General features: G+C 46.1%; 4 protein-coding genes across 4 annotated transcripts; 2 read left to right on the top strand and 2 right to left on the bottom strand.

The window, feature by feature from the left end:
* Positions 1 to 1227: 1227 nt before the first annotated feature.
* On the bottom strand, positions 1228 to 13158 carry NIFK (nucleolar protein interacting with the FHA domain of MKI67). The gene is made up of 6 exons (XM_060242554.1): positions 12905 to 13158; positions 10421 to 10549; positions 9029 to 9137; positions 6171 to 6382; positions 5038 to 5166; positions 1228 to 1832 (listed from the first exon to the last, which is right to left on the bottom strand). Exons 1-6 carry the CDS (start codon positions 13031 to 13033, stop codon positions 1617 to 1619), a joined length of 924 nt encoding a protein of 307 aa, XP_060098537.1. The 5' UTR covers positions 13034 to 13158; the 3' UTR covers positions 1228 to 1616.
* Positions 13159 to 14331: 1173 nt separating this feature from the next.
* ACTL6A (actin like 6A) lies at positions 14332 to 44991 on the top strand. The gene is made up of 14 exons (XM_060242555.1): positions 14332 to 14459; positions 16097 to 16173; positions 18376 to 18550; positions 21577 to 21677; positions 24237 to 24334; positions 25916 to 26010; positions 28940 to 29046; positions 31072 to 31161; positions 34443 to 34504; positions 35337 to 35451; positions 36106 to 36186; positions 37407 to 37502; positions 40536 to 40622; positions 44452 to 44991. The coding sequence occupies exons 1-14, from the start codon at positions 14435 to 14437 to the stop codon at positions 44530 to 44532; spliced, it is 1290 nt and encodes a 429-aa protein (XP_060098538.1). The 5' UTR covers positions 14332 to 14434; the 3' UTR covers positions 44533 to 44991.
* Positions 44992 to 47810: 2819 nt separating this feature from the next.
* On the bottom strand, positions 47811 to 55470 carry MRPL47 (mitochondrial ribosomal protein L47). The gene is made up of 7 exons (XM_060242556.1): positions 55241 to 55470; positions 54451 to 54596; positions 53607 to 53667; positions 52227 to 52323; positions 50673 to 50803; positions 48256 to 48351; positions 47811 to 48103 (listed from the first exon to the last, which is right to left on the bottom strand). The coding sequence occupies exons 1-7, from the start codon at positions 55306 to 55308 to the stop codon at positions 47989 to 47991; spliced, it is 714 nt and encodes a 237-aa protein (XP_060098539.1). The 5' UTR covers positions 55309 to 55470; the 3' UTR covers positions 47811 to 47988.
* NDUFB5 (NADH:ubiquinone oxidoreductase subunit B5) lies at positions 55443 to 69257 on the top strand. The gene is made up of 6 exons (XM_060242557.1): positions 55443 to 55744; positions 58819 to 58904; positions 62921 to 62987; positions 65033 to 65094; positions 66256 to 66362; positions 69035 to 69257. Exons 1-6 carry the CDS (start codon positions 55618 to 55620, stop codon positions 69153 to 69155), a joined length of 570 nt encoding a protein of 189 aa, XP_060098540.1. The 5' UTR covers positions 55443 to 55617; the 3' UTR covers positions 69156 to 69257.
* The last annotated feature ends 440 nt before the right edge of the window (positions 69258 to 69697 follow it).

Genomic DNA, 69697 nt, shown 5'->3' on the forward strand with positions numbered 1-69697 from the left:
GTGGAAGTAGCAGGTTTCACAACAAAATAAACTCTACAGGGGGTGGAGACCAATCACAAACCAAGAACAATGACAGAGACAGTTGTTTGCAAATGGGCACAGCCTGAAAATACTAAAGGCTTCTTTGGGGCACCTCCTACACCAATGAAGCAGAACAAAACTGGATTTAGTTCTAGAGAGCCAGTTTGGAGTAGTGGTTAAGTGTGTGGATTCTTATCTGGGAAAACTGGGTTTGATTCCCCACTCCTCTACTTGCAGCTGCTGGAATGGCCTAACTATGGTTAGCCAGAGTTTTCACAGTTGTCCTTGAAATGGCAGCTGCAGTGAGAACCCTCTCAGCCTCACCCACATCACAGGCCATCTGTTGAGGGGAGAAGATATAGCAGATTGTAAGCCGCTCTGAGTCTCTGATTCAGAGAGAAGGGTGAGGTGTAAATCTGCCGTCTTCTTCTTCTTCTTTGCTTTGGCGGGGGTGCCACAGTTGCCAAGGGTTTATGGCAAAGAGGGCCAAACATCAGATGTTTGAAAGTCATAAGACATGAACATCGGATGCTTGAGAGCCACAAGACATGAGCGTCAGATGTTTGAGAGCTGCAAGGAAGGCAAATAGATGAGGGGAAGAGAGGAGGGAGGGGAGGTGGAAAAAAACCAACTTTAAATGCATTCTCCAAGCTGCTGGCTTGGCAAAGAGACAAATGCCTTCTCCAAGCCAGCAGATGGGGAGTTGGGAGGCTTCAAGAAGCACACAGTGTGTGTGAAAGAGCCACATGTGGCTCCCAAGCCACAGTTTGGCCAGCCCTGGTTTATGGGGACAGCTGGGTAGAAGTAGAATAGCCCATAAACCAAGTCAAGACACACAGCCAGGCCTTCACTCCTATCTGCCTCTAGTGCGCTGTGCTGCTGCCTGTTCAGCTGGGGGAATTACCCCCTCAAAAAGGGCAGGACACCAGAAATTAAAGCAACGTGCCTACGTGACCTGGAAGTGAAACAGGCACGTCAGGGGTGATGCTCTGGTTTTTGGGCAAAAACTCTATGGCAGAAACCAATGCATACATCACTTCTGGGTCATGCTGAAATGCTGGGTGTTCCTCCCTGCTTCTGTTAAGTGTACCCCCCGCTTGGAAGGACCTGGAAACCCTAGCTGAACCCCCATCTAGTACTCGGACTTGGGGGCACACGTGACAAGCAGCAATTAGCGCTGTATTCCAGGAATCATTATACCATTCATCGCCTTTCATTTGAAATTTATTTCATATCCAAGTTATAGTTACAGAGTAACCCCCCTGGATTGTATTCTACAGATCTGTGAGATCTGGCCTTGTTTCTTAGCATCCCTTCCCCAATTCACCCAGCGTTCATCCGTAGACATCTGTTGCACCATTTCTGATTCCGGTCCTTAACGATGTGTGAAAATTCCAAGGAGACAGCACATTTCCCTAGGCCAAAAACTGTCTCAAAGCAGTAGCAACTAAGAAGGTTGCTACTTAGGTAAAGGTTACTGGAACTTTGATGGGATGCATTCAGGACAACAGAACGCAGGGAATCTTATATTGAAACCCCACCGAGTTCTTTTTTTATTGTCCAAGTCAAAACTGCTGGAAACATCCATTATTTACTCAGGGTCCTTGAGGTAAAGGAATGCTTATGGTTTTGCATTTCTGTTCCTCGAGAGCTGCAGTTTTCTTCTGTGACTTGGCTCTTTTTGCTTTTCGCGTCGCGTTCATCTTTGTGCTTGCAGGTGGCAACCTCAAAATTATTTCGTTCTCTTCAGCTTCTTCTGATAGACATTTTCGGCGTTCGAGAAGTGTTGGCGTGCATACCGGGGTAGGAAGCTGGACAAGAGAAAAGTGATGCAACCTGTGAACACTGATTGCTTACCACATGCGTGCCAGTGTGTGCAAACGAACAGCTGGAAATAATTTAACAGGAAAACTACTATGGATTGAGGGGTTGTCAAGAAACGGAGTTCCTAGTTCAGTTTCTTGTCTCTCCAAAAAAACATTGGTTCAGGTTTTATTGCAGCTGTTAGGCCTGCATTTGAGCTGAATGGTTCAAATGGAAAATAAATGTACTGACTGCTAGAAGACTCGGCAAGCTGACCTTCTGCCACCCAGGTAACACTCAGGCATGGAGGAAACTAGTGATTATCACTGACTCCCTTCTTGTTCACAAGGCCAGAACTGTGGTACCTTGGTAACCGTAATTAACTGCATTCCGTTTAATTAATGCTCGTGATTTACAGCTGTTGGAAATGGGAGGGTTATACTGCAGACAATTTTACCATTAAACCTGATTCTTTTTATCCCCAAACAATTTTTATTAGTAACATATGGCAATATATTCAATTTCTTATATCATTAACAACTACTTTTTTCTCTATCCCATATTTTACTTGACCCCCGCCGGTGTACTAAACTTAAAATATTAATATTAAAGGTACACTTAGTTACTAAGAACCAAAATTCATATCCTACCATTAAACCTGATTCTGATCCCCTGCTAGGCAGTGTTCCCTCTAAGCTGAGCCAGTGTGAGCCAGCTCACACATTTTTGCCTTTTGCAGGGAAAATAGCCTCAGAGCAAGTTAATTTATGCTGTAGCCCACAAATTTAATGCTAGTAGTTCACAAAGTAGAATTTTTGCTCACAAGACATTACAGCTTAGAAGGAACATTGCTGCTAGGGTATATGCCTAGTAGGCTCACACTGTTAACTGGCAGTTATCACCAGAGATCTGACTGGTCTGTTGGGCCCCAGACCACTTTGGATCCTTGGCAATAAAAATGCAGTCTTTTCAACCTGTTTTGCTCACTGGCTGCAATGCTAATGGATCCCTAAAAACCATTTGGAATGCTTACTTGCTGAGGGCCAGGCACCCTGCCAGATCAATGCTGACTCTGGATAGAAGGGATTCTGACTGCTGAATATCTTCAGCTTGGAATGGGAACATCTGGTAACTCTGAATCAGTGTCCGACTGTTTAGTTAGCCTTTTAAATTTAGTCTTATTTTTTATCACTGCTAAAGCTTTTCTTGAACGATTCTCAAGACAATCTAATAAATTCCTTTTCATTATATTTTGTGATACTTTGTTCTTCAGGTGGCTTCAATCAAGTTCTAAGTGCACACCTACCAGGTTAATTGTTTTGGGGAAACTCACTCTACAGGTGACCTACCTTCCTTGTTTATCCCTAGGATGGTTAGAAGCTTGCCCCTTGGCTGTTTGGGTAGTCAATTCAGGCTGGTGGTAGCCACCCGACTAGTGTGTGTGGATTCACACCTCAGGGTTTGTAATTTTCTGTTCTGTTTGCCGTTACCACAAATCCCTTGGACTAGAGGGTTTGTGGGTTTTTTTTTTATAGAGGTCATAGCTGACAACCACCCTACTATCCCAAAGTGGATTTCTTTAACTGTATAGAAGCAGGAAACTGTCCAAAGAGACAATGGGGCCTTTTGAAAACAGAGGGCTGTTAAAAGACAACAGGGAAACACTGAATGAATTCTTTGCTTTAGCTTTCAAGTGAGGAAAGCTGCAGAACAATTAATCACAATGGAGGTGTCCAGTAAAGTTGTTGGGTAATGGATTCAGGACAGCAGGAAGTACCCTCTTCACTCAAAGAACAATTTATAGAATTGTAATGATTTGAACTTCTGTGTGTTCCTTTAAAAGTTGCAGTAGTGAAAGAAGGGGATGAATGAGGTGATTGGTTGGTGACTGAGTGCAGGTGGAGCTAAAAAGAAAGAGTCAACAGTGAACTCTCAGCAGACAGTCATTTGTGGCCATTCTGCAGTCTGAGAAGCAGTCTTCTGATTAGAATCCCATACTAGTGCTGTGAAAGGCATTAAGATTCTAGGGAAGAAAGGTAGACATACTTACAGGGCTTATTAGGGGCTAGAGAGCCAAAACCTAATATTGTCAGAATATTCTAGGAGTGGGAGAGACAGAAGCTGTTAGGGAGTTAAGAAGAGAAAAGGAGGAACTGAGAGGGGAGGAGTGTGTGAAGTGAAACAGTGACACCTCAATCAGAAGTTATTGTGATTAACTGATGAATTAAGTTATAATCATCTTGAAATCAATATGCTTATTGTACAAATAAAGTTTTATTTTGTTTTATATTAACCTGGAGTCCTGTGATTTTAAAATAGAAGAGTCTCATCCTCAGGTCCACAGAGTCCAGCAAAAAAGCTTTAGTGCCTGGTCACACATCCAGTTGGGAACATTAAGCAAAGTGTTTGGAACTAAATTCCTGGTGGCAGCATTGCCACAAATTAAAAGAGAAGTTGTGACAGGAATTCCTCACCACATAATGTAGTGATGGTCACAAATCTGAACCAATTAATGGAGAACGGTTCACTACTAAACTATTACGGAGCCCTCCAAACCCTGGTTTTATTGTGTGAAACGTAATGCTACACTGGATGGACCACTGGTCTGACTACTCCAATATCTGCAATATTGATATCTGCCTATCTTCCTGCAATAATGTTACTGAAACTCTTTGGCATGATGAGTATTTTACTGAAGATCAGTACTGGATATTTATCTGTTATCCCATGATTAAATTAAAAAACCAGCACAAGTTCTGTGTCATATAACCAACAGCTTCTGGTAAAGGCTGCTGTGGGAAATGGAAGTAACAAAAAGTGTAGAAAAGAGCAAGAGTCCACTAGCACTTTAAAGACTAATAAAATGTGTGGCAGGGTAGGGGCCTTTGTGAGTTACTTCTCACTTAAGTTGTAATTATGTGCGGAAGGTGAGGAGTTATTATTTCTAAGTTCGCATGCACTGCCAACAGCAACTGATATAGGGACACATGCATTTTCTGCCTTCTGTGTGCAGGAATGTTTTAAGGGCTTCCTTTCAAATAGAACATTTCCTCTTACACTAATAAATGTTCCTATAAACTTAAAAGGTTAACTAAAAGAAAAACAGGTGCAGGGCAGTAATGCAGGAGGCTCTATTAAGCATGCACAAGTGAGAACCACACGACTAACAGTTGCCTCTAAGACCCTTTAGGTAAACCAGCAGCTTAAACTTACCTCACTGTCGTCAGTTATATCCATGCTGGTGTCTGAGTTTGAGGGCATCTTTTTCTTTTTCAGTGTCTTTTTCTTTGAGGGCGTCTTTTTCTTTTTCAGCGTCTTTTGCTTTAGAGATATTTGAGCTGCCTAGAAAGAAGAATTCCCATCATCAGTTTTCTGTACAAAATGGCTCATTGAGAACAACAAATCTCCTCCTAACTTCTTTTTACAGTTGTACTCAAAATGCTTGAGTACATGAACTATTTGAAGATGAGCACATCCCACAGAATTATATGAAACTTGTGAATTCAGACTACACTTGAGAGCCAGAACAGCTAAGAGTGGCAGACTCTAATCTGGAGAACAAGGTTTGATTCCCCACTCCTCCTTCACATGAAGCCTGTTGGGGGACCCTTGGGCCACTCAGAACTCTCTCAGCCCCATCTGCCTCACAAGGTGCGTGTTGTGAGGAGAGGAAGGGAAGGAGATCATAAGCTGCTTTGAGACTCCTTGGGGTATGAGAAAAGCTAGGTGAGAAAACTTGCTCCCCTTGACTATGTCAGCAAAGCAAAATTAAAATGCTGTGCCAGGATTTCTCTTAATCAGCTGTAAATGGCTATAAAAGTCATTTTGTTGGCATGTATCTAAGGCAGCTTTGCAAACAAGCCCAAAGAAGTTACTGGATTGTCTACCTACACTATTCAGAACATTCCTTATCAGTTTCTCCAGAAACTCTGCTCAAATAAGTACCTCTTGCTCAATTTACAAGAGCTTTCCGTTCAGATCCCCTGGAGGGAATTACTATTCCCCCACATGACCAGGCCAGTAGCCTGCTTATGCCCCGGGGGCATACACATATAAGTCATTTGAAACCACATTGCAAGACAGTTAGGATATCTGTACATTTCTCAGGAACTGTGACTGCCTGCAGTTGTCTGCTATTGAATGTAAGTTCAGTAAAGACCTGCTTGCTTCTGCATCACAGCTACAGGATTCCAGGTTATCGCCAATTCACAGATCTATCACTTGGTCAATGGTAACAGATCACTTGACCTGACTCACACATGTACTATGGAATGCACTGTTGTCTTAAATTGGCAGCCCATCTTTCCTCCTATGCTAAAACTTCCGGGGAGGGGATGTTCACTTACAAACCCATCAAAATCATAATCTATTCCTTTCGCAGCCAATTTTCTCCGCAATTGCCTTTCTTTCTTCAGCAAGCGCCGTGTCATCTTTGCTTCGTCTGCGATTGATCGCTGCCGATTGTAACGTTTTACCGCTGGGCGTGATGGCTTACGGAATTTTCGCTCGCTGCCATTGAAGAGGTTTTCGTGCACTTTCTCGGGTGGTACAAACTCGCCTGCAATATAGCAAGCGCATCAGTGTTGTTGTTTTGGTGCAAAGTGACCCCCCCCCCCCAATACAAAGCTGAACAGTCTTCATTAAAGCACATAAATATTGCATTTTATTCACATGATCTATGACAGATGATATTATAACAGCATCCTCCTCATCCATTCCTGCTAGACAACAACAACAACAACAACAATTTTTATTTATATCCCGCCCTCCCCGCCGGAGCAGGCTCAGGGCGGCTAACAACATAATTTCATACATTGGTCATACAAATATTGAATAAAGCTACATTGACAGTTTAATTAAAATTCTGATTAACATTCTAAAATTGATAAAATTAATAAAATATACTAGTGATATGTTTACGTTTACGATGGCGAGTTCTTTAGCAGTTTCCCTCTTAATCAGTGAAGGCCAATCGGAAGAGGATAGTCTTGCAGGCCCTGCGGAACTGTTCAAGGTCCCGCAGGGCCCGCGTTTCCTCTGGAAGTTGGTTCCATAGGCGTGGAGCCATAGTAGAGAAAGCTCGGTTGCAGGTGCTTTGCAACTTCACCTCTTTCGGCCCAGGAATGCTCAACAGGTTTTTCCCGGCTGACCTCAGTGCTCTCTGGGGTTCATATGGGGAGAGACGGTCTCTAAGGTAGGCAGGTCCTCGGCCATATAGGGCTTTAAAGGTAATAACCAGCACTTTGTAACGAATCCGGTATACAACTGGCAGCCAGTGCAGTTCGCGCAGCCCAGGCTGTATGTGCCCCCACATTGGGAGCCCCAACAGCAATCTAGCTGCCACGTTCTGCACTAGCTGCAGCTTCCGGATTCGGTACAGAGGCAGCCCCATGTAGAGGGCATTACAGTAGTCTAGTCTCGAGGTGACCGTTGCATGAATCACCGTTGCCAGATCTTGGCGCTCTAGGAAGGGAGCCAGCTGCTTTGCCCACCTCAGATGGAAAAAGGCTGACTTGGCAGTGGCTGCAATCTGGCCCTCCAATGATAGTGAAGGCTCCAGTAAAACTCCCAGGCTCCTGACCCGGCACACCGCTTTCAGCGGCGCCCTGTCGAAGACCGGGAGAGGTATTTCTCCTCCCCGGGCGCCCCGATCTAGGCAAAGGACTTCTGTCTTCGCTGGACTAACTTGCATTTCAGGTAAGAATCAAAGTACCTCTGTCATATGCTATTATGGAGAATCACAAGGACCACCTAGTTTCTTAATTGCTTTTATATGCCCCTTCCATTTCCTTGTAGGCCATTCTCTGTCATGCCACAAACATGTTCGCATAACTCAAAAAATACCTTCCACCACCCCTGGGCATCATGCCTGTTGCATCAGCTAATGTCACGTGCTTCCATGCAAGACAAATTACTCCTTCTATCAGGCAACCAGACATAGGCTGCTGCTAGTTCTCCATCTGCTTCAGGCAACGCTATCTTAAAGCAATTCATCCTAACAGTGCTTAATTCTTTAATTCATTTGTGCCCCGCTTTTCTCCCCAATGGGTACCTAAACAGCTTACATAGTTCTCTCCTCCATCTTACCCTCACAACAACAACCCTGTGAGGTAAGTTAGACTGACAGTGTGACTGGCCCAAGGCCACCCAGCGAGCTTCCATGGCATAAGCGGGGATTCAAATCTGGGTCTCCCAGATACTAGCCCGACACTCCTAACTGCTACACCACACTGACTCTCAGTATGTCTCACCCATGACTAATGTTAACTTTCAAAAAACTTCATAGGCAGTGGTCTTTTCCTGATCCACATCAATTTTCCTGATTATAAAATAAGTGAGGCACCTAAATTAGTAAAGAAAAAAGCTTGTATGGACCTATGGGAATAATATAAAAAGTACTGCACCATGGGGGAAGTGAATGACTACCCAAACAAATACTTAAGAACATAACATAAGAAGAGCCCTGCTGAATCAGACTGACAGTCCATCTAGTCCAGCATCTTGTCTCACACAGTGGCCAACCAGTTCCTCTGGATGGCTAACAATAGGGCAGAGAGTCTGAGACCTTCTCCTGAAGTTGCCTCTCGGCACTGGGATTCAAAAGACTTTCGAATGTGGAGGTTCCCTTCAATTATGGCTGCGGCTACTGGTAGACCAGTCTTCCATACATCTATCTAATTCCCTTTTAAAGATGTTTATTCCTGTGGCCGTTACCATATCCCCTGCCTGCAAATTCCACATTTTAATCATTCTCTGTGTAAACCATTCCCTTTTGTCCGTCCTAAACCTACTGCCCACTGGCTTCATTGGATGCCCTCAAATTCTAGCTGTTTGGAAGAAGGACAAAAAGTTCTTGTTGTCAATTCAGAGTGGCCTAAGCATTGCTTTACTTTAACACAGGTGCTGTGAGAAGAAGGCATTCCCAAATGCTTTCCCACTAGAAGCAACACACAGACACACACACACACGTGCATCTCACATCAAGTGAGTTCAGACATGCCCCTGCACGCAAGGTTGAGGTCAAGTATGCTGGCACAGAACATAGCTCTCAGGAAGCTCAGCATAATGATTCCTTGCTTTGGGAAAGATAACACTGAGGCTGGTTTGGGAGATTATCCTCAGAGTCATGAGCGGATTTCTTAAAGTGGCAACTTGCCCCTTTCAAAATAGTCCTTTTGGAGCACTGTGTGTCTCATATACTCACACTTCAGGAGTCGTTCGCAAAAAAGGTAGTTGTTCATGGTATCAGCGACTATCTTAGCAACTTCGTCACATTCGAATTCCACAAATCCATAGCCTTTGCTGTTTCCGGTCTGTTAAAGACAAAGACGATGAAACTGAAAAATACATTTCCATGCTGAGCTGGCCGTGTTTTTTTGGCGGAAGGATTGTGATAAACACAAGCCTTTATTGGCATATATCAGATTATAAATAAGGCAAAAAAAGAGATACAGAAATAACAAAATAAACCAGTCGTATACAGCTATACGTTGGACAATCGATCCTTGATTACCAGACACAAGAATAAAGCAACCTTTTCAGTTATTTCAGATGACAAATCATTCAGAAGACAGCATAAGCATCTGAGCAACTTGACATATTGAGCAGAATTGGGTCTAGCAACCTAAGGCGTATAGTATCATATTGGGAGCAATAAAGAAGAATATGGGACAACAAATCAACTTGTTTTAAGTTGCATGTACAAAGTCTTAATGACAACCGGATTTTTAAAATATCTATCATAGGTAACTGCTGGTGGGATAGTATTACATTTTACATCTGGCAAGAGTAAATGCTCTGCACAACCGTAGAACATGGAGAGTTGACAGATAAGAAGGCAGATGACCAGGATTGTAATACAAGAAAGAACTTTTGAGCTATAATATAATTCTGAATAAACTGCACGTTACTAGTTCATTAATGTCCCTGGACTATGGGAAAAGGCAGACACCAGGCCAAGATGCTTCACGTGTGCTTCCCTCGCTCCGGGTGAGGAAAAGGGATGCCCCTATTAGGAAGCTATTCATATACAATCACTGGGAGCCATCTACACAGCCCAAAGGCAACCTAAGCAAGGGTTGACAGAATTTAGTTAGCAAGTAAGGAACCCTCAGGGCCAGCGTGTCCATTAGGAAGCATGAGGCGGCTGCCTGAAGCATGGCTTTGGGGGGAGAGTGCTGGTTTCTGTGCTCCACCCACCCTTGCTTCCTCAGCGAGGAGAATAGCAAGGGAAATACTGAACTCAGTAGCTGCCACAGGGTTTCCAGCCTCAGTGTGCAGTCACTCTGTACCTTGTGTTTGTGCTTCCAAGCACAGAGGGGTGGAGCGACAGCATGCACACACGGGCACACGCTGATGCCAGAAGCCCCGCTGTGGCTGCTGCTGAGCTCGCCCTTGCCGAGGAAGTGAGGGGCAAGGGGGGGGCATCTGGCCTGGGGTGTCAGCCTTGTGCTGGCTCTCCAGCGCTGGCACTGGGAACACTACTGAAACATTATCATCAATTCCTTCAGCAGAGAAAAGCTTGGAACAGTACCACAGAAAAGCAAGCATATCATATGAACAATTCAAAGACAAATTAGGCCAACCAAAGCATTACCTTTTTACTCCTTGAAAGCCGAAGCCGTGTGACCGTTCCAAACTGATCGAAATATGCTTTGAGCTGCGGTTCATAAAGGCCCCGAGGGATATGGCCCAGGTAAATGACGCCAGGCGTCAGCGTCTCATTCTGTAATACAAGGGGAGGAAAACACAAGACAGTAAGTCTTTCCAAATGTTATCTGGCAGTTTCAGAAGTGCTGCAAACATCTGACGGTCTTTCCATGTGAAATGGCTGAAAGGATTTCAGGGCTCAGCTTTGTGGGGAAGAAGCGACATCTAATCTGGCACGTCCTCAGTCAGAAAGGCAACTCGCAATTGTAGTGAATATAAAAGAGGTAATGAGTGGATTTATAAGACTTGCTCCCTACAGTTAATTAAATCAAAGGTTTTTTTTTTTAAAGTTACCCATATCGCTCCTCTTCCCTCATGGAAATGAGCCTAGCATCATTAGGAATGCATACAAAAACTGCCACCCAGAAAACCCCCACTTTTTATTAATTGAGCTACCTCTTCACAGCTATAAGCAATCTCAGTTCTTTTCAAACACTGCAGCAGTGCATGGGAGCTGAGTTGCTAGGGCAGTGTCCCCTGACACTGTAGTCACATCTGCAGACTCGAATAATGGGGATGGGGCTAATCACCCCCCAGAAGCACTTGGCTGAACTGATTGATGCCACACCAGCAAAATGGCGTTTAGAGCGCTGGAGTACCTGCCCTATAAGGAAAGGCTGAAGAGTCTGAGAGTTTTCAGTTTTGAGAAGAGATGACTAAGGGGGGAACAGGATACATGCTTATAGAATTATGCATGGGGTGGTGAGAGTTGACAGGGACATTTTTCTTCCTCTACCCAAAAACTAGAGGGCATCCAATGAAAGTGATTTAAATGTGGAACTCAATGCCAGTGAATGTAGCAATGGCCACAAGAATAAGCAGTTTAAAAAATTTATATAGATTCACAGAGAACGTAGATTTCAACCAATGAAATGTCTGTTTAAACTCCCCCCAAATTGCCATCACCTGCACTGAAAATTTAAGTGTTAACAAGGCCACACTGTAGTACCATATCACCAAAGTTGCCACTGATTTGTATTAACAAAAATTAGGTTAACACAGCCAATTTTGTTCACAGTTGGAACAGTAAGACAGCACACACATCTAAAACACACATCTAGCAGCACAGATGACCCTGGTGCACATGTACAATCCTCTGCCAATTTTCCAAGCCTTAGAAAAAGTTTTCAGCTACAAATATAGATAACAAACTCTTACCATGTACAAACAGATTTCATGTTTCATATTGTTACATGCTAGAGATGGACTGGACACAAAACCCAACAGGTGGTGAGCAAGGCATCTCTTTGAAGTGGCTCTCCACACATTACTGGTTACTGTGGTAATAAGTAACTGTGACCCAGGGCAAACAACAGACTAAGACCATGAGGACTACATATGAACTTAAAATATCACCCTGTTTTAAAAAAATCAACAGAAGCCAGAAGAGATATTGCCTCCATAACTAGGCTACATAAATAGGCCAGAGACTCTGTGTATGAGGACCATCTTAAAGATTTTATCAAATTGCAAAAAACAAGACAGGCGAAACCAGGGGTGGCCCAAACAACTTACTTGATGTAAAAGCCACAAGGAATAAACATCAGATGTTTGAGAGCCGCAAGACATGAACGTCAGATGTTTTGAGAGCCACAAGGAAAGAAGGCAAATAGATGGGAGGAGGAAGAGAAAGATGAAAAGAAAGCAGCTTTAATTGCATTTTCCAAGTCACCACCTATCTTGGCTTGGAAAAGTGATTTAAAGAGAGAAATGCCTTCTCCAAGCAGGTTGACACAGTGGCGAGGGCTTCAAGAGCCACATAAAATGTGTGAAAGAGCCACATGTGGCTCCCAGAGCCGCAGTTTGGCCACCCCTGGGCCAAACAATAAAGACAGACCTTCGCTTGCTGTTGCACCAGTGCTTATGGGTAGCTCGGTAACTCGAAGGGGAGCCTTCAACAACATATCGAACAATGTTGCTGGCCACGTGCAGCTGAACACAGCAGTGGAATGGTCTGAGCCACCTCACCTGCAAGGGGGGGGGGGTCCCAATGAAATTACATTAGAAACGCTTCCCTACAATAATTCACCCATGCAAACAGAAAATGTGTAGAGCTGAAAGAGATACAAACGCGTCATTAACTTTAACACGGGGAGGGGGAGTTCAATGCACGAAAGAAGCACCCAGGAGTATTAACCCTCCCCCATCGCCTGAAGTGGAACAATCCAATCCATTCCACAGCCAGAATTCGGCTGCAGACCTTCCCCTCGCGCGCTTTAGAACACGATGACGCAGACTACACAGCGACCCCCGTTGCCACGCGGCGGTTGCCAAGGAAACGGGAATCCGTAAGTTAGAAGGGGGGGAGAGGCAAAGACGCCTTTCCCACGCGGCAGCGTCTATTTTCATGTCTGACGTGACGATCCCTCACCTTTTGGGCGGCTGTCTTCTTAACTCGCTGCACCTTCGCCTGAAACTCTTTCTGCCGCTCCGGGTCCAAAGAAAGAAGAGAAGTCGCTGCTGGCGTTGGGGTAGAAATTACCGCGGCCGCCGTCGCCATCGTGCTTTGGAAAGATGTGGATACGCATGCGCAAACCAGCAAACGCTTCGGCACCCGGAAGTACTTATGTAACTTCCGCTTTGCATTTTCTTCGCCCCATGTTGTGCGAATAATGCAGAGCCAGAAGGAGCAGCAGCGGCCCCTGCCGGTGGGATAATGAAACAGCAGCCAGGAGAAAAGCAAGATTCGAGTCCATCGGCACCTTAAAGTCCAACGAGATTTCTGTAGAACTGTGCCCAATCATATAATTAAACTTTATTGGTCTTAAAGGTATCTCTGGACTCAAAGTTTATACTTATTTGTAGCACTGATTGCGATATGCGTAATACCTTTTCAGTGTTCCCTAAGCGCTGCATCCCAATAGCCATTGATTTTCCTGCTTTGTTCTACTGCTTCAGACCAACACAACTGCCCACTTGGATCTATTTAGCATCATTCAGTTACGGGCTAGAAAGGCAGAGGAGGGGATTTTCATCTTAGTCTGGCACTCTTGCTGCAATACACACTGAACAACGTTTGAGTCCAGTGGCACCTTGAAGACCAATTAAGTTTAATTTTGGGTATAAGCTTTCGTGTGCATCTGAAGAAGTGTGCATGCACGCAAAAGTTTATACCCAGAATTAAACTCTGTTGGTCTTAAAGGTGCCTCTGGACTCAAACTTTATTCTGCTGCTTCAGACCAACAGGGAAACCCACCTGAATCGACAATACATGCCATCTCTCTATGAGAAACTTCTTTAGCGCTTATGCTTTATAGTATTTGCATTTTAGCAATTCATTATTTACAGAATGGCAAGTCTGCTTAAGAGCATACGAAAGCTTACATTCTGAATAAAACTTAGTTGGTCTTAAAGGTGCACCTTGCCTACTGCTTTGTTCTACTGCTTCAGGCCAACATGGCTGCCCAAACCAATATGTCAATGCATTGATACAGTTTACGGAATGACAACTTCATAGGATGATAACCGAATACAGAGAAGCGGGTTTACTAACTGAGCAAGCATGCACACCATCTGTCTGAGGGCAGCAGCGGACTCGCTTCCGTGTCCCACGTGCCTGAGATCGCCCCGCCTCCTTCCTCTGGCCTGCAACCAAACTTGCTTCCTTTCTCGCCGCCCTTCGACAGGGGTCAGGTCGAGGAATCAAAAAATCCCCAGCGGCGTGAAGGAGAAGCATAACCCCGCCTCGCCCTCGCCGATTGGCTCTTTCCTTCCCTCTCGGCCGTGATAGGAGGATCCGACCAGCATCGTCTTTCCCGATTGGCTGGGGAAGGGCGAGAGCCAATAGCAGTGTGGGTTGAGTGGACGAGGTCGGGTTGAGTGAGCGAGTCGGACGCGGGGAGCTTTTGTTGGCGCCGGCGGAGGAGGCGGCAGCGGAGGCAGGGAAGGAGCCAAGCTGGCCATGAGCGGCGGCGTGTACGGAGGGGGTGAGTGAGTGCGGGCTTCCCTCAGTCGTGGAGAATCCCCGGGACCTTGAAGGCTCACGGAGTGGGGAGAATTCTGGCCCCTGCAGCTTCTCCCTTCTTGGCCGAGGGAAAAGTCTCTCTGGGGATGCAGGCTTTGGGGAGGGGGGATGCGCTTTGCTTGTTAAAGCAGCTTCTGGAATTAAAAGCTGCACAGCTTCCCCTTTTTATTTTACTTCTTCAGACCCAGTTTGGTGTAGTGGTTGAGTGCATGGACTCTTATCTGGGATTGGATTCCCCACTCCTCCACTTGCAGCTGCTGGAATGGCCTTGGGTCAGCCATAGCTCAGTTCATTTACAGACTACAATCAGTTGCCCTGGAGAAAATAGATGCTTTGGAGGGTGGACTCTGGCGTTGTGCCCCACTGAGATCCTTGTCCTCTCCAGGTCCCAATGCCAAATCTCCAGGAGTTTCTCCACCTGGATCTTGCAGCCTTACCCTCTCATTCCTTGCTAGTGGCCAGGGGGGATCTGGTAACCCTAGTCTCCGGACAAACTTCTATGACAGAGTTGGGATTCAAGCTAGATTGTAGTCCGATCCTCTGCTACACCACACTAGCTGGTATGCAGCTGCTGTGACAGGAAGAGCATTACCGCTATGCGATGCATAACGTTCTTCTCCAGTTTAAAAAATAAAATGCGTATCAGAGTGGAAAGCCAAGAGCGCAGCTTGCGTGTTTCTGCAGGTGCTGTGACTGTTCCTGATGTTTACAAGCTTCTTGCTATCCAGCAACTCCATTTATGTGGGATATGAGGTCCCCATGGAGTACAGTGCAATTCAGACTGCAACTTCTATCACAATCAGCGAGTAGGAAGCAACCGGAGAAAGAGTATTGAGCCACACACTGTAGGTTTGATTTTCCTACACACTGCTTAATTCACAAGCACTACACAGCCAGTGAATTAAGCATGGGTAGGAAAATCGGATGTTTTCAAGCTTTCATTGCAAATGCATACGTGGGACAAGAGGGGTGAGACCCAGATGTGGGGATGTGCACAGATGACCCTGATCCCTAGTACTGGTTGACTCTGCTCTTTCCCAGCAAACCAGATGACAGGGAGGTCCTGGACATAGGTTGACTAGAGTCAGCCTGGTTGGTGGGAGGCAGGAGCGGAAGATTTGCTTGGTTAATGAGCGGTCTTGGTTTCTTGTTCCTTTGATGATGTGCCAGTTTGCTTTGGATCCATCCTAGTACATATTTCATCACTGAATCTGAAACCAGGGTGCTTTGTTTGCATCAAAGGTCCTGGGCCTTAAATCTCTGGTCTCCCTTCCTTGGGGAATTTGTACATCCATAGCCATTTTTGTAGGGTACATGGAAATTTTCAGAATCAGCCTGGAGCGACGACATGTTTACAGCCCAGTCCTGCATATGGTAATTTAGTGGTGAGTTTCTCTGTATCCCATGGTCCCTGTAGTAGTATTGCAGTATGACCTCTTCTGCCATACTTATCTGCTCTTCGTTCCTCCCCAACCTTTTGATTCTAGAGTGGTGTTGAGGATTCCAAGCTTTTCTCTGTTAACAGAGAGCTTGTTTCATGTGGATTTTTAAATTTGTTTTGAAGCAGCACTCACTGTAACTACCTGTGTGTGTGTGCAGATGAAGTCGGCGCTCTCGTATTTGATATTGGCTCCTATACCGTTCGGGCTGGCTATGCCGGGGAGGACTGTCCAAAGGTAAGAAAGAGTCCTGAGAGATTGCATTAAGAAGATTTTAAGAACGTAAGAGAAGCCATGTTGGATCAGGCCAATGGCCCATCCAGTCCAACCTCTGTGTCACACAGTGGCCAAAAAACCAGGCACCATCAGGAGGTCCATCAGTGGGGCCAGGACATTAGAAGCCCTCCCACTGTGCCCCCCCCAGCACCAAGAATACAGAGTATCACTGCCCCAGTGGATGTGGCTAATAGCCACTGATGGACCTCTGCTCCATATGTTTATCCAATCCCCTCTTGAAGCTATCTATGTTGGCAGCTGTCACCACCTCCTGTGGCAGTGAATTCCATGTGTTCCATCACCCTTTGGGTGAAGAAGTACTTCCTTTTATCCGCTCTAACCCGACTGCTCAGCAATTTCCTTGAATGTCCACGAGTTCTCGTATTGTGAGAAAGGGAGGGAAGTACTTCTTTCTCTACCTTCTCTATCCCATGTATAAACTTGTAAACCACTGCTCAGTTAATCTTGTAAACCTCTGTAAATTTTCTGCTCAGAAAGCTCCTTGAAACACACATGCAGCTTTAAAAGGAGATTAAACACATTCATGGAGGAGAGGCTACTAGCCATGGCGACTGAAGGGAACCCCAATGCTAGTCGGCAACATCAGGGGCAGGCCCTTTCGTTGGACCTCCAGAGGAACTGGTTGACCATTGTGTGAGACAGGCTACTGGACTAGATGGACCACTGGTCTGATCCAGCAGGGCTCTTCTTAGGTTCATTGAAAATATGGGAGACATAGTTTGGAATAAGCATTCTACTTATGCTTCGATATGAGAAAAAGGGATAAATGGGCACAAATATGGAAATGTATTTGCTTCATGGGTTGATCCAGCAGGACTGTTCTTATGTTTGGTGTAGTGGTTAAGTGTGCGGACTTAACCTGGGAGAACTGGGTTTGATTCCCCATTCCTCCACTTGTACCTGCTGGAATTGCCGTGGGTCAGCCATAGCTCTCGCAAGAGTTGTCCTTGAATGGGCAGCTGCTGTGAGAGCCCTCCCAGCTCCACCCACCTCACAGGGTATCTGTTGTGGGGGAGGAAGATAAAGGAGATTGTGAGCTGCTCTGAGATTCAGAGTTGAGGGTGGGATATAAATCCAATATCTTCTTTGTCTTGTTAAAATGAACTTTCTGCATTGCATGGAGTTGAGATAGAGCCAGCGTAAGGTTATCCTATAGCTCAGTGCCCTGATGTTGCATCCTGCAAATAACACATCAGGGTGTGTGTTTGATTCCTGAAGTTCTATAGGGGTTCCTATTGCTTGATGTGTGACAGAAAGATCCAAGCGCTCACAGGCCTTGTTTCTCTTCCGACTTTCAATTTCAGAGAAGGACCAGCTCTGCCAGCAGTACTGCATATTTTAGTTCTATTGTGCTTGGAGATCTAAGCACAAATAATAATGTACATACCTTAATAGAGCTTTATTAGGATTTTGAGAATCTCCAGCTGTTGTTTTTCAAAACGTTTTCAGGGTTGGGAGTAGGGAGGATAATATATAATAACAGTTCAAAACTATGGGTAGGCTGAGAGAACGCTTCTGTCCTTAAAGCCTTCAATTCCTAAACTAGTTTCACAGTATCGTAGAACTGACAAAGAACATTCGGTGTCATGGGATGTGCATCCCAACCCATTCCCCTTAGCGGCTCGTTCCTTGGCCGCTCTTTCGATAGCTGATTCCTGTCCTGTGAAGTGAGATGTGGAAAAGGAAGGCTGACAATAAAACCCCCAGAGTTTGCTGCCCAAAACTTGCAGGGCTGAAATAATTCATCCGAAATGCAACTGATGAAATGGCAAACCTCCTCCTAGTGGGAGGGGCAACCTCAATTCAATTTGTATAGCCCTTTCTTGGGAGAGCGTGGGAGGAATAACCCTCACCAAGATAGTAAAGAACCCAGTAGCACCTTTAAGACAACAAAGTTTACTCTAGCATAAGCTTTCTGACGAAGAGAGCTGTGTTTCTCGAAAGCTTACGCTACAGGAAAATCTGTTAGTCTTAAAGGTGCTATTGAACTCTTTACTATTTTGCAGCAACAGACTAACACGGCTAACTCCACTGGATCCTCACCAGGATGTCCCTCTTTGCCACTGGGGACTTCGATGCTGCAGAGCAGATGCAGCCCGTTATTTGACTTTGAACCTCTCTCTTCTGCGTCTCCCACTCTAGGTTGATTTTCCCACCGCCATCGGTGTGGTCCTGGACCGGGATGATGGCAGCTCCATGATGGAGATCGACGGTGACAAAAACAAGCAAGGGGGGCCAACGTACTACATAGACACAAATGCATTGCGAGTCCCGAGGGAGAACATGGAGGCCACGTTGCCTTTGAAAAATGGGATGAGTATGGGCCCTTTTTCTCCCCTCTTTTATTTGCCGGTCTTGGTTGTTTAACGCCTAAACAAGCAGAAACAGTTGTCCTTGCTATTCATGACATCGTGGCGTTCTGTTTGTGAGAATGCTTTTGGGTCCGGAGGGGAAAAGGATTTCATTATAATGGTTTCTGTATGAGCCAGAAGATTTTAAAATGTACGTGTGTTGTAAAAATTCCCATTTATAACCAAGGCTTTTTTGTAGCAGGAAGTCCTTTGCATATTAGGCCACACCCCTCTTATGTAGCTAGTCCTCCCAAGAGCTTACAAGGCTTTTCTTACAGGGCCTACTGTAAGCTCTTGGAGGATTGGCTACATCAGGGGTGTGTGGCCTAATATGCAAAGGAGCTCCTGCTACAAAATAAGCCCTGGTTATAACATTTAAGGGATATTGGCCAGTGATGACATGGGCCTTCCTACAGAGCAGGGGTGGGGGAACCTCCGTCCCGAGGGCCGTATGTGGCCCTCAGGGATTGCTGGGCTGAACCAAACTGAGCCATTTGGCAGCCTCTCTGGGGCCTGGCTGGCCAGCAAGGATCATGGGCCCCAGCCACGTTGTGCAGCAGCCTCCCCAGGGCCACGCAGGGATCACAGAACCCAGATGTACTGTGCGGCAGCCTCCCTGGGGCCTGGCTGACTGGCCAGAATTGCTGCAGGGCCTGGAAAAGTTACTGTCACAGTTCCGTTTGCACTTGATTGTCCCAGATGGTGTGGCCTAATATGCTAATGAGTGTGTGACCTAATATGCTAATATTAAGGGATGTGGTCTAATATGCTAATTAGTTCATGTTGGACTTTTTCTACAAAAAAGCCCTGGACCTATCTATTTGCCTAGGGCAGCGGGCCGTGTGTGTGTGCCAGATTAGGCTCTCCCCACATGACTTCAAATAGAAAAACAATTATTTGGATTAATTTTGCTGACCTGAATCATTCTCCCTTGGCGGAGCACTGTTTTATAAGTTGATAATTTTTTATGGCCCGCGAGTGATGTTATAAATATCCATATGACCCTTGGCAGAAAAAAGGTTCCCCACCCATGCTGCAGAGAAATGGGTAAGCTTTTGCTTCCATCTGTAAGGGTATAGGAGAAATATAACCCTTTGTAATGATGATGTGTTCTGGAAAAGACACCTCTGTCCCGTCCCTTGCTGGGTGGACCCTCCGGCCTGCAGCCATATAAAGGGACTCTTCAGTGAGACCTTGCAAGCAGACAGGCTGGGAAGGTGGAAAAACTGGCTTATTTGTGCTTTTCTCAGTGCAGAGCTGATATTTAATCCTGGAACGGGCTGATTAGCCAGTTTGGTGTAGTGGTTCAGTGTGTGGACTGGGAGAACCGGGTTTGATTCCCCATTCCTCCACTTACAGCTGCTGGAATGGCCTTGGGTCAGCCCTAGCTTTCACAAGAGTTGTCCTTGAAAGGGCAGCTGCTGTGAGAGCTTTCTCAGCCCCACTCTCCTCACAGGGTGTCTGTTGTGGAGGGAGAAGGTAAAGGAGATTGTGAGCCGCTCTGAGACTCTGAGATTCAGAGTATAAGGTGGGATATAAATCCAATATCATTATCTTCTAATCATGGCTAACTATGGTCCCCAAATCCTGCACACAGAGTGGAGTGAAATTCGCAGGATGGGACCTGCGCTCCCTCTAAACTGTGGAGTTCTGAGAGCAAAAATTCTACTTGTTGAATCGCTGGCATTAAAGTTGTGAGCTCCTGCATCAATGAGTTTCCTCTGGGGCCATCCTTCCTGAGCTAGGACAAAAATGTGTGAGCTAGAGGCTAAAAAACTGTGCACTAGCTCACATTAACTCGGCTTAGAGGGAACACTGGGTGGGACTCTTCCAGTCCCCCCCCCCAAAGAAAAAGATCGTGCCCCTGGGATTGGAATCAGAGGGCACTAATGAACAGCATGGGAAGCAAAATGGAGGTGTAGGACAGAAGTTGCGAATTGGCAAAAATCCCCCCCTCCCTCCTGCCTTTCTGTCAATGGAAAGGTGCTTGGAGCCCACCCCATCACTTTACATTCTGGTTTCAGGGGAAATCAGTAACCTTTCTTTTTGTTTTCTGATTTAGTTTTCAATTGTATTTAAGAAAAACAATCCATGCTTAATCATGGTGTCCAGATAAGGCTCACCATATATGTTCAGCGCAAGAGTTTGCCTCATATGTTCCTTTGACAGGCTGTGTCTGCAGATTGCTGTCAAGAGCGGTTCCTGCATTAGCACCTCATGCAGTCACTATTTTGTGATCATTCTGGACCGTGGGGTCTGTTCAGGCTCTGGACTTGAGCATCCCCTATTTTGGTGCTTTTAATCCTGTTGACGAAGCACAGACTGTGCTTTGTGCTGCTGCTCCCTCGGCCTGCTTCTGTCCTTTCTCCCCTCGCCTCCATTCACGCTGGATGTATTTTGGGCTTGTAGCTACATTTTGGGCTGCAGGTTCACTGGAACTAAAGTCACATTTCTGGCCAAAGAACCTCTAGTGTCACTTGCAGTTTGGTGTCGTGCCAATTTGGTATAATAATTAAGTGCATGGATTCTTATCTGGGAGAACCAGGTTTGATTCCTCACTCTTCCACTTGCAGCTGCTGGAATGGCCTTGGGTCAGCCATAGCTCTAGCAGAGGCTGTCCTTGAAAGGTACCTTTTGTGAGAGCTCTCTCAGCCACACCTACATCACAGGGTGTCTGTTGTGGCAGAAGAAGATAGAGGAGATTGTGAGCCACTCTGAGACTGAGATTCAGAATATAGGGCGGGATATAAATCCAATATCATCATCTTTTATCATCTGCTAGAATGGCCTTGGGTCAGCCATAGCTGTGGCAGAGGTTATCCTTGAAAAGGCAGCTGCTGTGAGAGCCCTTTCAGCCCCACCCACCTCACAGGGTGTGTGTTGTGGGGAAGGAAGGTAAAGGAGATTGTGAGCCGCTCTGAGACTCTGAAATTCGGAGTGGAGGGCGGGATATAAATCCAATATCATCTTCTTTTTCTTCCTGTCATTACAGTTGAAGACTGGGATAGCTTCCAAGCAATTCTGGATCACACCTACAAGATGCATATTAAATCTGAAGCGTCTCTGCATCCTGTCCTAATGTCTGAAGCACCTGTGAGTTAAAAAAAAAATTAGTTTGTTTCTTTGAAACGGCCAGCTGAGCTTGAGGCACTCAGAGTTGTGGAACAGAAAGCTTTGAAGCCAGGGCTTTGCAGAACATGGAGCAAGGTCACTCTGATCCTGTTGATGATGAGATAGGCACTGCATCGTTTGCCTCTATGAAGGCACTTGCTTTATGAGAGCCGGCATGATGTCACGGAACTAGGCTTTTAAACAGAGGCTAGATGGCCATCTGACAGCAAGGCTGATTCTGTGAATTAGGCAGATCATGAGAAGGAGGGCAGGGAGGGCTGCATCAGGGCTTAGAGACGTGAAGGCCAGGAAAAAAAAAAAAACGGAAAAAACCCAGTTTTTTCCCATTTTTTTCTGGAAGCCTTTTTTGTTTTTTTCTGAAAAATTGAAAAAAAGAAAAATTGATTAAGGAATGTTTTATTTTAACATGATGAATGTTTTTTTTTTATATTTAATACTGTGGAGAGGAAATATGAATCGTTATTACTTCTGGATTTTTAAAAATTGTTTTGTGGAGGATTTTTTGTCTGTTCCATGTAAACAGTTCAGGAGAATGTTGCTCCACTTGTTACAATTACAAATAAATATTTTTTAAAAAAGTAAATTCTGTTTGTAATGATTGTTTTGGATACACTATATTTTTAATATGCTAGTTGGGATAATTTCATGCCAGGTAAAGTTGTCCATAGTCGTATTTTATGTTCCTAAAGTAACAGAAGGACTTCCAATCTGGAAAAGAAAAAAAGAAGTGCTAATGTAGCATTTTTTTCAATTTTTCCCAAAATTTCCGGGGTTTTTTTTTCCAAGTTTCAAAATTTCTGGAAATTTTACATCTCTAGGCTTAGTTCTCATGGCCTTTCTTACACGCTCAGGGAAATGCTGATTGCCACTTTGGGATCAGGCAACAGTTTTCTCCAGGCCAGTTTGGTCAGGAATCCTGGAGGTTTTTGTCATCTGGGCATGAAGGAAGGGTTGGGGGGGGGGGGAGAGATATTGATGAATTTCTTGCACTGTGCAGGGGCTTGGACTAGATGACCCTGGAAGTCTCTTCCAGCTCTGTGATTCTAGAATATGGGAGACCCAGGTTCAAACCCCTACTCTGCTGTGGAAGACCGGTTGGTGACCTTGGGCTAATCACAGCCTAATCGACCTCAGAGGGCAGTTGTGAGGATCAAATGGAGAAGGGGAGAATATTATACACTGTTTTGGGTACTCATTGGAAAGCAAAGTGTGTGTCTCACATTTATGCAGCAACAGTGATTAAAATGTGGAATTCGCTGCCAGAGGATGCAGTGATGGCCGCAGGAATAAAATCCGTAAAAGGGGATCACATAGATTCAAGGCAGATAATGGTTACTATCAGTGGTTATTAGCCAAGGAGACTGAGGACAGCCTTTACATTCAGAGGCACTAAACTGAATCCCAGAGCCAGGAGGCAAGATCAGGGGAAGGCCTTGGCATCATTGCCCTGCTGTTGGCCATCTAGAGGAACTGGTTGGCCATTGGCGTGAGACGGAATGCTGGATTAGATGGAATATTGGTATGATCCAGCAGGGCTCCTCTGACGTTACATTCTAACATTTGGAAGGAGGCCCAGGAGGGCTTTTATGTAGCGTGCATTTGCTGTGTGCTACTTCTGGGTGCCTCCTTCAAAAGTGAAAGCGGTGGATTTGCATTACCTGAGACAGACACCCAAGAGAGCCTTCTGTCAGCCCGTGAACATAGGGGAGGCACTGTGGCTCGGGGGGAGAACTTCCGCTTTGCTTGCAGAAGGTCCCAGGTTTTATCCCTGGCATTTCCAGTTAAAGGGATGTGAAATACCCTGGAGAAGCACTGCCAGCAGAGTAGACAGTGTAGACCTCGATGGACCAATGATCCGAATCAGTATTAGGCAGCTTCGTGTGTGCAACGTACACTCTGACTGCGAGATTGACTCCCTTGTTACCATGCAATCGAGCCTAGTTTTGTGTTGCACATACGTTTACGCAGTGATGTTCATATATAAACCTGGTTCATAAAGCCACTTCAGGTCATGGTTTCACTCTCCAGCGTTTAAAGGAATCATATGAACAATGTTTGAATCCAGTGGTACCTTTAAGATCAACAAAGGTTTATTCAAGGTCCAAGTTTTCATGTGCACGCATGCTTTTTCAGATGCATTGAAATGGAAGTCGCCAGTCCATACATATAGGAAGAGGGTGAGAAGCAGATGATAAAGTTGTTTGACAGATGCAGGGATAGCTGGTATTGGCAGTCCTGTGTCATGAAACCATGGTCCATGTGGGGAAGGACAGAGCATGCATGCCCGTTTCCAGTTTGTAAATCACAGCTTGCTGGGAGCCCGAGTTTCACTTATTAGGTCCAAGAAAGGAACATCTCAACATTCCCTAACCTTTTCTGCTGGAGGTAGCCCAGATTTTCCTTTTTTGTTCATTTTGGGACTTTTTCTGCATTTACAGTAAGAAATGTTTGAGATGTGTCCATGCTTGGGCTGTAAGTGAGAACGTGATGAACTTTTTCATTTTGTTTCTTTTCTCGTAGTGGAATACCAGAGCCAAGCGCGAGAAGCTGACGGAACTGATGTTTGAACATTACAATATCCCTGCTTTCTTCTTGTGCAAAACGGCGGTCCTTACAGCGTATCCCAGAAGTGCTGGACGAGTGGGCGGAGTTATAAAGCTTCTGCTTCTCCCCACCTCTTGTTTTAAAAAATCTACCTAGCTAACATGTTAACAACTATTTAATCTGCTGTCACAGATCATGGGGGTGCATTGGTTTTGACCCTGCCAAAGCGTCTTCAGGTATACAGTGACTTCCTCTGTGTTATATCCGTTTGTTCACAGCAGGGGTGGCCAAACTGTGGCTCGGGAGCCACATGTGGCTCTTTCACACATATTGTGTGGCTCTCGAAGCCCCCATTGCCCTGTGGCTGGCTTGGAGAAGGCATTTCTCTCTTTAAATCACTTCTCCATGTCAAGGCTGCCCAGTGGCTTGGAAAATGCTTTTAAAGTTAAAGTTGCTTTCTTTCTACCTCTCCCGCCCCAATCTATTTTCCTTCCATCCATCCATCCATCCGATGTTCATATCTTGCACCTCTCAAACATCTGACATTTATTCTATGTGGCTCTTACGTTAAGCAAGTTTGGCCAACCCTGGTTCGTAGCCTTGACAGCTGGACCAGATGTTATTCTTGTGCTCTTTTCTAAGGGATCCCAGTGTAGGGTACTCTTTTTTATTTATTTATTTTTGCTGTGAAGTTGCAGCCAACTTAAGGCAACCCTGTAAGGTTTTCAAGGTAAGAGGCATTCGGAGATGGTTTGTCATTGGCTGCCTTTGCCTCATGATTCTGGTCTTCTTTGGCGGTCTCCCATCCAAATACTAACCAGGGCCAACCCTGCTTAGCTTCCAAAATCAGACAAGATTGGGCTAGCGTGGGCCATCCAGGTCAGGGCAGAGTGCATTGCAGTTGCCTGATTCAGTTTAGCCATGGTAAGCTGCTTGTTTTGTACCTTGAGGCTAGAGGAGCCATCCTGCCAGCCTGTGCTCACAGCACAGCAAGATCCAAGTCCAGTCACACCATATAGACCAACAAGAGTTCCAGGGTATGTCTTCATCTGGGTAGCTCAGGCAAGCCTGACCTTGTCAGATCTTGGAAGCTAAGCAGGGCTGACTCCGGAAGTACTTGGATGGGAGGCCTCCTTGAAATACTAGCAGTCAGGAGGGCAGGGGCAGGCTTTATTCAGCCACCTCCCTGAATATCCTCCAGGCCACTGGTAGGGGCCAGTCACCAGGTGCCATGACGTCCAGGTGCAGACACACCTGCACGCACACAAGGATTTCCAGAGTATAAGCTTTCAAGAGTCAAAGATCCCTTCGCCAGATAATGGACCCAAATATTGCTCTTCTACCCTAGACTCAGCACAGCTTCCCACCCAAAACTATCTTCCTAGAATGACAGTTGATTCAGGAACCAGATCAGGACTAAAGTATTAAGGAGCTAAGCGGTGGAGCTTTCAAGTAAACGGGATAGCAGCCCTGGCTAAGTTTAGATTTGTAAGTGTTCTTCCCAAATAGCTAAAAGCAACTTTCCGAGGAAGAAAAAGAAAGACTCACTCAACCCAAAAGTTAAAACGTGCAGTTTTTAAAAAGCAAAAATTAACCACGATGCAATTTTAAAATGTGTGCAAATTCCCATTGTGTTCCTTAACCCTTTGAACTAGCTTTGCTAATGGCAGATCAACTGGACTGATCTTGGATAGTGGAGCAACACACACCACCGCCATTCCTGTGCACGATGGATATGTGCTCCAGCAAGGTAAGGTGGCTTTTCCCCCCCTACATGGTCACTAGATTCAGTTCAAAAAGAGCCAAAGACTCTTAACCTTGCATAGGACAGCACTATAAATAATATTTCACTGTAAAACACGGGCAAAAGAATCAAACTCTGGTCACTTCAGGATCATGGCTGGGAAATTTCAGGGGAAGGGAATAATTTTCTGAGATGCTAACAACAGTCCAGGAAAGCTCTCTTATGTAGAAAATTATCATAGAATCATAGAGTTGGAAGGGGCCCCCAGGGAGAGCCAGTTTGGTGTAGTGGTTGAGTGTGCGGACTCTTATCTGGGAGAACCGGGTTTGATTCCCCACTCCTCCACTTGCACCTGCTAGCATGGCCTTGGGTCAGCCATAGCTCTGGCAGAGGTTGTCTTTGAAAGGGCAGACTCTTATCTGCGAGAACCGGGTTTGATTCTCCACTCCTCCACTTGCACCTGCTGGAATGGCCTTGGGTCAGCCATAGCTCTGGCAGAGGTTGTCCTTGAAAGGGCAGCTGCTGTGAGAGCCCTCTCCAGCCCCACCCACCTCACAGGGTGTCTGTTGTGGGGGAGGAAGGTAAAGGAGATTGTGAGCCGCTCTGAGACTCTTCGGAGTGAAGGGCGGGATATAAATCCAATATCATCATCATCTTCATCTAGTCCAACCCCCTGCACAATGGCCTAGGACCTACCTACCTTAGGGACTGTCTCTCCCCATGTGTTCCCCAGAGAGTACTCAGATCTGTTTCTCAAAATCTGCTAGTAATCCCCAGGCCGAAGGAGGCCCGCCTGAAGTCAACCAGGGATAGGGCCTTTTCAATCACAGCCCCCTGCTGGTGGAACCAGCTACCGGAGGTGAGGGCCTTGCGGAACCTTGGGCAGTTTCGCAAGGCCTGTAAGACGGTCCTCTTCTGGTTGGCATATAACTGACTGGTATTTAACAATTGTGAAGGAAGGCTGTGAGAATAGCACTGAACTGTTTAGACTGTTTTTTCTTGTTTTCTTGTTTTAACTGTTGTAATTTATTGAATATATGTTTTAATATTTATTAATCTTATTGTTCTAGATTTTATGTTGTAAGCCGCCCTGAGCCCGCCTCGGTGGGAAGGGCGGGATATAAATCGAATAAATAAATAAAATAAAGGAATCTCACAAATACCTCCCCCTAAATTCACAGAATCTTCATTACTTTCAGATGGCCATCTAGCCTCTGTTTAAAAGCCTCCAAGGAAAGAGAGCCCACTTATCTTGTGGTATTTTGTTTTCTGCACTGTTTATCACTGCTTTAGCTTTGCTTGAGAGTGGAGTTAATAAAATGGAAGGCATTTTTAAGTTCTGTCAAAGAGTATTTCATAATAGCAACTGTGACGTATCAAGGAGCAATAGGGATATATTAATAGGGATGGGCAAAAACTAGTTCACGAGCCAGAATTCATCATGAACTTGGCCTGGTTCAGAGCCCCCGAACCGATGTTCAGGGAAGGCACCTTTCCTGAAAATTTGTCCAGTTCAGCTGTTTGGGCTGTTTAGATTTAATAGCTGAGGCTGGCATCCATTCCAATGCTCCATTTTCTTCTGCTTTGAAGGGGGGTACTAACTGGCTGGTTGGGTTTGGGCATTTTTTGGCTCAGTTCTGGTTTGGTTCAGGAACTGCCCTGAACCAAACCAGAATTTTTTTAGGCTTGTGCCCATCCCTATTTATTAATGGCTAGATTTGAGTCCAGTAGCAGCAAGAGTCTTGGGGTTTAAGCTTTTGAGAGTCAAATCTCCCTTTGTCGGACATGTGCCTCGTGTCTGACAAAGGGAACTTTGACTCTTGAAAGCTTATATGTTGAAACTCTAATTGGTCTGTAAGGTGCTGCTAAGAGCCCCGTGGCGCAGAGTGGTAAAGCTGCAGTACTGCAGTCCTAAGCTCTGCTCACGACCTGAGTTCGATCCCAGTGGAAGCTGGTCAGGTAGCCGTCTCCAGGTTGACTCAGCCTTCCATCCTTCCGAGGTCGGTAAAATGAGTGCCCAGCTTGCTGGGGGGAAAGTGTAGATGACTGGGGAAGGCAATGGCAAACCACCCCATAAAAAGTCTGCCGTGAAAATGTGAAAACAACGTCACCCCAAAGTCAAAAACGACTGGTGCTTGCAGAGGGGACTACCTTTTTAAGGTGGTGCTGGACTCAAATCTACCTGTTCTACTGTGGACCCACACAGCTACCCTCTGGTTTCTTAACGGGTGTTGGCTGCAATATTCCAAATGGAGCTTCCACGCTCAGATGCAGTCTATATTGGACTATTGAGCACTTAGGTTAAATGCCAAAGGCAGGCAATTAATGTTTCTATTCCGAGTTTTTTCAGAGTCTTCTGCCTGTCCTGGATTGGTGAAGGAGTGCTGGAGTGGATGGGCCTTGATTTGGATCAGCGAGGCTAATTCTGTTCTTTGTTACGTCACTGTTTCTAGTATAAAATGTGACTTCTTTGCTTAGGCACAGATGGCCAACAGGCAGCCCAGAGTCTGTAGTTCAGCACTGCCTGCAATTTTTAATCTGGCTGCTGGTGGCCTTCTGGAATTATAATCGAGGGGTGTTCTGATTTTTTTTTTTTAAATCCCCACACTGTTTCTCCTGAGACAAATGTCTTCAGGTTGCATGAAATACGAAGGTGTTGCATCTTCGTGTTAAGTTTCCCTCTTGGATTTTGAGTGCGATGCTCTGACTAAGTCTGGCTTATTCATGCTGGGTGGTTACAGAGCCCCTGATAAATCCACTTTGTTGGTGAGTAAGGAGGTTAGGTCTTGCAGCCAGAGGGCAGGGTGAACCGAATGCAGCAACTGTGTCTGAAGAACTGATCAGGTGACCTCCTAACGAGAGAAGTTTGAATGCAAAGCGTGATCCAGGATATTTATATCTTGCCACAAACCCCACTCTCACCCTGTCCTTGCAGGCATTGTGAAATCGCCCTTGGCTGGAGACTTCATCACGATGCAGTGCAGGGAGCTGTTTCAGGAGATGAATGTAGAGATAATCCCTCCATACATGATTGCCTCAAAGGTAAGCAAGAGTGCTGGATGGACACAACCAAGGCTTTGAAACTTGGGAGCAACGTGTGCACAGGGCCAGATTAACAATTAGGCCAAGTAGGCACTGGCCTGTGGGCCCCTACACCTTTAGGTGCCCTGGGCCGGCTTTCCCCCCTCCCCCAGTTTCCCCCCTGCTTGCAGCCCTCCCAGCCTGCATGCACAGTCAGCAACTGAGCTGCTCTTTGCCTGACTTGCCTGGTGCAGCTGCTCCTGACGTTGTTGCCAAATTTGCCTCTCTCTGTCTGTCCCCTGCAGCTTAGTAAAAAGGCCTTTCAAAAAGGCGCCTGCAGGCTGCAGCTGTGGCCACGGGTGGTGGGGTGGGCACTTAGACTCTGAGGTAATTTGCAAGGCCCCCCCTCCAAGATTTTGACTGCCTAGGGGCCTCCACAAGGTTTAATCCGGCACAATGTGTGCACTTTGCATGTATGCTGGCTGTTGGTTAATTTTCCCCATCTCCAGTTTTGGTGATATTCTCTCTCAAGTTTTTTTGGGCAAGGGCTGTTTTTCTTTATGTTGTGTGTGTGTGGGGGGGGGGGTACTGCACTGCCTACAGTCCAGATGCATCCTTATCACACGAGAACTATAGCACAGGGGCATCTGTGAATGGACCACTTCATATAGGAAGTTGGTATCACTCAATGTCAATAATAGTGATTTGTGTCTGAAGCTTTCCATTCTGCGGCTGCGATCACACACACACACACACTAAATATTGCACTTTCAATTCAATTTCAGTGCACTTTTTGATTAGATTTTGCCAGTTCGCACAGTAAGATCCAGTTGGAAAGTGCAACGAAAGTGCATTATTTAGTGCGTGTGATCACAGCCTATTAGTGGTGGAACATTCTGCCTGTGGGGGAGGGGGGTGGGGTTCTGCTGGTGGAATGTGCCTCATCTGTAGAAGCAATGCTTCTTGCGCTGGTGGAAGGCTCTTTTTGGTCAGGGGAAGCCTGCACTGTTAGTGGAATGGGATTGCGGGGCTCAAGCCAGCGCTTCTTGATGCCAGCTGGTCACATGCTTAGCTGAGAAAAATTTAAGTGGTGAGGATGCAAACAAGGAACGTGTGTGTGAACCATCTTTCTAGCAGCAGGGATAAATCACCTTCCCGAGACTTTTGAGAGCTGTATCCTACCGCTCGGCTCTGCTAAGGGTGGCACATTCCCTCCCGTTCCAGGAGCTTTTCTCCTCTCTTGCCCTGGAGGAAGGCTTCCTGTGCTTGAGGAATGCACTGCCGTTAGCTGAGCAGAGTGATAGGAGACAGTCCTGGGCTTAAGATATGGTACTACTGGAGTGTGGCATAGGTTTGCCCATCCCCCAGACGGGACAGCAGATCCCCCACTCCCAGGTTCTGTTGCCCACCGCTGCTCCAAGCACCAAGAGGAGGGGCAACAACGTCAGCTATAGCGCTGTGTCACATCCAGAAAACCCCCTGACAATGACACCTGGTAGCTGAGACATCTGAGAGCCAGTTTGGTGTAGTGGTTAAGTGTGCGGACTCTTATCTGGGAGAACCAGGTTTGATTCCCCACTCCTCCACTTGCAGCTACTGGAATGGCCTTGGGTTAGCCATAGCTCTCGCAGGAGTTGTTCTTGAAAGGGCAGCTGCTGTGAGAGCCCTCTCAGCCCCACCCACCTCACCGGGTGTCTGTTGCGGGGGGAGAAGATATAGGAGATTGTAAGCCGCTCTGAGTCTCTGATTCAGAGAGAAGGGCGGGGTATAAATCTGCAGTCGTCTTCTTCAGTCTGTAAAAGTTGCCAAAACTGTCGGTTTACCATAGAGTTTCCAACAATTCCTAGAGTTACCTCATGTCATTTTGGCTTTTTCTTTTCCCCAGAAGTAACATAGAGATGCACATGGCTTTGTGCCACACACACACACCCCGTCCCTGCTCCCCATCCTCCGGCCATGTGACAGTACAAAGTGACTAAAGATATGTAAAGCGATGGCATTTTTTTAGCTGTGAGAACTGCCCAACCACCAGGCTTTCTTTTGCAGGAGGCCGTTCGTGAGGGATCTCCAGCGAATTGGAAGAGAAAAGAGAAACTGCCTCAGGTCACGAGGTCTTGGCACAACTACATGTGCAACGTGAGTGGAAAGAAACAAACTTGGCAGGGGCGAGCTTACCACAGCATCGGGTTGTTGAATCAAAAAGTTGAAAGGCTTAGTGGGAAGAATTCGGGCACTGCTTCCCACAAGTAACTCTCCAGGGTCTCAGGCAGAGGCCTTTCACATCACCTACTGCCTGGTTCTTTTAACTCGAGATGTTAGGGATTGAACCTGGGACCTTCTGCATTCAAAACAGATGCTCTACCCCTGAGCCACCTCCCTTCCCTGTGGCTCAGTGGCTGAGCATCCGCTTAGCATGCAGAAAGTCCCAGGTTTAAGCTCTGGCATCTCCAGTTAAAAGGATTAGGTAGCAGGTGATATGAAAGACCTCAGACTGAGACCCTGGAGATCCACTAAGTATGAGTAGACAATACTGATGTTAGACAGAACAATGATCCGACTCATTATAAAGCAGCTTCTTGCATCCATGTGAATTTCACCCAAGGCTGCGTGTTAGCATAGCCAGCCCTTCCAAATGGAGATGTTGCTGTTTATATCAACAGGAAGTGTAGCAAAAGAGCTAGCCCGGGAGCATTAAAGTTGTGAGCGAGGAATTTGGCCGCCGCATAAATTAGTTTGCTCGGGGGCCATCCTTCCTGAGCCGAGACAAAAATGTGTGAGCCAGAGGCTAAAAAACTGTGAGCTAGCTCACGCTAACTCATCTTAGAGGGAACACTGCCGGTGAGAGTGAAAAGTAATGAGATTTTCTTTTTAAATGTTAGGAAATAGGAGAAGCCATGTTGGAGCAGGCCAGTGACCCATCCAGTCCAACACTCTGTCACACAGTGGCCAAAAAAACCCAGGTGCCATCAGGAGGTTCACAGGTGGGGCTAGAAGCCCTCCCACTGTGCACCCCCCCAAGCACCAAGAATACAGAGCATCACTGCCCCAGACAGAGAGTTCCAACAGTACGCTGTGGCTAGTAGCAACTGATGAACCTCTGCTCCATATGCTTATCCAAAATGTTGGTTTTGTTAGGTGTGGCAGAATCATTGAAAAAAAATATTTTAATTAAACCTTTTTGTCCTGGAGTTACTTCAGAAAGTGTAAGCCGTCTTTAGCTTTATCGCTGAACGGGTTCACGGGAGGGCGGCTGAACTTGCACTCCCATATTGTGTTCTGATGCATCTTGGGAATTCTACCAGGAGCTGTGTTCATTTTACCCTTGATTTTGAGAATGGTTGGGCTGATGTTTGCAGAGGAAGAAACACATTGGGTGGCATTGGGTGTTTCTTAATGGAAGCTTCTCCTTGCCTAAATGTACCCTTTTGTAATCGTAAATCTACTAATTAATTTTGGGGGAGGTTTTTTTTACTGCCCTCTGGATTGTTCAGCCTATAATGTATATATCATATCAATTTTATTTATATCCCGCCCTCCCCGCCGAAGCAGGCTCAGGGCGGCTAACAATACAATCAATACACAATCAATATAGATTTTAACATACATTCAGCACCAATAATGAACTTCTTATAGAAAGCATTTATTAACATGAGCCTTCCTAGCCAGATGTTAAATAGTGCCTTAAATCACAATTGTAATCAACAGGGCTCATTTTTTGTAGCAGGAACTCCTTTGCATATTAGGCCACACCCCTCTGATGTAGCTAATCTTCCAAGAGCTTACAGGGCTCTTAGAACAGGGCCTACTGTAAGCTCCAGGAGGATTGGCTACATCGGGGGGGGGGGAGTGTGGCCTAATATGCAAAGGAGTTCCTGCTACAAAAAAAGCCCTGGTAATCAATTCTGATCTAAATCAAATTAGCCCTGGTTTGAACAGGAAGCCTTGTCACTAGGGTTGCCATCCTCCAGATGGTGCCTGGAGATCTCCTGGGATTACAAGTGACCTCCAGGCAACAGAGATCAGTTCACATGGAAAAAATGGCTACTTTGGATGGTGGACTCCATGGGATTATGCCCCACTGAAGTCCTGCCCCACCCCAACCTCTGCCCTCCTGAGGCTCCACCCCCAAAATCTTCAGGTATTTCTCAGTCAGGAGCTGGCAACCCTAGTGGTAACTCACCTTGTTTCTTTAAATCAGGGATCTCTGGGAGGTAACTTGTGAACTCCTGTCAGCTTATTGGCTGTTGGAGAATAGCTTGTGCATCCCCTAGAAGTCCCAGAAAAAGATCTGCTGTAGGCTGAAAAAAAAGACCATAGGAACAGCCATGTCGGATCAGACCAGTGACCCATCCAGTCTAACTCTCTGTGTCACACAGTGGCCAAAACCCAGGTGCCATTAGCTTTTATTTAATAGGATTTCTCTGTACCGCTTAGCTCAGGGGTGTTAAACATGCAGTTCGGGGGCTGAATCAGGCCCCAGAGGGCTCCTATCAGGCCCCCGAGCAACTGGCTGTCATCTTCTTTCTTCTCCATCTCTCTTGCTTCCTTCTGCATAACAACTTGCTTTGCCAGGCTTGCTCAATTGCACAGGAGCTACAGAGCAAAACCTCTATTTTTTCCATTGGCTGAGGCTCCTCCCTTGAGGAGGAAGGGGCAGGGCCAGATCTAGGGGGGGCAGAGGGGGTGCTTGCCCCGGGTGCTGACAGGGGAGGGGCGCCAAATTGGGTATGGAGTCCATTGTATTCTATGGGACCATAAGATAGAATGGCTCAAAAGGGGGCATCATTTTTTAATTTTGCCCCCCCTCAAGAAACATGTAGATCCGGTCTTGGAAAGGGGGGGAGGAATAGCTTGCTTTGCCAGGCTTTCTCAATCGCACAGCAGAGCTACTGAGCCAAACCTCTCTTCCTTCGATTGACTGAGGTTTCCTGGGGAAAGAAGGAAAGAGCCAGAGCTTCATTTGCCCAGTTCCCTCGATCCCATGGGAGAAATACAAAGAAAGTACCTTTAAGTCCAATGAGTGCTAACATTTTAAGCATGTTTTAAGTTTTAGAAAAATATATATTTGTGTTTGTCCGTGTTCTTTATAAAATTTACATCTCTGCTACCTAATCTTAAATAGGTGCACACATGGCCCAACCCGACATGGCCCGGCCCAACAAGGTCTCATTTATGTCAGATCTGGCCCTCAAAACAAATGAGTTCGACACCCCTGGTTTAGCTGATAGATTCATTTCATGTGCTTTTCATAGTTCAGGTTCTTTCCTAGGACAGAACAAAACCTGGTAACATGCTAGTGAGGGGGAATAGCTAAGGATATGTTTCATTATTCAGAAGAAGTTTTCATTGAAGAAAAGTTTCATGAATCCTGCTCTAAATAATTCACACGTGTGTGTTTTTTTCCTCCCCCTCCCCAGTGTGTAATTCAGGACTTTCAAGCTTCTGTCCTCCAAGTGTCTGATTCAACCTACGATGAACAGTATGTAGCAGAGATGTTTATTGTAAACTTCAAGATATTTAACAAGGGAATGAAGAATTTTAAGGAGGAGGGAGAGATTTGGGTTTTGCAATTTTATTCTGGAATTTTTTTTTTAACTATTACTGTAAGCCAGTTTGAACCAACAGGGCAGGCGCGGTGTAAACACTTTGATAAATAAATATAAAGATAATTTTTTAATTTCATTCTGCTGTTCCATCTACATGATCCACACTGTTTTGCTGCAAACCGTCAGGGAGGAAATAGGTGCTCACGAAGAGAAGATAGACAAGAGAAGAAAAGGAGGAAGGCATGGCTTGTGGAGACTGAACTGTCCCACAGGAAAGAGCAGGGTTTAAATATGCTTCACTTCGACCTAGATCAGACCTTAAGTTGTAATGCTGTGAGGGTTAAGGGAAACCCCCGGAAAATGCGATTGGGGAGATGGCATTTTCCCTTTCACTCATTGCCTGTGGGGAAACATTGAGACAGTGGGTTGGATTTGGTTTGGATGTTGACAATCTTGGCTCAGATCCTTTTGTGCTGTGAAGCGCTCTGGTCGCCCTCGTAAAAGACAGTGGCTTGAAAGTTCCAGTTCATACCCGCAGAAGGGAACTGCAGTTTTTGACGATCTCAGGGACCCTGGGCAGAAGAGGAAAGCTGGTGGATTTCACAGGCTCTGCTCCTGAGGCTTGTAGGATCCAAGCACCCATTTCTTAGGCTGTTCAGGCCTCCCTTGAAGAAGCAGAATGAGTGTTATACAGGATCTGTGGCACGCAAATGCACGATGCTGACTGTGGGTTGCTTTCTAAGATGGCGTGGTTTCTGCCTTCAGGGTGGCAGCTCAGATGCCAACGGTGCATTACGAATTCCCCAACGGCTACAACTGTGACTTTGGAGCAGAGCGGCTAAAGATTCCCGAAGGCTTGTTCGACCCTTCCAATGTAAAGGTAAAAGACCCAAGTAAGATGGGTAGAAAATAATCCTGTTGGGTGCATGCATATGCACAATGAATGGCATTGTGGAAGCAAGTAGGAATCAACAAAAAAAGAAGCCCTACTGTCAGTCAGCGGCTTGTCAGAAGGGATAGAGGGATGCTTCGTTGCTTCAAATGGAAGCGTTGTTTTCTGTTGTTGGTCCCTGTGCTATGCGACAGGCTAAAAGGAATGCTGATAACCAGGGCTTTTTTTTTTAGCAGGAACGCACTGGAATGCAGTTCTAGCTGGCTTGGTGTCAGGGGGTGTGGCCTAATATGCAAATGAGTTCCTCCTGGGCTTTTTCTACAAAAGAGATTAAGGTGGGAGGGTCAGGTGTGACTCAGATCTTGTCCTTTTCATTGTGTAAATAACATTTCTAATGTCACGGTCTTGGTGTAGTTTACTTTTTGAAGGTAGACCTAACCTGCACATGAACAGAAGAGCAGTTGGCCAAACAGACCTCCCAAAGACCTGCAAGCTCCTCACCTTGAGTTCCTTGTATATTCCTCCGTCCACCAGCCTGGATGTACTGTTCCAAAGGGATGTTCTCTCACGGTGTTGTAATGTGGTTCTTTTGTAGCTGGAATACAAATTCTTTAATTGTTTTTCCCCTCTCCCCCCACCCAGGGTTTATCTGGCAACACAATGCTCGGGGTTAGCCACGTGGTCACCACCAGCGTCGGAATGTGCGATATAGACATCAGACCCGTAAGTATCAGTTTGGCACAAGCGGGTTCATAGAACATAGTTCTCCATCAGCAGAGGAAGGCATCCTTAAGTGGATTCTGCCTCCTCCTCACTCTGTGGGCTTTTCCAAAACTTCCACTGCCACCAGGAAATGGACCTGTCTGTATCCTGCTCACACTGCGGCTAGGCAAGCTACTACAGCTCTCCCCACCCAAAAAAGCAGAGGAGAAAGAACTTGGCAGCCATCTTTCCCACCTTCCCACTTGTTGGTAAAAAAGAAGTTCCTTGTTGCAGAAGACCAGCCTAACTTGGCAGTCCATACTGCCCCCCCCAAAGATGATGATATTGGATTTATATCCTGCCCTATATTCTGAATCTCAGAGCAGTCACCTCAATCTCTGAATCTCAGAGCAATCTCCTTTACCTCCCCCCCCCCCCCCACAACAGACACCCTGTGAGATGGGTGAGGCTGAGAGCTCTTACAGCAGCTGCCCTTTCAAGGACAACCTCTGCCAGAGCTATGGCTGACCCAAGGCCATTCCAGCAGCTGCAAGTGGAGGAGTGGGGAATCAAACCCGGTTCTCCCAGTTAAGAGTCCACGCACTTAACCATTACGCCAAGCTGGCTCTCAGAGCAGGTGTGGGATAAAATGGCAACTGGGGAAGCTCTGGAAGCTGCCCAGAGATCTCTGGAAGAAGGGCCAGATGAAATTGTATCGCTCAATATGTCAAACTGAGCAAGGCTAGGATCACACCTCCTGAGTTGTTTTCAGGCCAAGAGCATAGAAGAAGGGCGTGGTGGTGGTGCGGAATGTGTGGGGGATTGTGTCCGCCTTGTGAGGTGGGCGAGTCTTCTGTTGGCTTCTTCTGTCAGGTTAGGTCTTTTCTTTGTGAAGCAAATGCTTAAACCGGAGGCAGGATCAAATGGCCATTTTAGGGTTCAGTGGGGGTTGCCCCTGGTATTTGCACAGCTGTGATCATGTTGCATGCTTGTTTTTGCCTCCAGTACACCATGACTCACTATCTCTTCCCACAGTTGTGCCGGTGGTATTCAAACAATAGAAATTCCAAATTAAGTTGGATTTTTTTTTTTTTAAAAAAAGGATATATATTGTTAAAATCTTCAAAGTGGTCTTGTGATGGGTGGCTTTAAGCCCTAGATTTCCTTTTCTTCTTTCAAAGTACAGAAGAGGAGTCTCGCCATTGCTGCAAGTCTCACAGTTGTGGCTCTTCTCTTTCCAGGGCCTCTACGGCAGTGTGATCGTAGCAGGAGGCAACACGCTATTACAGAGCTTTACAGATCGGCTGAACAGGGAACTCTCTCAAAAAACACCTCCAGTGAGTCTGCGGTTTGGCTGCGGTGTTTCCCTTGTACTTCACGGGTGCTGATCCTTACTGTTCAAGTCAGGGTTGGTCTGAACTGTTCCCCCACCAGACACAGGGTGGAGATTCCACATGTTCTGCAGCGGACCTGTCAATAGCAGCTGTCCTCTTGATTCGCTGTCTGTGGGCGAATCAGGAAGCAGCCTGCATATTTCATATGCAAGGCTAGATCTTTCAGGTCCATTTCGCTAACAGAAGCGCATCCTTCCAGCACAAGGAATTAGAGGCGGGCACAAACCAAATTACAAAGCACAATTTGTCACAAATTTTGCCATGGGGGTGGTTTGCGAACAAAAGTTCATGATGGGTCTGCTGTCGCAAACTTTTTTTTTTTAAGTTTTAACTTTTATTAGGATTCAGATAATGTTACAAATTGCAGATAATATTAATATTAATATACACAGAATTAAACTCATTGTAGCAAGCAAAATTCCAGACATATATTTCTTATCCCCCCCCCTCCTTTTACAAATTCACAAATTATTGATTTTCTTTACGGAAGAAGCATTAAGAACATAAGAACATAAGAGAAGCCATGTTAGATCAGGCCAATGGCCCATCCAGTCCAACATTCTGTGTCACACAGCGGCCAAATATATATATATACACACACACACACACACACACACTGTGGCTAATAGCCACTGATGGACCTCTGCTCCATATTTTTATCTAACCCCTTCTTGAAGGTGGCTATGCTTGTGGATGCCACCACCTCCTGTGGCAGTGAATTCCACAAGTTAATCACCCTTTGGGTGAAGAAGTACTTCCTTTTATCCGTTTTAACCTGTCTGCTCAGCAATTTCATCGAATGCCCACGAGTTCTTGTATTGTGAGAAAGGGAGAAAAGTACTTCTTTCTCTACTTTCTCCATCCCATGCATTATCTTGTAAACTTCTATCATGTCACCCCTCAGTCGACGTTTCTCCAAGCTAAAGAGCCCTAAGCGTTTCAACCTTTCTTCATAGGAAAGGTGTTCCAGCCCTTTAATCATTTTAGTTGCCCTTTTCTGAACTTTCTCCAATGCTATAATATCCTTTTTGAGGTGCGGCGACCAGAACTGCACACAGTACTCCAAATGAGACCGCACCATCGATTTATACAGAGGCATTATGATACTGGCTGATTTGTTTTCAATTCCCTTCCTAATAATTCCCAGCATGGCGTTGGCCTTTTTTATTGCAAACGCACACTGTCTTGACATTTTCAGTGAATTATCTACCATGACCCCAAGATCTCTCTCTTGGTCTGTCTCTGCCAGTTCACACCCCATCAACTTGTATTTGTAGCTGGGATTCTTGGCCCCAATGTGCATTACTTTGCACTTGGCCACATTGAACCGCATCTGCCACGTTGACGCCCACTCACCCAGCCTCAACAGATCCCTTTGGAGTTCCTCACAATCCTCTCTGGTTCTCACCACCCTGAACAATTAGCCTACTTTGCGTAGGGTAAACTGTAGTTAATGCTACAACCCAACCTTGTTCAAGTAACAACCAACAAAACTGAGGCAAACAGGAAAAGAAAAAAAATCAAAGAAATAAAACCCTCCCCATGGCAGTTGAAACACAGAAAAGGAAACTAAAAAAAAATACCCTGTCCTGGATTATGAGAGAGCAACTAGTGATATGCATTTCTGCACGGTGAAAGAGGACAGATTAGTTGGAGATTCCAATTTCCTTTTTAGATAAGGCATCCAAGTTTCAGAAAATGTTGAAGCGTATTCAGGGTCTTCGTACTGTTTTTTAGATTCAGTTATTTTCTCTAAAATGAAGTATTCCCAGAGCTTGTTTTGCCAAGCATTAAGTGTTGGTGGATCTACAGATCTCCATTTAAGTGCTATAGCAAACTCAGCAGCAGTGAACATAATTGAAATTAAGACTCTCAGTGGCTTACCCAATGCTTTCCCAATTCTCGAGTAAAAAAAATTGTGGGGTAACCGGTAGTTTCCTTCCATTAATACTGTGCATTACAAGCTATTTGGACCCACAAGTTTTTAATTATAGGGCACTGCCCCCAGTTATGGTAAAAAGTAGCACGTGCACCAACCACATCCTTTGATAGAATTTGGGGACACTGCCCAAGTTATATGCGAGAGCCGCATAGGAGAAAGATACCAGCGTGACATCACTTTGTATGCCTGGAACTGTGTGTTTTACGATTTAGATGAGAGCGAAGGCAGCTTCCAGATGTCATGCCATGCCTCCTCTGATAGGTTGCTTTGAATATCTGCGTGCCATGCGTTTTGATAAGGCAATAGATTCGGCGAGTTTAATTGGCATCATGTAGTGTATATAATCGACACCAAGCCTTTTATAGGAGTAGCATCAGTACAAAGTAGTTTTTCAAAAGGTGTTAATTTGACCCGCAGGGGTGGAGTAAAAGTGTGCGTTCTAAAAAAATGCTGTACCTGCAGGTACTCCTACCATGGCAATTGTGTATTAAACACTTGCTCAAGCTCTAGTCACAAACTTCTAAAGCGTTTGTGGTTCTTCACGGATGGAGCAGAAAGCAGGAGCTTGAAGAGATTCTAAGTCTCTTTAAACCCCTGCTTTTTGTTCTCTGTGAAAGCCTCAGAAACAGCTGAGCAGTGGCTTTGCTTATGCTTTGAGATTTCAGATTGGTTCTATAACTCTAATTCCTATTACCAGGGCTTTTTTCGTAGCAGGAACTCCTTTGCATATTAGGCCACACACCCCTGATGTAGCCAATCCTTCAAGAGCATACAGGGCCCACTGTAATCTCCAGGAGGATTGGCTGCATCAGGGAGGTGTGGCCTAATATGCAAAAGAGTTCCTGCTGCAAAAAAAAAAGCCCTGTCTGTTACATGGTTTATTGAATATCTCACCCTAGCGATTGTTATTGACTCACCGGGCATAATCCGCCTTGAGTACCTAGTGAGAAACGTGGGCTGTAATAATACAAATGAACAAGCCCACTCCCAATTTGTCACTCTCATCCATTAGCAAGCCTCTCTCCTCTTTTTAGAGCATGCGGCTGAAGTTGATAGCCAACAACACAACTGTGGAGCGGCGGTTTAGTTCCTGGATCGGTGGCTCCATTTTGGCTTCTCTGGTGAGTACAATGGATGCACTTGGTTGAGTAGAGGCTGGGCTGCCCAGAAGGCCTGTGGGTACACTGAGGTGAGACCAGATGGCATTCGGGAAAGTTGTGTGAAGGGGAGAGGTGTCCATAATGCGGAATGCATGACTGTACAGCAGTGTGTCCACTGCAAAGGGCTGAATGGTAACTCCATATCTTCTTGAGGAGCTAAAATAAGGGCCCAGAACTATGCTACTTATGTTAAAAAGGTAAAGGTAGTCCCCTGTGCAAGCACCAGTCATTTCCGACTCTGGGGTGATGTTGCTTTCACAGCGTTTTCATGGCAGACTTTTATTTGCGGGGTGGTTTGCCATTCCCTTCCCCTGTCATCTACACTTCCCCCCCCAGCAAGCTGGGTCCTGATTTGACCGACCTCGGAAGGATGGAAGGCTGAGTCAACCTCGAGCCAGCTACCTGAAAACCCAGGTTCCACTGGGGATTGAACTCAGGTCGAGAGCAGAGCTTAGGACTGCAGTACTGCAGCTTTACCACTCTGCGCCACGGGGCTCTTATGTATGTTTAGCTTTTATTTTTAATCACCATTTCTGTATCCATCATAAGAACATAAGAGAAGCCATGTTGGATCAAGCCAATGGCCATCCAGTCCAGAGCTCCGTGTCACATGGTGGCCAAAACCCAGATGCCATCAGGAGGTCCACCAATGAGGCCAGGACTCCAGAAGTTGCCCCCAAGCATGAAGATAATGTTCTATCTGTACCTTGTGGCTAATAGCCACTGATGGACCTCTGCTCCATTGGGTTTATCCAATCTCCTCTTGAAGCTGTCTGTGCTTGTAGCTGCCACCATTTCCTGCAGCAGTGAATTCACATGTTAATTACTCTTTGGATGAAGAAGTATCTGTTCTCATTCACTTCATTAAGTGCCCATGTATGCATCATGTGGTGTTCTGGGATTGGCCTATTAATTATGGTCAAGAGATCAGAGCAGATTGTGGGCAGCTCCCATATGGCATACGGTGGGAACTAGACAGGGCTATTTTTTTAAGCAGGAACTCCTTTGCATATCAGGCCACACACCCCTAATGTAGCCAATCCTCTAAGAGCTTACAGGGCTCTTTGTACAGGGCCTACTGTAAGCTCCAGGAGGATTGGCTGCATCAGGGGTGTGTGGCCTAATATGCAAAGGAGGTCCTGCTAGAATTCCTTACAGGGCTCTTCGTACAGGGCCTACTGGAAGCTCCAGGAGGATTGGCTGCATCAGGGGTGTGTGGCCTAATATGCAAAGGAGGTCCTGCTAGAATTCCTTACAGGGCTCTAGGAGGATTGGCTACATCAGGGATGTGTGGCCTAATATGCAAAGGAGGTCCTGCTAGAATTCCTTACAGGGCTCTTCGTACAGGGCCTACTAGAAGCTCCAGGAGGATTGGCTGCATCAGGGGTGTGTGGCCTAATATGCAAAGGAGGTCCTGCCAGAATTCCTTACAGGGCTCTAGGAGGATTGGCTGCATAGGGGTGTGTGGCCTAATATGCAAAGGAGGTCCTGCTAGAATTCCTTACAGAGCTCTTCGTACAGGGCCTACTGGAAGCTCCAGGAGGATTGGCTGCATCAGGGGTGTGTGGCCTAATATGCAAAGGAGGTCCTGCTACAAAAAAAGCCCTGCAACTAGAAACAGGTTTAATGGCGAATCTGGTTAGCATTAACATGCGTTAGTGCTGTCGAATACTTATTTTACGGATTCCTTCTCCTCATGTCTCCTCAAGCCATGTTGGGTGCTACTGGACTTGGAATTTTAGAAGGAGCACATGTCCTCTTTTTAGCCTTCCTACCTTTACATCAGTTCTTAAGTTGTAAACTATTGGGGAGCAGAAATCAGTTGTCTTGTCCAGTGGTGCCCAACATTTTTGACACCAGGAACCGGTTTAGTGGAAGGCAATTTTCCACGAACCAGTGTATGTGTGTGTGTGTGGGGGGGGGTGCTGGAGGTTTTGCCACCTCTGGCTGCCCCCCCCCCCCGTGCCCCATCCCTGCTTCCCCATAGGGGTCTTTAAATGAGGGACAGTCGAAGATCGCTGCTGCACTGCTCCTTCTGCCCACCCAGGACCCTGGTGGATGAAAGAGGTGGCGCTTTGGAGTGAGGCTGTGCTGCCTCTTTCATCCGCCTTGGTTCCAAGCGGGCAAAAGAGGCAGTGCGGTGCCTCTGCCTTGCTCTGTGGCCCGGTTGCTAAAAGGCCACGGGCTGGTCATTCAATGAGATTGCTGAGCAGTCAGGTTAGAACGGATAAAAGGAAGTACTTCTTCAACCAAAGGGTGATTAACACATGGAATTCACTGTCACAGGAGGTGGTGGCAGCTACATACATAGACAGCTTCAAGAGGGGATTGGATAAACATATTGAGCAGAGGTCCATCAGTGGCTCTTAGCCGCAGCAAATGTTCACTCTAAGCTGAGGAGGCTTGTGAGCAAAAATTCTACTTTGTGAGCTACTGCTATTAAAATTGTGAGCTACTGGCATTAAAGTTGTGGGCTACTGCATAAATTATTGTGCTTTGGGGTCATCTTTCCTGACAGATAAAAATGTGTGAGCCAGAGGCTAAATATCTGTGAGCTAGCTCACACTAACTCAGCTTAAAGGGAACATTGGCCACAGCGTATTGTTGCAACTCTGTCTGGGGCAGTGATGCTCTGTATTTTTGGTGCTTGGGAGGGGCACAGTGGGAGGGCTTCTAGTGTCCTGGCTGCACTGGTGGACCTCTTGATGGCACTTGGTTTTTTTGGTCACTGTGTGACACAGAGTGTTGGGCTGGATGGGCCATTGGCCTGACCCAACATGGCTTCTCTTATGTTCTTATGTGACACAGAGTGTTGGGCTGGATGGGCCATTGGCCTGACCCAACATGGCTCCTCTTATGTTCTTAGTCCATGGCCTTTGGATTGGGGACCCCTGGTCTTGTCCTCTGCAAAGTGCCCTGTACACGGATAGCTCTCTGGGAAGTATCAGTGGAACCAAGCAAACAGCCTGCTGTTTCTGTGGATACAGGGCTAGGAAACACCCCTCCCCCCAGTTGCAGGTCCCCGGAGCTCATAAAAACGTACAGCCACTAATAGGTCTGGTCCCGAAGAGCCACTGGGCATCTGTTAGAAATTGGACTAGAAATCCGTATTCTGCCCTGAATGGCAGCCGCTCCCATCCTGACGCGGTTCTTGGGGGTGGGATCAAATGCCTTGCAGGGCAGCAGCACAAAGGAGAGCCATGTAGGTCCCCCCTGAGCTCCTTCACAGAAGAAGGGTGGGATAAAAGTCGATCGGTCATCAGTTGGCATCTGCTGCATAGAGCTGGGTTGGCCAGATTGCAGCTCGGAAGCCACATGTGGTTCTAACACACATATTGTGTGGCTCTCGAAGCTCCCACTGCCCCGTCAGCTGGCTTGGAGAAGGCATTTGTCTCTTTAAATCATTTCGCTGAGCCAGCTGGCAGCTTGGAGAATGCATTAAAACTTATCAAAGATTTCAGGTTTTCACGGCTGGTAACATCATTAGGGTTTGTAGAATCTTTCAGGATCAAGTGCCGTGTTCTACTGGAGAAAGTTTTCCTTCCAGACGTTTCGTTCTCAGCTGCGGAGAACATCCTCAGTGGCGTTGCAGCCGGAGCAGGCGCTCAGACCTGCTTGGCTGCTGTGCATTCATTTAAACTTAAAATCGCTTTCTTTCCAATTCCCCTTCCTGCCTTCCTCTGATGTTTATGTCTTGCGGCTCTCAAACATCTGACATTTAATCTATGTGGCTCTTACGTTAAGCAAGTTTGGCCACCCCCACTATAGACTTTGGGATTGTTTTTTGCAGGGTACTTTCCAGCAGATGTGGATCTCCAAGCAAGAATACGAAGAAGGGGGGAAGCAGTGCGTGGAGAGGAAATGCCCATAAACCTCATTTTATATATATATATATAAAAAACCCGGCTGCCTTCCCAGCATTCCTAATATTTGATAGCTTTAGTATGCTCAGGAATTGAAATCTGTTGTTCTTTTGTAGGAAAAATATTACCTTTGTTTGTTTTTTTGGTGCATCATTCTACAGTTTCCACCATTCGGCGTTAATTTGAAAGGCCAAACCTGGTTCCCTTATGGCGAGAGGATGCCCACACCCTCTGTTAAGGCAATAACTCTTAATACAAACCTTTTTTTAAGTAGGGCTTTTTTTGTATAAATATCTATTTTCTGCAGAATCTCTTTTCCTGGAAACTGACTAAGCTATAAAAAAAAACCTGTGGATGTAATTTCTTGCTGATGCCTTTCCATGTATTTTCTAAGAAATGCGTCTACTTTTTGCAAACTAGTCTTCCTTGTGATGTTGGCCTTAATAAAAGTCCTCTAGTTTGTCTTAGAGGCTCCAGTGACTGTCTCTCTGTTTTTTAATACACCCATCAAAGGTAGCATTTCGTGTTGTGGTCCTGAAGCCAACATTCCCCGAACTTTTTCAGCCCATGGGCACCTTTGGAATTCTGGCTTTTGTGGTATTCATTGCCACAAAATGGCTCCCGCAACTTACTTTCATGCACACGGTGAAGATCCTCGTGTTGTGGCAGCTATTGCAAAAGCAAACGATTTTTTAAAAAAATCTGCTCCACCTAGTCCCACTCACTTTCTAAAAACACAAAGTTGAATCCTATCACTAGTCTATCAGCATCAGTATTCTGTACTCAGGATGTGGGTCTCCAAATTGTCAGGGAGAGATCTTCCACATCACCTACCAGTCCACCTGCTCCTTTTTCACTGGCAAAGTCAGGGACTGACCCTGGGACCTCCTGCATGCCAAGCAGATGCTCTGCCAATGAGCCATAGCCTCTCCCTATTGGCTTGAGGAGGGCATGATCTTCAGACCCCTTCCAAGAGCTACCAGAAACCTTTTGCTTCCCTGCATGTCAACACTATCAGCACCTGGAAGTAGAGCGGGGGGCGGTCCCAACCCTGTTGTGCCTCTGGGCACTTCTAGGATCTTAAAAACACCTCATCAGTGCTACAACATATGGTGGTCAGGACCAATCATAAAGTACCTGCCACCTAGCTCCAACCATAAAACATTAGGAGGATCCACAAAGTATTCAGAGATGCCGAGCAAATGGCGGTGGATGTCCTCTGCAGACACAAAAATGAGGTTCTCCTGGGCTTGTCAGAAGCACCTCCTGCTCAGGTGAGGTGAAGAAAAACCAGGATTGGTTCTTTGTGGTGTGTGTGGGGGGGGGGAAGCAAATGAGCACCAACAGGCATGCATGCAAAGCAGTTGATCTACCACGGAGCCATGACCCCTTCCTTAAAAGGTAACGGTAATCCCCTGTGCAAGCACCAGTCGTTTCCAACTCTGGGGTGACGTTCCTTTCACAATATTTTCATAGCATACTTTTCATGGGGTGGTTTGCCATTGCCTTCCCCAGTCATTTACACTTTCCCCCCAACAGGCTGGGTACTCGTTTTACTGACCTCGGAAGAATGGAAGGCTGAGTCAGCCATGAGACAGCCACCTGAACTTCATCTGCCGGGATCGAACTCAGGTCGTGAGCAGAACTTTGCAGTGCTGCAGCTTGCCACTCTGCACCATGGGGCTCTAAACACTTTAATTCAATCTCTTAACTTCAGATGAAAAGCCAGCCACAGTTCTCTCAGAGCAGTTCTCAAAACAGCTCTCTCAGCCCCACCTACCTCACAGGGTGCCTATTGTAGGGAGAGGAAGGGAAGGAAATTGTAAGCCACTCTGAGTGAAAAGTGTATAAATCCAGTCTCTTCCTGACCATCATTAAATTGTAGAGTCAGCATGGTGCAGTGGTTAAGGGATAGACTCCGACCTGGAGAACTGGGTTTGATTCCCTACCCTTCTGCATGAAGCCCGCTGGGTGACCTTGGGCCAGTCACAGTTCTTTCAGAACTCTCTCAGCCCCACCTGCCTCCCAAGGTGCTTGTGGTGGGGAGGGGAAAGGGAAAGCCAATTGTAAGCTGCTTTGAGACTTCTTAATGTAAGTGTGGTATCAAAACCTATTCTTCTAAATCACTCTAACTGAAGCAAATCCGTAAGTGAACACCCCATGTGGCGTAGTGGTTAGAGCTGGGCTAGGAGGACCTGGGAAATCCAGGTTCAAATCCTACCTCTACCATGGAAGCCTGCTACGTGACTTTGGAATGAAAGAAGAGCCCCAGGGTGACAAAAGACTTAGGTACAAATCTCTAAAATATTTAACATCTGTAATTAAGAACAATGTGTTCTCTTTAAATCACTTCGCCAAGCCAGCTGGCAGCTTGGAGAATGCATTTACACTTAAAACTGCTTTCTTTCCAATCCCCCTGCCTGCCTGCCTTCCTATGATGTCCTTGTCAAAGCCCACTTTGACAAGGAAAATTTACAAACAACAAAATAATACAATATGTAGTATAACAGTGCAGTAACTTAATGCAATTTCAGGTTGCTCTTGAATAGATGTCAAGCTAGTCCAAAAATGTGGCTCAGCACACAGTATTCTTCTCTGTAGTAGTAGTAGTAGTAGTTCTTTATTCACGGTCATTACTGCTGCAGAGTGGGTGGAACACTTTCAGAGGATATATGCCTCTGAAGAGCCCTCTTGCCCCACCCTACGAGCGAAGTTGCTAACAGGATATTCCATCCTGGGATCCTGTCACCTGCGAGGAAGTGAACTCCCTTTTAGGGAGGGTGAAAAGCGGGAAAGCCCCTGGGGGGGATTACATTAGGTCTTCTTCTCTGGCCACTTTCGACTTGACCACCTTAAGGAAGCAGAGCTGTGCCGGTGATCGATAATATCCAGTTTCGGGTAGCCTCAGTCTTCAGCTCGCATAAATCTCAGAGCAATGGCCCCATGTCTGAAATAAATTCCAAGAGGGGGAAAAAGAATAGTATTCTAGCTGTCAGGATGTCTTATTGCCTTCCTTTGGATTGAAATATGATCCTTCTACTCCTAGGCTCAGTGTCTTTTGTCACCATGGGGCTCTTCTTTCATTCTTTAGTCACATAATTACCCCAGGTCTCCTTTGCTTGTACTTTGGGCTACCCACACTCAGCCTAAGCTACCTCACAGACTCATGAGGATAAAAGAGAGGAGAATAATGTAAGCTGTTTAGGGACTGCACGGAGAGAAGTAAATAAAATATTTCATGGGCAATAAATAAAAATACTTAATGGATATAAACAAATACTTCATGGGCAATGGAACAACTTTATTTTGGTAAGAAAAAAAAAACCCACTGAGGGTGTTACTGGAATCAGAGTATTTGTCCATTTACAATCAGTTCTTGGAACTAGTATTTGTATCACACTGCAGCTCAGGGAGACTGTCACACCATTTAGTCTTCCCCAACCCGGAACGTTTTCAACTCCACGTTAACTCTGAGACTTTTCGGCAAGATGAGGGAATTTCTTCAGGAGCTTCTTCTGTGTTTCTCTCTCCCGGCGTCTCTTCTTGCATTGCTCACGCAAATATTTTTCAAGGCGGAGCCTGAAAGGTTAAAAAAAAAAATAAACCCATCAGAAATTACTAGAAGTGATAAGTAAGAAATAACAGAGCTCATTTTGTTCTCCCCATTCAAGAAGGTGGCAGTGCAGCTGGGACAAGGGAAAGCAAAAAAAAATACAAGTTCCCTGTTTTACCTATTAAAATGCTCGACGTTTTTCAGAAAGTAGAATCGCTTCCTGTTGTGCTTTCTGTTCAGGTGCCAGGGTATTGGCCATTCTTTGAAAGTGTACCTGCCAATGAGAGAAATCAGAAGTGAATGACAAGAGCAACTAAGCCTTCACGCCCCAGTTTGTGGACTGGGCATCACGATGCTGTTTAGATTGGGAGAAAGGTAAGACAGGCATGGCAGATATCCTTCACTCTCCGCCGTCTTTGACGCACATTTAAAGTTACGTTAGAGCATTCTGAAAAAGCGAAGGGTTACAATGTCTGCTGTTCATATCAACTTTAGCTTCACGTTTGCTTTGGCAGCAGCTGATCCAGCCTGACTAGTCAAAGGTAGTGGCTGCCAGAGTGAACAGGGGACCAATACTTAGACGTTTGTGGATATTCCTGACAGAGCAGCGCTTCATTTTCCTCACAAACAGGGCGGGTGGACCAGTCGTAAAAGTGTTCCACTGCGAGAACCAATAGTGCCTGCCTTGAGTAAACTGATCAGCAACATTGCCATCATAAAGTATAGAGCAGGGGTGGCCAACGGTAGCTCTCCAGATGGTTTTTTTTTTTGCCTACAACTCCCATCAGCCCCAGCCAGCATGGCCAACAGTTGGGGCTGATGGGAGTTGTAGGCAAAAAAATCTGGAGAGCTACTGTTGGCCACCTCTGGTACAGAGCACTGGTTCCAGATTAATTGCTCTCAGCTTGCGGCATTGGCTGCTCATAGAGAACTGTTGCCTAATGAAATTGACCTAAGCATAATGAATTGAGCTGTGGTTCCAGAAAACGACCTTCTTTTGTCAGATGAAGAATTGCATTCGAAAAATGAACTTTACCGGAATCGTATCACATTCACATGTTCTTCCGGATGAGAAAATTCTGGCACCTTCCTATATTTTTCATGTATTAAGTGCTTTTCCTATGCAGGAGGACTATATATAGAATTACTCATCATCATCATCATTTTATTTGTATCCCGCCCTCCCCGCCGAAGCAGGCTCAGGGTGGCTAACAACATCAAGTCAATACATTAACTTAAACAATAATGTTCAAAACAGTAACTAATTTAACAGTTTAATTAAGATTCTAAAATTAATAAAATCAATAAAATTAACATCCTGGTGCTATTTCAGCAGATGATAAATTTGCTTTGCAGTCTCTCTTTCTAATCTGAATTAGATTGGTGAATTAAATTCCTGTAGATTGGTATGTGCGTTCAGTACTTCTCGCGAGGAACAGTCATTTAATGTTGGTAATTTTTCACTTATAACACCGTTTTCTCCAAGTCTACCACCTGGAGGTTGGCAACCCTACAAGTGATCCAAGCAACCACAGGAGAACTCCTAACCATAATCAAGGAGGAAAAGGAACCAAACTGTAGACGTTTTTATTTACTTTGCCTACTGGTGAAGTAAATTCACTTCACTTTACTGGTGGTGGAAAGGACCGAAGCCACGTTTGACAAATGGTGACCTCGTCAGGCTTTCAAGGCAAGAGAGGAGCAGAGGTGGCTTGCCACTGCCTGCCCCTCGGCAGCAACCCTGGGCTTGCTTGGGGTCCTCCCACCCGAGGACTAACCAGGGCTGACTCTGCTTAGCTTACAAGACAGGAAGAGATGGGGCTCGGCTGGGCCACCCAAGTCAGGGCGCTTCATTCACCCCCCACCTTTCTCCCCAACGCAACTTCCATCGTTCTTCTCACCTCCATTTTACCCTCACATCAACTCTGTGAGGTAGGCTAGGCTGAGAGAGAGTGAGTGGGCCGAGGCCACCTGGGTGAGCTGGGATTCAAACCTGGGTCTCCCGGATCCTACTCTAACACGCTAACCAGCACACAGGCTGCCTGAACCAATGGAAGGGGGCTCCTCCTTTCACGCTCTTGCTGCTTCGCTAGATCCTTGGCAGCGACAGGAAACTGTACAGATCTGGGTCTGAAATTCTGAACACTCAAACGGGAATACTTTTCTTCGTGTCTTGATGAAAATCTATAGGGATGCTTTTCTCACCAGCTGCTTTCTTTGAAAGTGCTAAGCAACCTTATCCCATACCGGGTCATTGGTCTATCTGGCTCAGTTGCATCTCCCTCCAGCAGGAAGCAGCTCTCTGGAACACAGGAAACTGCTTTGTAATGAATCAGATCACTGGTCCATCAAGGTCAGCACTGTCTATTCTTAGAGCAGGAGACTGGATTTATACCCTGCCCTTCACTTGGGGTCTCAGAGCGGCTTACAATCTCCTTTCCCTTCCCCTCCCCACAACAGACACCCTGGGAGGGAGGTGCAATGCTAAGGACTGAGCCTAGGATCTGGGTTGTGCTCTACCCTGGAGCTGGGCTTGGCATGCAGCCTGTAACCAAACGTGCCGCAGGTCTAAAACGCCAGCAGTCTCTCACGTACCAAAGGACGCGTCCCAAGAAGTCGTATCTCCATTCGCCTGGCCACTCTTTCTCCTGGCCCGTCTGCAAGAGCCGCAAAGCGTCTTCCCTTTCCTTAATGACCTGGTCCATCCTCTCCATAGACGTTTCAACCTAAAGGATACAAAAGAGGAATCTCCGCTTGGAAGCTGCAACGTTTGCTGAATAGGTGGAGCCCAGGAGAACTCCATCCACTGAATGGCTTTCAGCAGAACAGATACGAAGCAGGTGGCCTCATGACAAGATTCGCTTTATGGACCGTGGGCTGCCTGCGAATTGGAAGCTAAGGCCCACCTCGGAGGGGAAATCTATTAAAACGAGCTGCATAGACATAAACAAGAACAGTGAGGAAGTGCTTCTGTAAGGGGTGGCCAACGGTAGCTCTCCAGATGCTTTTTGCCTACAACTCCCATCGGCCCCAGCCACTGGCCATGCTGGCTGGGGCTGAAGGGAATTGTAGGCAAAAAAACAACATCTGGAGAGCTACCGTTGGCCACCCCTGGCTTAGGGGATGTAAGTTTCTTATATCTAGATTTTTATTTATTTTAAATTTTCAATAGGGATAGAGAAGAGAAAAAAGGGGAATGGGGAAAAGGGGAGAGCAGTTCACAACAAAGGCAATAAACAGGAGGATGGGGTGAGTGTCACAAGCAGGGGTGGAATTCTAGCAGGAGCTCCTTTGCGTATTAGGCCACACACCCCTGATGTAGCCAATCCTCCATCAGCTTACAAAAAAAGAGCCTTGTAAGCTCTTGGAGGATTGGCTATATCAGGGGTGTGTGGCCTAATATGCAAAGGAGCTCCTGCTAGAATGCCACCCCTGGTCACAAGGCAATAAATGCAAAGTCTGTTAATTGCTCTGTTGCTCCTCAAGCCTGGATTAAACTGAGAACATGTTTTTTTTCAGAGGTGTTCCTGTCCACGTAATGTATAAGGAACCCAGTTTAACCCAGGCTTGAGGCGCAGCAGAGCAATTAACAGACTCTGCATTTATTGCCTTGTGACACTCTCACCATCATCCTCCAATTCTGACATGTTTACTGCCTTTGTTGTTGTCCCCTGCAAATGCTATTCAGACCAAACGTTATTCTTTCAATTTGTTAATTTTACTATTTTGCCACTGGATTCTAACTTTGTACTACTTCGCATGCTTAACCACAGCCCACCAGCTATATGTAGCACTGCTCACCGTACCCCATTTCATTATCTGATGAAGTGGGCATGCACACGAAAGCTTACATTCTGAATAAAACTTTCTTGCAATCCCCTGTGTTTCTGATGTTAGGAAAGGTGGCAGCAGGTGCCATGGGCACTGCATTGGGAACCCCTGCTGTACAGGGTCACTGCTGTAGGCAAGCCCACGGCAAGGTGAAGCCAAAGCAAAGGAGGAGTTGCAGGGTCTTGTGGGATAAGCCTGAAGCTTCCTCTTCTCCGGTCTATCTCCCTTCCTCGAAAAGTCAAGCCAGAACATCAAACAAGACTGCAAAGCCACGCACGGAACAAATTACGGCTTGCGATCCTCACAGTCCTAACTTACCTTCTCTAACCGTTCCGGGCTTGGCATCGGCAGCCTCTGCCGTTTAGCTTCTTGCTCCATGGTCAGGAGCATGTTCCGTTCCTTGAGGAGAACATACCTGGTTCAAAGAGGCAATGTCAGTCAGGAACATCAGGCGAGCACAGCGAGGATTTGTTCCTGAGAGCATCGACCGAGTTGAATGGTCACTTCTTTGCAGGGCTTTTTTTTTTTTTGTAGCAGGAACTCCTTTGCATATTAGGCCATGCCCCCATGATGTAGCCAATCCTCCAAGAGCTTACAGGGCTCTTCTTACAGGGCCTATGGTAAGCTCCGGGAGGATTGGCTGCATCAGGGTGTGTGGCCTAATATGCAATGGAGTGCCTGCTACCAAAAAAAAAAAAGCCCTGGCTCTTTGTAAAGGAACATCATCTGTGTTATCGATAGACAGAAGCTCATTACACTGCCACCTTGGTATGCTTCTGAGACCATTGGTCTTGCAGCCGTTTCCAATCAATAAGTGAAATTAACCCTTTCTTCTTGACCCTCGGGGCCCGGTTCAGGTCACAGGGTTATAGAAACCACAACTGGGAGAATTCTGGTTAGGCCAACACTCCAGACGCAGCAGCCTCATAAGCCTCGGTGGCTCCCTCCCCTGCCTGCTCACCCTGGCAACAGTACACAGCTCCTCCCGTCTCCAGGCACTCTTTGTAGTTTTGCTCCAGTCGAGCTGTCTCCATGGTGTCCCCTTTCCAGGGCTCCCCCCACCCATGCTTCTCCAAGGCCCTTATTTTTCAGAACATGTTGTCTCGCTTCTTTATCTACAAAATGGCCCTTTAGCATGCCTGAATTCAGCTCTGCCTCATTCTATGCTGTTTCTTTGTCACACTCCCCCCCTCTCTAGCCTTTTTCTCTCCCATCTGGCTCTGTACTTTCTGTACTTATTACCTACTCTGCACCCTCCTTCTATTTCCTTGCCTCTGGGCCTTTCATCCTTTCGTTCCTTGGGCTCCAGGGTCTCCAAGGCCTCGGCCATGCCCTATGTAAGGCTTCGGCTCCCTCCAAACTTAGCTTTCCACTCCCTCACAGAAGTTGGGCTGCAAAACTTTTCACTCCCTTGATTTAGTTTGTTTGATTTCTAACCGCTCCATTCCCTGCAAGCAGGACTCTGGGCAGCTTAAGATACGTAATACATAACGTATTATAATATAGCAAATTATGGTATCTCTAGAGATTACAACTGCTCAGCCAATCTGTTTTCAGAGGCAGCACAACCACAAATGAAATTAATGCAGATTCTGAGAATTGTTATGGAGTGCCAGGACCTCTGGGCAGCCTCTTGCAGACAAACTGAGTCCTCTTAAAAGAGACAAGAGCCATTCCCTTACTCAAAAAATTACTCACCAAAGTTTATGCAGATCCCCACTGCTCTTGCCTCGAAGCTGTTCCACTGTCCAAGAATCTCCTGCAGAAAGCACATCAGAAGGTGAACAGAGATTCGGGAGGCACTGGGGTTGGCCATTCATACTCTACACTGGATCTATGGCAGTGGCAATGATTTCAGGAGCCGTTCGAAGGCTTTCCCTTGTATGTCTTGGACCGTGGAATCTATGGTTCTGTGGCCATCTATACTCCTGCGTTAAACCCAAGCCAGGTAACCAAGGAAAACCAGTTCCTGTGCCCAAATTAAAAGATACAAATCAATAACAGATGTGTAGAATTGTTACGTTTACAAAGCAGAACCCCGAGATTAAAAAAAATAAGAGTATACAATGATCCAAGATACACTTGCGCCACCTTGAGCAGCATAACATTTTTCTAAGTAAATAAAATGTGCTCAAGTTGTCTCAAGCGTCAGAATGGAACTGGCAAACGACTGCCTTGGCAAGACTTAGTAGCCTGCCCAGGGCTCTGTGGGAATCCATGTGCACCATTAAAGAGCCACATATTAAAAAGCCACATGTGGATTCCAAGCCTGCCACCAACAAAGAGGAATCAAAAGAGACAGATCCAGCTAGGGTCACACCTACCTCCAGGTGGTGGCTAGAGGTCTCCCACTGTTACAACTGATCTCCTGGTGACAGAGAACAGGTCATCTGGAGAAAATGGCACTTTGGAAGGTGGACTCTATGACACTGCACATAAAGTCCCTCACCTCCCCAAACCCTGCCTTCATCAGGCTCCACCCCCCAAATCTCCAGCTATTTCCCAACCCGGAGCTGGCAACCCTAGATCCAGCCCCTCTTACCAGACTTGATTTCTATTTCTCCCCAATGTTTGGGATCATCAAAAAATTCCTCCAGCCCTTTCAGCGGGAACGAGACATGCAATGCCGCACAGGGAGGGAGCAGCTCCACTTTCGCCACCTCCTTCTGCAGAACATGGTGGGTTAATCTGGATGGCAAGGAAAGAGAAGCATTATTTGAGAAAGCCAAAGGAGTCTCCAACCGCGCAAAGACCAGTCCTGCCACACACCCCGCAATGAGCTTTTGAGGCAGGCATTGGGGAGGGACGGTGGCTCAGTGGTAGAGCATCTGCTTGGCAAGCAGAAGGTCCCAGGTTCAAACCCTGGTATCTCCAACTAAAAAGGGTCCAGGCAAACAGGTGTGAAAAACCTCAGCTTGAGACCCTGGAAAGCAGCTGCCAGTCTGAGTGGACAATACTGACTTTGATGGACCGAGGGGGGTCTGATTCAGTAGAAGGCAGCTTCATATGTTCTTATGGGAGGGACAGTGGCTCAGTGATGGAACATCTGCTTGGCAAGCAGATGGTCCCAGGTTCAATCCCCGGCATCTCCAACTAAAAAGGGTCCAGGCAAATAGGCGTGAAAAAACTCAGCTGGAGGGCCGCTGCCAGTCTGAGTAGACAATACTGACTTGGATGGACCCGGGGTCTGATTCAGTAGAAGGCAGCTTCATATGTTCATATGCCTTTCCTCCTCCGGCTCCCCAATGCCAAATGCACCCCGCTGCATTCCCTGCCCCTATCAGCAGCTCTCCCATCTGAAGCTGCTCTGTCGACTCCTGTTCTGTGCCCACCTGGAGGAAGCGGCTCCAGGTAACCGCAAGATGCCCGAGAACCGGCGGCAGAGCGCAGCCACGGCCATGGCACTGCCTCTATCCCACAATCCTCAGCAGCGAGCGTTCACCATGACGACATTCTTCTCGCTTCCCACAATGCCTTTCGCTGTACCTGGGTTTTTCTCTCTCTCTCTCTCTCTCTCTCCCTCCCCCCACCGCCAGCCTGTTTCTAAGATGGCGCCTATGACGGCTTCCTCCCTCCCGTTCCGCTGTTCTGCCCGATTCAATCATGGCGGCCGCAAGTGCCCATTTCCAAAATGGCGCCTCTGCGGCTTCAGCCGTGTCCGAGGCCGAATTAGCTTGGGTACCTTCCCCCTCGTTCGCCAGATTCGGGCATGGCGGCCATGAGCCTCTTGCTGCGAGCTGCGGTGGCTTTGGGGTCCCGGCGACCCTTGGCTTGCTCAGCGGTCTGGGGTCGCGTCCCCCTGCTGGGCAGGGCTGTCTCTCGCTCTGGAGTAATCGGTATGCGGTGGGAAAGGCTGCGGGGGGCCCCTCTGCTGGTTGACCTTGAGAGAAAGGGGAGGCTGATTGTCGGCTTTCTTGCTGGCAGGACGCCTGTGCCTTTAGGAAACACGGCACAGGTAGAAATTCAACAGGTGAGGTCTTGCTGCGCTTTACCTGATGGATTTCTGCCTGCCCTGCAGCTCCATTGAAAGGATGAACGTTGTGTCACGTTAGGGGGACAGCAAAGGAGCTGGCTGTGCTTGGGGCAGGGGCTGAAGCCTTGAGTGGGGAAACCAGGATGGCAGCTCTGGACAAGGGCTTTTGTGCTCCTGAGCTTCAGTGAAGAAATGCAAGCTAGGAAATGTGTTTGTTTAGCTTGAGTTTGGCCTCCAGCAATGGGTGGCTTCTCACAATGGCAGGTAGCAGGGCTGGGGCCAAGACCTGTTCCGATGGCGTTATGAAGGACTGCTTGTTGCCATCAAAATCTAGTGTGGTGCAATGGTTAGAGCAGGCATCTCAACAGGGTACCCAAAGTCACTACGATGCCTCTGATGCATTTTATGGCACCCACTTTTTCCTTCCCTAAAGCAAAGAGCCAGTCCTGGCTTTCCTTCATCTCACTAGAGCAGAAGAACCCAGGAAATGTCACTTTTGTGTCAGCAGGCACAACCATTCGAAAATGTTCCCTCCATCATATGTTTGCAGTCTGCTAATGTTTTTGTGATTGGAACAACACTAAATTGTTCAGGGTGGTGAGAACCAGAGAGGATTGTGAGGAACTCCAAAGGGATCTGTTGAGGCTGGGTGAATGGGTGTCAATGTGGCAGATGAGGTTCAATGTGGCCAAGTGCAAAGTAATGCACATTGGGGCCAAGAATCCCAGCTACAAATACAAGTTGATGGGGTGTGAACTGGCAGAGACTGACCAAGAGAGAGATCTTGGGGTCGTGGTAGATAACTCACTGAAAATGTCAAGACAGTGTGCGTTTGCTATAAAAAAGGCCAACGCCATGCTGGGAATTATTAGGAAGGGAACTGAAAACAAATCAGCCAGTATCATAATGCCCCTGTATAAATCGATGGTGCGGTCTCATTTGGAATACTCTGTGCAATTCTGGTTACCGCACCTCAAAAAGGATATTATAGCATTGGAAAAAGTCCAGAAAAGGGCAACTAGAATGATTAAAGGGTTGGAACACTTTCCCTATGAAGAAAGGTTAAAACGCTTGGGGCTCTTTAGCTTGGAGAAACGTCGACTGCGGGGTGACATGATAGAGATTTACAAGATTATGCATGGGATGGAGAAGGCAGAGAAAGAAGTACTTTTCTCCCTTTCTTTCAATACAAGAACTTGTGGGCATTCGATGAAATTGCTGAGCAGTCAGGTTAGAATGGATAAAAAGAGGTACTTCTTCACCCAAAGAGTGATTAACATGTGGAATTCACTGCCACAGGAGGTGGTAGCAGCTACAAGCATAGCCAGCTTCAAGAGGGGGTTAGATAAAAATATGGAGCAGAGGTCCATCAGTGGCTATAAAGCTCTATATAAAAAAATTTTTGGTCACTGTGTGACACAGAGTGTTGGACTGGATGGGCCATTGGCCTGATCCAACATGGCTTCTCTTATGTTCTTATGGATCCAGCCTTCGTTGCAGTCCTTTTGTTATGGCGCCCGCTGCTTGTTCTCATAATGTCATAGATGCTTGCAGGTTCAGCAGTATTGGGGACTCCTGTGTTACAGTTTCCAGTTAGGACCAGGGTTCAAATCCCAACTCCCAACCATAAACTTCTCTGTATGACCATAGGCTTATTATTCTCTCTCAGCCTAAGCTGCCTCTCAGAGTTGTCATGAAGATAAAATGGAGTATGCCTCCTTAAGCACCATGGTGGAAAGGAAACTTCTAAACAAAACCAGTTGCTGATCCAAACAAGGGATTAGCTTGAATTATGCTAAGGCTTTGTGACGGAACTAGCTTTTGGAGCCTTGTAGCTTGTAGAGCAATTGCCGAAGAAGAAGAGTCTCCAGCACTCCCCCCATATTATGTCCAATGCTGATTCAGAAAGTTTCAGTCCTAGAATCATAGAATTGTTAGGGGCCATTCAGGCCATCTAGTCCAACCCCCTGCTCAGTGCAGGCTCAGCCTATAGCATCCCTGACAAGAGTTCGTCCAGCCGCTGTTTAAAGACTGCCAGTGAATGGGAGCTCTCCACCTCCCTAGGCAGCTGTTTCCACTACTGAACTGCTCTTACTGTAAAAAAAGCCAACACCCTGATATCCAGCTGGTACCTTTCCACCATAATTTAAACCCATTATTGCAAGTCAGATCCTCTGCTGCCAACAGGAACAGCTCTCTGCCCTCCTCTAAGTGACAGCCTTTCAGATACTCAAATAGTATCCTCAACTTGACTTTTAGTTTGTGAGAAACTGTAATATGTATGCCTGTGATCTAATGAATATAGAACGAGCGATGAGCTAGGGAATGGAATAAGGGATACTTCACCTTGTTGTGATTGCAGATACGCAACAACCAGTATGCTGCCAGTTAGAGGACTGGGAACATGGTGGATGTGGGAAAGCCACCTTCAATTCTTGTTCAGCGTGAAGCTTATTGGGTAGCTTTAGAGAGCTCTCGGCCTCCTAAGGTTATCCCGAAGCTTAAAGAATGAGCTCTTGTTTTTCTTTTAAAGGAATGAATGGGACATATAAATGGTGATGAGAAGGAGCAAATGAATGAAGAGAGAGGAATCAGGTTTCTGTTGTGCTGTTGCAGGGTTCCCAGTGGAAAGAAATTTAAAAATTGTCTGGGCCAATGAGGGTGCACTTGTAGAACATATTCTGACAAGGCTATGGTTGCCTGCTTCAGATTGGGAAATACCTGGAGATTTTGGGGGTGGAGCCTGAGGAGGACGGGGTTTGGGAAGAGACTCCACCTTCCAAAGTGGCCATTTTTCTCCAGGAGAACAGATCTCTGTTGCCTGACAATCAGCTGTTATCCCAGGAGACCTCCAGCCACCACCTGGAGGCTGGCAACCCTAGCAAAGATCTGAGGATTTGTGCCGATTTGTACTAATGTTCCGACTTAATTTGGCAGCTCCAGTGCGCCACAGCAGTCATGGGAAAAGAATGTTTGTCATCAAGGCGACAGAGTTTTATGATAAGCGGTTCCTGCGCTTGTTGGTGAGCTTAAACTATTTTTTTAAATCATAGAACAAAGTAGGAGTCCAGTAGCACCTTTAAGACCAACAACGTTTTATTCAGAATGTAAGCTTTTGTGTGCATGCGCACTTCTTCAGACAAGGAATGACGTACGGTGAGCAGAGCTACATATAGCTGGTGGGCTGTGGTTTAGAATTCAAAGTGATACAAAGTGAAAATCCAGTGGCAGAATATCCTGTGTTTATACCTTAAGCTGAGACTTGTAAACCCAAAATTTGACTATATCATAAAGATAGAAAAAGAAGTTATTGGATTTATATCCCGCCCTATATTCTGAATCTCAGAGTCTCAGAGTGGTCACAATCTCCTTTACTGCCCCGCCTCCCAAAAACAGACACCCTGTGAGGTAGGTAGGGCTAAGAGAGCTTTTACAGCAGCAGCCCTTTCAAGGACAATTCTTACGAAAGCTATGGTTCACCCAAGGTCATTCCAGCTGGTACAGATAACACTGGAGTTGGTTGAAGGTATTTTCTCACCCCCTTCCCCAGCAAGATACCTCCATTGCCAGTTCAAGAGCCAGTTTGATGTAGTGGTTAAGTGCAGTGGACTCTATTCTGGAGAACTGGTTTTGATTCCCCACTTCTCCACATGCAGCCAGCTGAGTGACCTTGAGTCATTCTCAGTTCTCTCAGAGCTGTACTTTGAAGAGCAGTTCTCTCAGAGCTCTTTCAGCCCCGCCTCCTTCAGAGGGTGTCTGTTATGGGGAGAGGAAGACCCTCAAGGAAGAACAGTGCTGCAATGCAAAGAGAAACAACCAGTGCTGCAATGCAAAGGAACCATGTTAGCCTATTGTAGCAAAATTAAAATCCAGTGGCATTTAAAGACTAAGATTTATTTCAACAGGAGCTTTTGAGGGTGACACAGCCGACTTTGCCAGATAGATGAATAATGGGAAACCATAGTGGGGAAGTTTTATGGTGCGGGTGTTTTCCAGCACACTAACTTGAATAGGCCAGACTAGCCCAAGCTTATTAGAGTTCAGAAGCTTAGCTCAGCAGGGGTGGCCACGGTTAGTACTTGGGTGGGAGAGCACCAAGGAAGATTGTAAGTTGTTCTGAGATTCCAAGTGAAGAGCAGGGTATAAATCCAATTCTTCTTCTTGCATCTTCTTGTGCTACTGCTTGGAGATGCCCCGCTTTGGTAACCGTTTTGTTAAAGAGGGACCCTGGCTTAGTGATAGAGAATCTGATCAGCATTCAAAAAGGCCTCGTTTAATCCCCAGCATCTTCATTTAAAAAGAACCAGGCAGCAGGTGATGTGAAAGACCTCTATCTGAGACCCTGGAGAGCTGCTGCGAGTCTTGAGTGGACAATACTTATTTTGATAGACAAGTGGTCGATTTCAGTATAAAGCAGCTTCATGTATTCGGGTTTTTTTTAATTATTTTATCAAATTTGTATCCCGCCCTCCCCTGATGGGCTCAGGGCAGCTAACGACAACAAATTAAACCACATAAACATTAAAAACAAAATGCATAATAAAATCATTCATGTGTTATAGATCACACTGCATAAGGAACCATGTTAGCCTATTGTAGCAAAATTAAAATCCATTGGCACTTAAAGACTAAGATTTACTTCAACAGGAGCTTTTGAGGGTGGCACAGCCGACTTTGTCAGATAGAAGAATGATGGGAAACCATAGTGGAGAAGTTTTATGGGGCAGGTGTTTTCCAGCACACTAACTTGAATAGGCCAGACAGTCCAAGCTCATTAGAGTTCAGAATCTCAGCAGGGTTGGCCACGGTTAATACTTGGATGGGAGAGCACCAAGGAAGACCAGTGCTGCAATGCAAAGGGAAACAATGGCAAACCTCCTCTGAATGTCTCTCGCAGCTGTTGAGAAGCGACAAAAGCCATGCATGTTGCCCTCATGAAGATTAGGTATCTTTCTAGGTGCAGAAATGCATCTTGGTTTGAAGAGCTGTATATATCTACGACATGCCTACCTTGTCTTTAAAAGCATTTCACTCATTCTAAAAGCAAAAATATTTCATCGGAGGATTTTTCAGTGCTCTCCAAAATTTCCAGTTTTTCCACTGGAAAAATTTTTAAAGGAAAAGAAGAAAGGCCTTGGAAATATGGGGGGAGGGGAAATCCCCCCCAGTTTTGGGGATGTTTTTCCACATGCCTTCTCATCTCTATGTCAGGCTGCTGAGCATACAAAATAGGCCTCATTGGCTGCTGACCCTGGGCCATGGAATTGTTTGCCTGAATCCTTTCCCTTTCAACCTTCTGTGGTATCCAAAAACTTTATTCCAGGGAGTCTTTGAATTCAGTTGAGGGATTACTTTTCTGGCCCCAAAGAGTTTCTTTGCAGGTTTGGTTCCTTGTTGGTTTCTTCTGTCTTATTGGTGCTTTGCTTTTTTGCAGGGTGGTTTGGTTTTTTTTTTTTGTGAGCCAAAAGGCAAGATCTAAAATGGGGACCCCCCCAGGGGCGCTGTGGTGTCCACCAACAACTTTGCTGGCATCCACCAAATGTTTTCAGAAAGTGGGCTGGCTGGGTTTTTCCTGTCCAGTAGGGTTTCTGATTGCCCATTTGGCTGTAAAGATTAAAATAACATTTCAGTGGCAGCTGCCACTACCATGTTGGTTTTAGTCTTTCTCTGACTCTCCTTTCCCAATGTATTTTTAAAGTTTACCCTTCGTATCCCAGGTGGCCATTTTGTGTTTGTACTCACCATGCTGCGTCAGAAAACGGTTTCCCAAAGGCTCGAAAAGGCTAGTGATCCTCCACAGATAAATATATGTGGTCTCCTGAGCTTGGCAAGTACAGCAGAGGTAGCTCACAAACAGCTTCTTGGTGTGGGAGTGTTTTTAGACACACACTGTGGCTCCTTAGCTGGTGCAGAAGGATGGGGGGAACAGGAGTTCCAGACCACTTTCCTCTCTGCCACCACAGCTACATAACTGCCCTTTTTTGCAGTGAAGTGAGGGAGCTTGGGGCTTTGCGGGCAGTTTTCAGGATTGCTGTGGTCCTGAATCTGGGTTTTGGGCCTTCTGCCAATGGCAAAGATACCATTTGGTTCTGCTGGTGGCAGACTTAAAGATATAGCCTGGGATCCAAAGCCATCAATATGAATGTCTGAAGGGCAAGTCAGTCCATGCATTTAGCATTTCATTGATGTTTGGACTTAGCACTGTTGCCCAAGAGGCTAGCCACTCTTTTTCAAAAGTGGCTTGTCTCTTCAGCAGTGGTGCTTGCAGCAGCAAGGACAGCAAGCGGGCATCCCAGTTGCACACTCCGTACGAGTGTTGATTGTTTCTTTGAACGCATAAAGCTGCCTTTGGTCCATCAGAGTCATTACTCAGACTAGCAGTGGCTCTCTGGGGTTTCAGGCTGAGGTCTTCCACATCACCCCCTACCTGATCCTTTTACCTGGAGATGCTGGGGATTGAACCTGGGACCTTCTGCATGCCACACAGATGCTCAACCACTGAGCTACAGTCATTCCTTGCCAATGAAGAGATCAAAAGCAGTCCAGTTTTGGGTAGAGCTGTATGCATGAATGAGGAGTAATAATTCCATGTTGGAAATTAGACCCATTTCCATCTCTGTAATTGTTTTAGAATTTAGAAAATCAGCAAATTCCAAGTATTTGAAGAGCCGGATTCAAGTCCAGTAGCACCTTAGTGGCCAACAAGATTTTCAGAGTATAACCTTTTGAGAGTCAGAACTCCTGTGATGAAGGGAGTTTTGACTCTCGAAAGCTCATAATCCAGAAATCACGTTGGCCTCTAAGATGCTACTGGACTCGAATCCAGCTCTTCTACTGCAGACCAATGTGGTTAACCTTCCTGAAACAAGTATTTGGTGCTGGAATAAGGGACAGTGCTTATCGCGGTGCCCCCTCCCCAAATATCAGATTTCATTGACTGAATAGGAAAATGGTCCACTTTTACTGGAGGCTGTAGGAAAACTGAAGGCATTACGTGCATTGGAATGTAACTGTTTTACTTTTCTCTTTTTCTAAACAGAGATTCTATGTTTTGTTAACTGGAATACCCATAGCTATCTTTGTAACACTTGTCAATATCTTCATTGGTGAGTATTTTTGCCAGCTCTGCATACAGTCGTTATGTTCTGAAGCATTAAGTATGTTGAGAAAGGCAACATTTCTCGGCAAAACCTGCCTGGTAGAAACAAGGGGTTTTTTTTGGTTCTTTAAAGGTCTGTCATATATGAACATACCATCCTTATAATTAAGCTCACTTGCTGGCCTGAAGAAATAAGTTCTGTCCCTTCATTGGGATGTTATTCATCAGGTGATATCATTTACTCTTGTGCCGTGCAAATCTTCATAAATGTCTGTCAAAGAGACAGGACATTTTTCTTCATGCCAGTTGGCTACATCATTTAGAAATGGGTTATAATTTGTTGGACTGGGTTTATCCTAGCTTTTGAATGTTCCTACCTTGTGTTGCTATTTGTTTATTGCTTTTAAAAATATTTTTTCTCTGTGTTTTATCTCCCCATGTGCTTTTCTGCTTTTGTTTGTGCTTGCTCCTGCTTTTACTAACAGGACATCTTTGAATTAATTAATTATTGCATGGCGTTGTGTGTAGAATAGCCAGGAGATCCTAAGATTGTCTGGCAGCCTCTGCATCATGACCCTAGTATTCCTTAGAGGTCCCCTTTTCAAATACCAGTCAAGGGTGACCCTGCTTAGCTTTTGAGATTTGACGAGATCAGGCTATAATAATAATAATAAATTTTATTTTATATCCCGCCCTCCCCCGCCAAGGCAGGCTCAGGGCGGCTCACAGGACATGGTATATACCATGATTACAATCGAATACAGTTACTACAATAAAACACAGTTAAAATATAATTAAATTACAATTCATAAATTAAGTTAAATAAATCAGTTAAAACCATTACAGATTAAGGTGCTACAGTTCAATACATGTATAAGGATGGCTAGATGTCATTACCCGGGTTCCATCTTAAAAGCAAGTTGAAAGAGGACGGTTTTACAAGCCCTGCGAAGCTGATTAAGGTCTCGCAGGGCTCGTACCTCCTCTGGTAGCTGATTCCACCATTGGGGAGCCATTGTTGAGAAGGCCTGCTCCCTCGTTGTTTTCAGTCTGGCCTCCCTTGGTCCAGGGATTTTTACAAGATTTTGAGAACTAGATCTCAGTGCTCTCTGGGGAACATATGGAGAGAGGCGGTCCCTAAGGTAGGCAGGTCCTCGGCCAGGTCCTCGGCGTCGGCTAGCCTGGGCTATCCAGATTGGGGCACTTCCCTCTGAAATAGTGAGCAAGGGATTGGTTTGGTTCTATAGCAAGCTATTATGTGCTAAATGAGGGGTCCCATCATGATGCCCACAGGTGCTGTGGCACCCTGCAACACCTTTTCTGGTGCCTGCCAAGTGTTTCTTTTTTGAGCCAGTTTGGTGTAGTGGCTAAATGTGCAGACTCGTATCTGGGAGAACTGGGTTTGATTCCCCACTTCTCCACTTGCAGCTGCTGGAATGGCCTTGAGTCAGCCATAGCTCTCACAGAGTTGTCCTTGAAAGGGGAGCTTCTGTCAGAACTCTCTCAAGCCCCACTCACCTCACAGGGTGTCTGTTGTGGGGGAAGAAGATAAAGGAGATTGTAAGCTGCTCTGAGTCTCTGATTCAGAGAGAAAGCCGGGGTATAAACCTTCATTCTTCTTCAGTCTTCTTTTAGGAAGTGGGTGGGGAGAAGACAGGGAGGGCTTTTGCCTAGCAGTGCTTCTGATTGACTATTGCAGATTTGATTGGCAGTTCATTTCTTAAATGTCGCTTTGGTGGTAGCTGTCACAACAGCACAGGGATCTGCATTGCGTTACTGAAGTTCTGCTGTGGCAAGCATTTTGTAGTTGGCTCCGCCTCCCGCAGCAGCCATTTTGTTGCTGAACCCGCCATGCCATGTCAGAATTCCAGATGTGCCGGCAGGCTCAAAAGGTTTGGGCATCCCTGGGCTGGACTGATTTTTTTTGTTTCCAGGGGTTTGGGAATGGCTGGAATGTCTGTTGGCTTTTTTGATCAACATGAGCTGCCTGAAAGCCTTTGTGCCTGAGATACAAATGAATAACGTCAACCACTGATAATTTCCTCCAATTAGGTGAAGCTGAACTGGCTGAGATCCCAGAAGGTTATATCCCAGAGCATTGGGAGTACCATAGGGTGAGTACGTGACTGAAGAAAGAATGGCAGTGGCTGCAGAGCAGGCTTGAGAAGGGAGCGCTTGGGAGTTTAGACCAGGGGCATCAAACTCATTTGTTATGAGGGCCAGATCTGACATAAATGAGGCCTTGCCAGGCCAGGTCATGTGTGTCATAAAATGTAATGCCAGGTAGCAGAGAGATAAACTTTATAAAAGACACAGACAAACACAATTAAAGATGTAGAAAAACTGAAAATAAAACACGATTAATACATTGTTGGTCTTAATGGTGCTTTCTTTGTATCTCTCCCAAGTGATCCAGGGAACTGGGCAAAGGAAGCTCTGGCTTTTTTCTCAGCCAATAGAAGGAAGAGAGGCTTGGCTCAGTAGCTCTGCTGTGTGAGCTACTGAGCCTGGCAAAGCAAGCTATCCCTTCTCCCCTTCCTCCCCAAAGGAGGAGCCTCAGCCAATGGAGAAAATATAGGCTTTGCTCTGTTGCTCCTGTGCAATTGAGTAAGCCTGGCTGTGATACAGAAGGAAGCAAGAGAGGGAGAAGGAAGCAGACTTGTTTGCAGGTCTGATAGAAGCCCTCCAGAGCCTGATTTTGCCCTTGGGCCGCATGTTTGACATCCCTGGTTTAGGCGGCTGGGGGGATGAGCCATTGGAATGGTTTTTTGTCTGGAACTGGAGTTACAAAGCGGTAAAGTGCTTCCAACTGGTGCAAGCGAAGTGGCTTCTGTCCACTGCCTGGTAGGGCAAGATGGTGATAATCATTTGCTGCTCCATCAGCCCATGAGCATTCCTGTGGAAGTTGGGCTAGGACACTAGAAGCCCTCCCACTGTGCCCCCCCAAACACCAAGAATACAGAGCATCACTGCCCCAGACAGAGAGTTCCAATAATACAAAGCCAGGAGCAACCTTTCTTCCTCTTTGTGGTTTTTAAACTTTTATTGATATCTTTCTACTCTGCTTTTCTCCCCAGTGGGGATCCTGAGGGGGGGGGGGGGGGGATTCGAACCTGGGTGTCCCAGATCCCAGTCCGACTTGCTAACCACTACACTAGGTTGGCTCTCATGTTCTGTGCCATCGCACCAATTAGCATCGCTACTACCAGTTCATTACCCTACAGATTTTCACTGTTCCGGAGTAACTTCCTTTTTTCCCTGTCCCTCTTCTCCAGCATCCCATAACTAGGTGGATTGCACGCAATCTTTTGGACCCGCCCGAAAAGGAATATGAAAAGATCTTGGCTTGGCTTCAGATTGAAACTGAGAAAATTGATTTAAGGTATTAGGATTCAAGATGTATTGTTAATTCCTTCTCCACCCTCTCTCCCCCTGCCCCTGTAATGAAACTCTCTGAACTATGCTTTTACTCCTGAGCCAAAGGTGGAACTTGTATTTTGGGTTGGACACTTTGGGGAGGGACAGTGGCTCAGTGGTAGAGCATCTGCTTGGTAAGCAGAAAGTCCCAAGTTCAATCCCTGGCATCTCCAACTAAAAGGGGTCCAGGCAAATATGTGTGAAAAACCTCAGCTTGAGACTCTGGAGAGCCTCTGCCAGTCTGAGTAGACAGTACTGACTTTGATGGACCGAGGGTCTGATTCAGTATAAGGCAGCTTCATATGTTCATATTCTTCTAGCAGTAGTGTCTTTCCTCAGTGCAATAAGCCTGATAGAAGGCCTCTTCCACCAGAAGAGTATTCCTCGTGCAGGGAAAAAATCCTGCTCCCATTAGAATGAAATAGAACTGAACTGTAGAGGGCATAAATCTGGGTTTGAAGAATTGACTGGCAGCAGTATATTAAAATATTTTCTCGCTCCAGCCTGGCCTTGAGTGCCCAAATAATGAGGGGGTCCTTGCTGTATTGAAAGACTAGAGCAAAATTCATAATAATCATTTCACAGCCCATCTCTTATTTTCTGTTTTGGCGATGCACAGCTGTAAAATTCCTGTGCCCTTCTGTAAAATTCCTCTGGCCACCTTTTGCTGCACTTGTCAAGAATGTCAGAAAGATCACCTAGTTTAGGGCCCTACCCTGAAACAGGTCCCATAACTCCTCAACACGTGCCTAGATGATGTCCATTTTGAAAACGGTTGAGGGAAGAGACTCCATGCTGTTTATGGGCAGCGGCTCCTGAGCTGATCTTGCAAGTGGGAAGTACCTGCTAATATTTCATCAGTGGTCCTGTTCACACAACCTCTTATGCTGTGGCACATGCAGGAATCGTTACAGGATGGCTTTTGGTTTGCTACTGGAATGGTGTGACATTTGGACATCAAAAGCCAGCCTGGGTCTTAAAAACAGCAGTTTTCCAGGCTTAAGATGATGCCAGGAATGTATGTCCCTATATTGTGGAGTGCTTATTTATTTGGTTTTATTATAATATTTATACCCAATAGAAATTGGGGGCTTGAGTGGATAATGACGTTGATGAAGAGATGTAGTTTATCAACTACCAGCCAATAAAACCAAATACAATGGAGGCAACAAAATACAACCACAACCATGCCCTCATAGAAAACCACAACATTTTATTAATCCCCAAGAACTAGCCCTGGTTTACAAACCTGTCAGAGGGTGTCAAATACGGACTTTAATGTTCAGTTTCCCAGCCCTTGCGGGATGCCAGGAAGTTAGGAGCTTTTGGTGGTGCTTCCACACAGCCATTCCATAACACCAGCCACCACTGAAAAAGCTCACATAACATGCTGCTTTTGATCACACCAATGCGAAGGGAGGGATATAAATATTTTAACTAATAAGTAAAACAATAGTTAAGCAGAGGGATTGGGCACAGTGTGCCGGTTCCAAGTACGACTGACTTCATTGGGGAGCTTAAATATATGCAAAGTATGCAGAGTCAAGTCGTCTTCCTGTCAGCTTCAACTGTGAGGTAAAGCCATTCACTAAGCTATTTAGACCGGGCCTTAGTAGTTGTTAAGATTGTCAGCTCCAGGCTGGGAAATAATTTGTGGGTGGAGCCTGAGGAAGGTGGGGTTTGGGAAGAGGCAAGACTTCCATGACGTATAATCCCATAGAGACCACCTTCCAAAGCAGCCATTTTCTCCAGGTGAACTGATCTCTGTTGCCTGAATATCAGTTGTTGTAATCCCAAGAAATCTTCAGCTACCACATGAAGGCTGGCAACCCTAGTAGTTAACTTGGATGGCACCCTCCTTTTGGTTTATTGGTTCTTGAGACATGGGGGTAAGATACTCTTCCCTCGGTGGGGGGGCGGGAAACATGGAGTTTCAGGGCACACTACCACATACCTGAGGGCCAAGCTATATGTGGTGCTGTTCTCCTGGCTGTCACAAGGACACTGATGCCATTTTAATACCATTTAGAAATCTCATGAGGGCAGGCCCACAGTGCTGTGTGCTGAGGTACTCATCCCTGCACTGTGCCTTATCAAGTGTCAAAGTCCCATCCCCCCCTGGTTGTTTTGGCACTTGAAAATGCGTGCAATGGGGACACATAAGAGCACTGTACTGCAGGCCCAGTTAAGAGTGGTCCATTGTGGCATTTTTAAAAGCCTTTAAAATGGTGACAGCTTCCCCACGGCAACCACAAGAACACCATCATGTCTAGTTTAGCCCTGACAAGCAAAGCACTGAACTAATTCCCGGTGGTCACAGCCTGCCAATGTAACCTCAGCTTAGCCACAGACTCAGGATTTCTTCTGTCTCTAAGCTTGCAGCCTCTCCCTGTGAGTATTCACAGTTCCTTTGGAAACTGAAACCAAACTGCACCTCTTCTTCCAAAGCAAGGGGCCAATCCCACTTTTCCCCCACTCCAGCCTCTGCCGGCAACAGCAGCAATTTTGTGGAGGTGTTTGCAAGCCTTTCTCAAAATCCCAAAACCTTCTGCTGGCTTATCAAGGTTGTGGAGAGTTGGACCGATGAATAACACCGTAAAACCACTTTCTGCATCTTTCTCTGCTTTCATTTAACAGGAAGAAGGAGAAGGAAGTTAATTGGTTAATGAAGAAAAGGGGGGATGGACCGTGGTTTCAGTATGATACCATCAGCACAAGTCTTATTGATTACGATCCAAAATCCACACCTGACAACTGAGTTTTTCAGCCCTCTGCCTCAAAAGGGATGTACCTGAAAGTGCAGCCGAATTATGTAATATACATCTGACTTAATAACTCAAATAAAAAAAAATATTTCCAATTCCTACAGTGTGACTCAAATGTTGTTTGGATTTAGTGATCCAGTCTTGTGAACCATAATATACTAACTCTAATATAGAGTGTTGTGCTTGAATACAGGTTGTGTTGTGTTGGCACTGCAATACAGAAATGGGCTATAGGCTTCCAGTTAATATGATTCATCAACCAGATGGTTTATAGTACTTTACAATGCTGAGTTACTCCAATCTGGAGCATTCATTTATGTGATTCCACATGCATTTGCAGGCCTTGCAATCTGGAGAGCTAAGCTGCTTCACTTCTTGCTAACTTCCTTGGAAATGAATTTCTACCCCTGTTGCATTCCAGGAGATTGCAGACATAGAGAAGTGGTTGTAGAACTTTTTTCTCCTAGGACATAGTCACCTGCACATTAGTAAACAAGGTCTTCAGAGTACAGCCACATATCACTTAAGAATTTTT

Source organism: Heteronotia binoei, chromosome 6 (genome assembly GCF_032191835.1).
Source record: "Heteronotia binoei isolate CCM8104 ecotype False Entrance Well chromosome 6, APGP_CSIRO_Hbin_v1, whole genome shotgun sequence".
Lineage (NCBI taxonomy): Eukaryota > Metazoa > Chordata > Lepidosauria > Squamata > Gekkonidae > Heteronotia > Heteronotia binoei.

Excerpts from the sequence above, each read along its gene's own strand:
- NIFK (XM_060242554.1), bottom strand. The coding sequence starts at position 13,033 with ATGGCGACGGCGGCCGCGGTAATTTCTACCCCAACGCCAGCAGCGACT. Across the intron at positions 9,138-10,420 it reads GGCTTTCAAGGAGTAAAAAG|ACCGGAAACAGCAAAGGCTA; the intron begins GTAATGCTTTGG and ends TGTCTTTAACAG. Across the intron at positions 1,833-5,037 it reads ATATAACTGACGACAGTGAG|CTTCCTACCCCGGTATGCAC; the intron begins GTAAGTTTAAGC and ends TCTCTTGTCCAG.
- ACTL6A (XM_060242555.1), top strand. The coding sequence starts at position 14,435 with ATGAGCGGCGGCGTGTACGGAGGGG. Across the intron at positions 35,452-36,105 it reads TCGACCCTTCCAATGTAAAG|GGTTTATCTGGCAACACAAT; the intron begins GTAAAAGACCCA and ends CCCCCCACCCAG. Across the intron at positions 36,187-37,406 it reads GCGATATAGACATCAGACCC|GGCCTCTACGGCAGTGTGAT; the intron begins GTAAGTATCAGT and ends TTCTCTTTCCAG.
- MRPL47 (XM_060242556.1), bottom strand. The coding sequence starts at position 55,308 with ATGGCCGTGGCTGCGCTCTGCCGCCGGTTCTCGGGCATCTTGCGGTTA. Across the intron at positions 54,597-55,240 it reads CCTGGAGCCGCTTCCTCCAG|ATTAACCCACCATGTTCTGC; the intron begins GTGGGCACAGAA and ends CTTGCCATCCAG. Across the intron at positions 52,324-53,606 it reads GGGGATCTGCATAAACTTTG|GTATGTTCTCCTCAAGGAAC; the intron begins GTGAGTAATTTT and ends TCTTTGAACCAG.
- NDUFB5 (XM_060242557.1), top strand. The coding sequence starts at position 55,618 with ATGGCGGCCATGAGCCTCTTGCTGCGAGCTGCGGTGGCTTTGGGGTCC. Across the intron at positions 55,745-58,818 it reads CTCTCGCTCTGGAGTAATCG|CTCCAGTGCGCCACAGCAGT; the intron begins GTATGCGGTGGG and ends TTAATTTGGCAG. Across the intron at positions 66,363-69,034 it reads ACTGAGAAAATTGATTTAAG|GAAGAAGGAGAAGGAAGTTA; the intron begins GTATTAGGATTC and ends TTCATTTAACAG.